This window comes from Heteronotia binoei, chromosome 5 (assembly GCF_032191835.1).
Source record: "Heteronotia binoei isolate CCM8104 ecotype False Entrance Well chromosome 5, APGP_CSIRO_Hbin_v1, whole genome shotgun sequence".
Taxonomy (NCBI): domain Eukaryota; kingdom Metazoa; phylum Chordata; class Lepidosauria; order Squamata; family Gekkonidae; genus Heteronotia; species Heteronotia binoei.
In genome coordinates this window covers 113046382-113107329 of record NC_083227.1, presented here as the reverse complement: position 1 = coordinate 113107329, position 60948 = coordinate 113046382, and the positions used below count along the sequence as shown (strand labels likewise).

The 60948-nt window shown below is 42.8% G+C and overlaps 2 protein-coding genes across 2 annotated transcripts; one reads left to right on the top strand and one right to left on the bottom strand.

The window, feature by feature from the left end:
- The first annotated feature begins 5420 nt into the window (after positions 1 to 5420).
- Positions 5421 to 19071, top strand: KIF20A (kinesin family member 20A). The gene is made up of 18 exons (XM_060240123.1): positions 5421 to 5599; positions 7781 to 7864; positions 8027 to 8146; positions 8522 to 8660; positions 8762 to 8949; positions 9038 to 9182; positions 12104 to 12304; positions 12696 to 12807; positions 12973 to 13044; positions 13461 to 13604; positions 13800 to 13965; positions 14379 to 14540; positions 14906 to 15045; positions 15171 to 15273; positions 15545 to 15752; positions 17174 to 17265; positions 17455 to 17592; positions 18638 to 19071. Exons 1-18 carry the CDS (start codon positions 5447 to 5449, stop codon positions 18956 to 18958), a joined length of 2688 nt encoding a protein of 895 aa, XP_060096106.1. The 5' UTR covers positions 5421 to 5446; the 3' UTR covers positions 18959 to 19071.
- Positions 19072 to 22842: 3771 nt separating this feature from the next.
- CDC23 (cell division cycle 23) lies at positions 22843 to 37991 on the bottom strand. The gene is made up of 16 exons (XM_060240122.1): positions 37757 to 37991; positions 36975 to 37047; positions 35754 to 35891; positions 34338 to 34380; positions 30609 to 30714; positions 30287 to 30419; positions 29793 to 29970; positions 29596 to 29693; positions 28782 to 28863; positions 28486 to 28639; positions 28146 to 28265; positions 27211 to 27286; positions 26121 to 26182; positions 25827 to 25905; positions 25160 to 25279; positions 22843 to 23665 (listed from the first exon to the last, which is right to left on the bottom strand). Exons 1-16 carry the CDS (start codon positions 37927 to 37929, stop codon positions 23495 to 23497), a joined length of 1806 nt encoding a protein of 601 aa, XP_060096105.1. The 5' UTR covers positions 37930 to 37991; the 3' UTR covers positions 22843 to 23494.
- Between the last annotated feature and the right edge of the window lie 22957 nt (positions 37992 to 60948).

Here is a 60948-nt window from a genome sequence, read left to right as displayed (position 1 = left end):
CAGTCTTCTCTTCTGCGGGAAACAGTGCTCAACATGGCAAAAATAGAACATACAATGAGGGTATGGAGTTCCACCTAGGATCAGCATAGGGGTAGTACACAAACACCTAGTTTTTTAAAATGAAACTAAGCCCTCAGAGCCAGATGAACTGCATCCAAGGGTTCTAAAGGAGCATGCAGAGGCAATTTCTGAGCCTTTGGCCATTATTTTTGAGAATCCTTGGAGAGCAGAAGAAGTGCCAGAAGATTGAAGGTGGGCTAATGTTGTCCCCATCTTCAAGAAGGGGAAAAAGAAGGATCCAGGTAACTACCAACCTATCAGCTTGACGTTTATATCTGGAAAAGTTTTAGAACAAATGATCAAATAGTCAGTCCTGGAACATTTAGAAAATAGCTGTGATTACTAAGAGCCAGCATGGGTTTCTCAAGAACAAGTCATGTCAGACTAACCTGATATCTTTTTGAGAAAGTGACTACCTTGCTGGATTAGGGGAATGTTGTAGACATCGTTTATCTTGATTTCAGTAAGGCTTTTGATAAGGTTCTACATACTATCCTTGTTGACAAGTTGGTAAAATGTGCTTTGGATCCTGTTACCGTTAGGTGGATCTGTAACTGGTTGACAGATCGCACCCAAAGAGTGCTTGTGAATGGTTCCTCATCCTCTTGGAGAGGAGTGACAAGTGGAGTGCCTCAAGGATCTGTCCTGGGACCTGTTTTGTTCAATATCTTCATAAATGATTTGGATGAAGGAATAGAGGGAATGCTTACTAAATTTGCAGATGATACTAAATTGGAAGGGGTTGCAAATACAGTAGAACAGTGGTCCCCAGCCTTCTTGGTACCGGGGTCCAGCACCAGGGCTGACTTGCCAACGCGGATCCAGGGCTGGCAGGGTGGGGGCACCAAATTCACCCCTGTGCCCCCCCCCAGTGGCACTGCACAGCCTTGCCGGCCCCCCGTGACACAGTCTTGTCACCCCCCCCCCCCCCCGCGATGAGGCTTGGGTTCCCCCCTCCCGCTGCTGCCATCTTCCCTCTCTTCCCGGCACTGCAATCCAGCGCGGCACTCCGTCATCACCCTTTCTCCCATCACGTTGACCCAAGCAGTGCCGAAACTAGGCCTTACCAGCTTCTCTGCGGCCATGCCATCTAACACTTTGAAGTTCGCGCAAGAGAAGACCTCCTCCCTGGAACTGGAAGTGAGGGGGGAGAAGTCTTCTCTCATGAGAACTTCAAAGTGTTAAATGGCATGGCCACAGCGAAGCTGGTAAGGCCCAGTTTCGGCTCGGCGCAATTGGAGGGGGGGTGATGATGATGATGGAGTGCTGCGCTGCAATGCAGCGCCGAGGAGAGAGGGAAGGCGGCAGCAGTGGCAGGGGGGCGATGGAACTAAACTCTGTTGTGATGGGGGGCCACCATGCTTCACAGCCCAGTTGCAGACAGGCCGCGGCTCGGGGACCCCTGCAGTAGAAGATAGAAACAGGACACAGGATGACCATGATAGGCTTGAAAACTGAGCTTAAACCAATAAAATGAATTTTAACAGGAATAAATGTAAAGTTCTGCATTTAGGTAGGAAAAATCCAATGCATAGTTATAGGATGGGGGAGACTTGTCTTAGCAGTAGTATATGCGAAAAGAATCTAGGGATTATAGTGGACCATATGCTGAACATGAATCAACAGTGTGATGTGGTGGTTAAAAGGTGAATGCAATTTTGGGCTGTATCAACAGAAGTATAGTGTCCAGATCAAGTGAAGTGAAGGTATCACTTTGCTCTGCTCTGGTAAGACCTCACCTGGAGTATTGTGTTCAGTTTTGGGTACCACATTTTAAGAAGGATATAGACAAGCTGGAATGGGTCCAGAAGAGAGAAATGAAGATGATGAGTGGTCTGGAGACCAAGTCCTATGAAGAAAGGTTGAAGGAGCTGGGGATGTTTAGCCTGGAGAGGAGGCGGCTGAGAGGTGATATGATCATTATCTTCAAGCACCTGAAGGCTGTCATATAGAGGATGGTATGGAATTGTTTTCTGTGGCTCCAGGAAGTAGGACCAGAACCAATGGTTTGAAATTAAATCAAAAGAGTTTCCGGCTCAACATTAGGAAGAACTTCCTGATCGTTAGAGTGGTTCCTAAGTGGAACAGGCTTCCTCAGGAGGTGGTGGTCTCTCCTTCCTTGAAGATTTTTAAACAGAGGCTAGATGGCCATTTGACAGCAATGAAGATCCTGTAAATTTAGGGGGAGGTATTTGTGAATTTCCTGCATTGTGCAGGGGGTTGGACTAGATGACCCTGGAGGCCCCCGCCACAGAACCTCCATCTTTGTTGGATTCAGTCTTAAACTGCTCTTTTTTAACCACCCCGCCATGGGCTCCAAACCTGCAGCCAAATTTTGTGGGGCAGCATCTAGGTGGCCATCCAGTAACATACAGCTGGATGTCATCAGCATACTGATGACACCAAAGTCCAAAACTCCACATCAGTTGGGCAAGGGGAGGCACGTATATAGATGTTAAATAACATTGGGGAAGAAGTGCCCCCTGAGGGACCCCACAGGTTAAGGGTGTATAGACGACCCATTCTCTCGCAGAGCCACCCTCTGTCCCTGATGATGGAGAAATCAGATCAGCCACTGAAGGGCCACCCCATAAACTCCCACATCATTGAGGTGGCAGGTCAGAAGATCGTAAACAACTGTGTTGAATGCTGCCATAAGAATTAATAACCAATTTGAAACTAAGTGGTAATTAGAAGGATCCAAAGTAGATTTTTTTAAGAGTGTCACAACCAGTAAAAGGTAAAGGTAGTCCCCTGTGCAAGCACCAGTCGTTTCCAACTCTGGGGTGACGTTGCATCACAACATTTTCATGGCAGACTTTTTGCGGGGTGGTTTGCCATTGCCTGCGGCGCAAAGTGTTAAAACTGCAATACTGCAGTTCTAAGCTCTGCTCACGACCTGAGTTCGATCCCCGGCGGAAGCTGGATTTTCAGGTAGCCGGCTCAAGGTTGACTCAGCCTTCCATCCTTCCGAGGTCGGTAAAATGAGTACCCAGCTTGCTGAGGGGAAAGTGTAGATGACTGGGGAAGGCAATGGCAAACCACCCCGTTAAAAGTCTGCCATGAAAACTTTGTGAAAGCAACGTCACCCCAGAGTCAGAAACGACTGGTGCTTGCACAGGGGACTTTTCCTTTCCTTGCCATTGCCTTCCCCAGTCATCTACATTTCCACCCAGCAAGCTGGGTACTCAACCACTTAATAAATAAATGTGTACTTAATAAATATGTGCTTTTATGGGTCTCAGCCTACTTCATCAGGTAGGACAATTAGCCTTGGAGTCCTGAGGCTCATAATTCTCTTTACAACCCCACCATGGCTCAGGAATTTAAGGTATGCATTCAGGTTGTGACAAATGAATAAAACTTTCATCTCCAAGCCTTGCATTAAAGAAAAACAGCATTGGAGCCCAAGAACTTCAGAAGCTCCTCCCTATAATGGTTTGTCATTGCATTTGAATGTAACCATAACGTCTCCACCTTCATTTTAAGAAAATAAAGTTTTTGCCCTTTTGACTGAATGATTAAATCCTTAATAACTCATTTACTGGGATTCTGTACTGATAGGAGAAACAATATTCTTTTAGCCCAAAATGAGATACTTTTTTTAAAAAAAGGATGACTGTAAAGTACAAAAAAGTATAAGGGGGATTAAAATCAAAGGCACTTTTATCACTGCCCTTCTTTGGGGCATGCAAGTTAGTATTTAAGTCAGGGTTTAAGTATTCAGTTTGTTGTACCCTGCTTTCTGTTAAATCTCTTTCTCTCTCTGCAGTGTGTAAATTTCTCAGACATGGAGCCAATTTCTCACCAGTTTTAATGTCTGTATCATTTCATGCTTTTATCTCTAGAATTTATATTATCAGAGGTTACCAAGAGCTGTCTTGATTTTTGTACATACAGAAGCTGAGAACATAGGGGTTATCTTAATGTTACCTGAATCTGAGCCTTTTACTAAAGCAATAATTAAGATATTAAATAAAGGTTATCACCTTTCACTTTTTCTGATATACTTAGTTTTAATCAAGCCTTTTTCTATTCTACTTGATCTTCTATGACTCTAGTCTCTGTAATTACATTAAAGATATCACAAAGCTTTAAATTGGTTTATCTACTAACTTATTTCTTTCTGATGATTCAGATTTCTTCCAGGTTTTGTATCATTTGCCCTTATTTTTCATTACAGATTTATGTTCAACCATTTATCAACCTGGTCTTAATTTTAAAAAAAACTTATTTTTTTTCTTCAAAACAGCTTTTTAAAGTTTCTCTAGCATGTCTTACGTACAGTTAAAGATAAAATGAGGGAACTCTGGACTCCTACTTTGTTCTTACGTACAGTTAAAAATATTCCTCTAATATATTTCAGACTTAATGCTAGCTAGACTAATTAGCAGTGGAAAACCATAGTATTGGAGGAGGACTTCTTGACATTGAGAAACAAACTCTCTCTGGTCCCTTGCATGTAAAACTTGTTCCCCTCTGCAGTTTACTATAGCATTGAGAGACGGGCTTTCAGCTGCTTAGTTTACACAGCTTACAGCCCCACCGCTATGTCTTGCCTTTATGCTTGCATGATTTAATGTCTTCCTGGGAGTCGTTCTTTATGGGAGATTGGTGAATTTGCCTTACAGTGAAAGAATCTGCCCACGCAGTATTAGGGAACCAGAATTGATTGCTCATATTTTGCTTCAGTGTGAATTTTATATCCAAATATGGGATGTTCTAATTAGCCCTATTTTGCTTAACTGGCATAGCGTCCCAGAATTGAGGCGTGTTTCCCTTCTTTTACCAGATCAGTGTTCTCATATCAGCCTCTCAGTAGCAAGTTTCCTTCTGATTGCTAATGAAAAACAGGGGATATAAGATTAAAGGTCTAGAGAGATTATTGATTTTTTTATTGTACTCTGCATATTTAAATACTGGTTTAATATGATTTTAATTTCTGCCAATAAAGGGACTAACTGGTATTGGAGGAAGAGATTAAGGGTAGGCCAAGAAGGAATCCCCCCCTTCATCCCTCATCCACATTCTGTTCCCAGTGGGCCTTATATATTATGAACATACTTTATTTTTGTTGCATCCCATCTCCACATAACAGGAGGGAATGTCAGGGAGTAATATGGAAGGGAGTGACATGCAAACTTGCTATAGCACTAGGATATATGTAGCTGCTCCCTTTTCTTTTATATGTGATAAGTTTCCTATGGCCTGGGGGAGATGAGCATTCTCTAGATGCCCAAGCATCACTACTAATTTGTAATTATATTGTTTTTGTTAGAATTGGAAAGAAGCGTGGAGATTGGATGGCTAAAGCTTGCGTGGATCCTTTTCTTCCTTTTTGACTTGCTTTTTCATGCGTCTCTTGCAGTAACGGCCAGTGTTTGCTATGGCCCAAGGGCTTGTCTCCCCTGGAGGGCTGCTGTCTGATGAAGAAGCTGCAGTCTCTCCTGTCCTGGAATCCACTGCAGCAGAATGTGGGACTGGCTTATGCAGAGCTCTTTTACCAGATTTCTCTTCCATCTCTTTAAGCCATGAGCAGGTAAGAATAATGTTGTGAGGTGATATCAAATCTTTGTCTTAAAAAGAAGTTGGTACTACTAATACTGCTGGGGAGAGCCACTTAGCTTTTAGTGATGAGTCTTGGCCTCAACAATAAACTCTGAATTAATAAGATTAGTGTTTATTTGGGCTGTTAGCTCTTATGAGAATTCTGTCCTGTTTATGCCCAGCTGAGTCCAGTGAATTAGCGACAGTGATACAGTGCGAGAAGCCAAAGAATTGATGCAATTCTTGGGCTTGAACTTAGACTGAGACTGACACCTTGCATTATGTAGATAACAAGATGAAAACACAACAAATTCTCCCAGGGAGACACCTGTCTAGAAGATGCTCTGCAGAATAGAAGTACATCTCTTAATCAAAATATATCTAATATTAATGTATTATTTTTCAGTGTTGGGTTGCCAGTGCTTAGCAGGCCTGCGGGGGGTGGGGAGAATGTGTCAGCAATGTCCTGATGTGCTGATGTCGCTCCCCTGTTTCCAGAAAAGATGTCAGCACAGAACTGGGGGACACTCTGGCATTTGAACAAAACTATGGCTAAACCACAGAGTTTTGCCTAAATGCCAGAGCAATGTTGGCACTGATGTAACTTCCAGTGTGTGCAGGAAGTGACATCAGTGTGTCATTGGTGATGTCAGCTCATTGTGATAAGGGCCTCTACTACCCCACCAGTTGCCAGTGAAATCCTATTGCATTGAAAAATACTTTTTAAGCTTCTGTAAGTTGATGGGTTTGCTAGCCCTTTTAAAAGATTATATGCAGTTATACAATCCAGACACACAATTTGGCCAAGAAATTAATATGAGAAATACTTGAAAATCAATATATAAAGGTGATATTTACATTACAGCTCTGATAAAATCAGAGGAATGTTAATTGCTATGTGGAAAAATATCAGTTTTCACATTTAAGAGCCCTGAAGGAAATGTCTTGTTCCTGAAAAGATTATGCAAAATTGTTAGGTTGACATGTGCCTATATTTATGTACCGATCCTCTTTGTTCTCATTTTATAAAAACTTGGTTAAGGATTTATGGTCTGAGGGGAAAACTACATAAGCAGCCTTAGGTCTTTTCAGTTGAGAAAAGTGTTGTGGGCTGAGGTTTTTACCCTAGCCAAACTGACAAATCTCCTCGCAGAAGCTGGAGTTTTCTCCAGCCTTGAAAAAGTTGAGTGAGGGAGAGAGTTTCTGAGCCTAACTTTTCTTTCTTCTTTAGAACTCAGGCTTCCTACTTGTTTCCTTTTTGAGCTTCTAGCCGTGGAAAGCTGGGGCACTCCACTCAGCTACTGGTGGAGATTCTAACATATATAAGGATATGGGGTCTTGTCATCATCTGAGACCTAGTGCAGCCTAGAGGGCAGGGAGAAGTCTGCCCAGGAGTTGCTAGTGGGCCACATCTCCCAGGATTCCTTCTGTCCCTCTGATTGGGTGGCAGAGTTTTGGAGGAAAGACTAGCCCAGAGGGGGTGGGACCTGGGAGGAAAGCATAAATAGGCCTTGCTGGAAAGGGAAGTTGTTCTCTCTGGAAATGGCAGCAGAGAGGAAGGTTCTCTCTGCTGAGGCCAGACTGGAGGAGGTTGCAGCTGTAGAGAAATCCCTCACCCAAAAGGGGTGGTGAGTCTTTCGAGTTATAGCAAGGGAATGTCAAGCCATACACATCAGGGCTTTTGCACCAACCTTTACTGTTTCTTTATTCACTGTTGCTGTAAAAGTATTTTATTGCTCACCTATTGTTAGAGCACTTATAATAAACTTCTTGTTTTTATACTGCCTGGGTCCTCACATCTCTTCGGTTACAGTTATGAGGTATTTGCTAATAAGGAAAACTGGTTGGGCGTGTGCTCTTGGCTCTCCCATACAGACCCTTATCAGAGTAGTGGCAGCCAGTAGAAGGCCTTCCTGCTCCCCTGCTGCGTGATAGGTTTATTTTGTCCTCCCCCTCCTTTTTTATCCCTGGGAAATCTGTAGGTGTTGCTTTTGCAAGTAGATACTTGCTTGAAATGTGATCCTACTTAGTCTACCAGCTTAATGGGTTTTTAAAAATATATTTTTGAAATAATTATTCAAATTAATAAGAAGAACCTGGACAGTATAACATGGCATACCATTGTGTAAGACTATTGTGTATTTATAATTTCTCTGCAATTTTTTCTATATAGACTCCTGATGACAATGAGAAAGTAAAAGTGTATACAAGAGTGAGGCCCCTGAATCCAGCTGAGATGGAAAAACTTGAGGATCAAGTGAGTGGCTGGGACAAAATAGGGTTGGTAACTGCATCACATGAATTCTTGTGTAACATGTGAAGGAAGGATGTTGCTGAGTGAATACAATATGGCCACCGTAGTGGCCTTTCCTACTGTGGCAGGTAACAGCAAATCTTAAGCATTAACTCTATCTCTTAGGGCTGCATCTGTATTGAGGATTCCCAGACCCTTTTACTCAAAGCACCCAAGGACTCCTTCACCATGAAAAACACCGAACGAGGGATTGGTCAGGCAGTACATAAATTCACCTTCACCCGGGTATGTACTTGGATCTAGTCCAGGGCCCATAAATCCACTGGGCCTCCAGTTCAGACAACAGTTCTCTCAGGTAGATTTGAGTCCAGTAGCACTTTAGATATCAGCAAGATTTTTGAGAGTCAAAGGCAGTCTTCATCACATACAAATTGTAATGAAGATCTCTGAATCCTTAGATCCCAGTCAAAAGGTGGGAGGGATGTTCAGCTACCCTCTGAAAGTTCCCTCAGGAGGTCTCAGATAGTTTTCTTGATATTTCAGAGCTCTAGCAAGGGGCACTAGAGAAGCAGTGTGGAAATGAGGACTAACCCTAAGCTCTTTGATCTTTAAAAAAACACTTTAACCTAACAAAAGGCATGCGTGGATTTGGGATTTCAGGTCTTTGGACCAGAGATTGGCCAGAAAGCTTTTTTTGATGCAACAATGAAGGAAGTAGTGAAGGATGTGCTCCATGGGCAGAACTGGCTTGTTTATACTTATGGTGTCACTAATTCAGGGAAGACCTATACTGTCCAAGGTAAGAAGCATGTAGTCCATTCTGATGTGAACAACAGTCTCTGCTTAACAGAAGTTACTTCTCTAGATTTGTCAATTAACATCTTCATTCTTTGCTTATAGGAACTGGAGCTGATGCGGGGATCCTTCCTCGTTCTTTGGCAATCATATTCAACAGCATTGGGACACGGCTATACCAGGCCACAGACCTGAAGCCTTTCCTCTCCAGTGAAGTGATCTGGCTGAACAGCAAACAGGTTCGTCAGGAGGAAATCAAGAAGCAAGCTCTGTTGTGTGGCAAGATGAAGGAGGTGTGTACTCCATGACCTTTATTAAGTCTGTGGTAACAAAGAAGGTACCCCATTCAGGGACTCAGTGCTGTTCCTTCTGACTTTGTAGGAGGAGTTGTTTACTTCTGTGAATAAGAGTCACAGCACAGGACCCCTGTTTCAAGCAGGCACAAGCGCTAGCACTGACAGTGGTGTCGGCGGACTCTCATCGACCTGCCATTCTACCAACCAGATAAGCTCTAACCTGCTAGAAGGTATCTACCGTCTTGAACCTCAGTTGATGGGAGGGCAGAGGTTTCCCTCCTTTTTTAAAAAAAAAAATATCAGGGTACAGGAGTACATCAACAGATACAGAACCTCAAATCTTAAGTCTTCAAACAAAGAGTGAAGTGAAAGAAACCCTCCAGCATTTATAAAGTCCAAGGGAAACTCCTTATCTGTTGTTGGACAGATGATGGAGACACACCAATATGTTTTATGGCTGCTGGCAAGGTGTGCACAGCCTTTGGATTTCTTCTGTCTAGCAGCTTGTATGTTGTTTCAAGTAAAGCCATTCTATCATGGATATGTCTCTCTAAACATTTGGGAGCAATTTAGAAAATATGGAACCCAGGACAAATCTTATCTGAATTCTATAGGATCTCCTAGCCTGGAAGTTGTCCTTTTTTTAACAATCAGAGATATGTGGGAAACATCACAAGGGAAAAATTATTCCTTTGCTGGGCACCCTATGTGCTAGATCAGGGTTTCCCAAACTTTTCTTTCTTGTGACCCGATTATTTTTACACTTCTCCTTCGTGACCCACTAAAATTTGGGGGTGGAGCCGGGAGACAGGAATTATGTCATTTCCTGTGGTGTCAAGGACCGAGTGATGTCACTTCCGGGGCACACTGAATCAAAATTCCACCTTTTCCTGTGATGTCACTTCCAGGGCACTCCCCCAAACCTGCCTCTTCGGAAGTAAATTCATTTTCAGAAAAATCTCTCTGCAACTCATGCTGAGCCAAAATGGGGGTGGAAAGTGGGCAGTCCTCTCTTTTCACCTCCATGCACCTATCTGTTTGTGTATTCTTCTCCAGCTTGCAAGCACTCCTAACGCCCATGTTCACCACCTACACATCCCTTCCTCAACAGCACTGGCCAGTGTATGCAGTTGGGAGTGCTGTTGCCATTGGCATCAGGAATGCCGGCACTGTGTACCACCCACATTGGGCCCTGGCAGCTGCTCTACCTCAAAATATGCTGACACATTTAGTAGGCCCTTCCTTCAGCTGCTACTAGTGGAACCCTGCCTCAAGCTACAACCAAGCTTGCTTGGTTTCAGGAAAATCTTTTGACAGCTATTTTTCATACTTTTCTTTGGTTGAAACACTGGGAAACTGCTATGAAAGGTAGCAGAGAATTGTACTGCCATTAATGAATTAATTTCAAGTTATATGAAGTTCATACAAGCTTTTCTGCAGTTATCCCAAAAAGAATATGAGGGGCTTGCAGCTTTTTACTGACTGTGTTTCCCATGCCTTTAAAAGCAACCTGTTGTGCAGATACTTAGCCAGTGAACTACTTTCATTCTTTTTAATATCTATAGGAGGAGTTTAATTTTAGTGTCAGACAGCTGTTAAAAGTAGGACCAGTAAAATGGTGCCAAGTTCATGGTACCATCTCTTCCAGTGCTGTTGAGATATACCGCAGTAATCTCCAATAATCTCTTTCTGCCCCACACCTCTTACTCACACAGAAATCTCATAGAGGGCCAGCTGGCTACATCTGGTGGTGCCAGCTTTTCACTGGCAGAGCTCCTATGTCTACAACAACAGTATGATGAACAGAAAAGTTTCATCCAGAAAAATGGAAGGAAAGAAAGAAAGAGAAAGGGAAAGAATGAAATGGAAGGAAAGGAAAAGAAAAGAAAAGAAAGACATGGAAAGAAAGAATGTAAACATAAGAGGAGCCATGTTGGATCAGGCCAGTGGACTATCCAGTCCAAAATTCCCTCATACAATGCCCAAAAAGCACCAGAATGTCCACCGGTGGGGCCAGGGGCACTAGGAGCCCTCCCACTGTTGCTTCCTCCCAGCACCAAGAATACAGACAGAGCAGCACTTGCAGGGAAAGAAAGAGAGAGAGAGAGAGAAAGAAAGAAAGAGAAAGAAGGGGGAACAAAGAACAAAAAAGCCTTCCTCACCATCAGATTACCCCAGCCAGCAAAAATTCTGCCTAGGGGGCGTTTGGTAAAAAAAAAAAACAGCTACTGGAATGCCCACTCCCCACCCCTCCAGCTGAAAAAAAACACACACACTGTTCTTTGCTGCCCAGGCCTCCTGGGGAAATCTCCCCAAAAGAACATACTGCAAGGCACATGAAAGCTCATACCCTGAAGAACACTTCATGGGTCTAAAGTGCCAATGGATGCCAGCTTTTCTCTCAAATACTGGGAGCGGAGGAGAAGGAAAGAGAGGCAGCCCAGCTCCTCTCTGCACAATACAGAGATGGGGCGGGGCTAGCTTTGGCTTTTCTTGTGACATGGTAGTGAGGCTTCCGTGGCCTGGTACCGGGTCACAACCCTGCAAATGGGAAACACTGTGCTAGACTGAAGAAAAGCAGGAGTGGGCTGCGAGGCCTAGTTACATGAGTGACAACATCAAGGCTGTAGCCAAGATTTAATGTTTGGTGGGGCCCACAGCAGGATTTATTGTTTGGAGAGGCCAGGGGGAGCCACCCAGTTTGATGACCTTTGGTGCTTAGCACTGTAAGCTGCCACAAGCTAACCCCTCCCCCTTTGCCTGGATAGTCACTGCAGCTCTGCTCCCCCCACCCCTGTCTTATGTGCCCCTCTCTCAGAGACAGAGACCTCTTGATTCTCACCCATCCCCCACTTTGCTCTGCGTGCTGTGTTAGGGAAGGAGAGAGAAAAAGCAAAAGGACCAGCTACTTGTTTTAGAGTGGCGATGAGCAAAGGGGACAGATTGGGGGCCCTTCATTGGAGGGGCCATACAGTTGGAGGGGGGGGGGTTAAAAGGATGGGCCTGGCCCCTCTTGGGCCCCACTGTATCTACAGGCCTGGACAACATGTCTTTGGGATAGACTTTCAGAAGGTCCATCCATTGAGGCAAACTGAGTTTATTTAATGTGTTTTAACCTTAACTATTAACTTCGTTTGACTTTTGTCAACAGAGTCTGGTCTTCACTGGGTTGACTTGGATAATATCTCACTGGTGGCAAATGATGATGTGCAATTTTCCATCTGGGTGTCCTTTTTTGAGATCTATAATGAGCTGGTTTATGACTTGCTGGACACAACTGTGGTTGGTCCATCCCGCAAGAGGCCTGCTTTGCGATTATGTGAGGATCAGACTGGCAACCCCTACATCAAAGGTAGAGAGCACCTTTGTAGTCACTTTATTGGTAATGTGGACTGTATAAAAGCAAAAACAGAACCCCTCTGCTGAGTTGCGATGTTTCTGTTGGGCTGAACAGTGATCCATAGATATTGCCTCGTATCAGTCTGTCATTTTTATCCCATCCTTCTTCCAGGAATTCAGGATAGCATATGTGGCTGCCCTTTCCCTTTTTTAAAATCTTCACAACAGTCGTGGGAAGTAGAGCAGCTTGTGAATGACTCACCTGAAGTCACCATGTGAGCCTAGTGGCAGAGCTGGGGTGTGAGCCTAATCTCTCAGATCCCAGACAATCTAACTACCATGCCACGGGGCTGTCCAAAAGAACCTTCCTCTTTCAGATGGTTGATCTGTGCTTCCTGTTCCAGATCTGAATTGGATCAACATTCAGGATGCTGATGAGGCCTGGAAACTGCTGAAGATGGGTCGCAGAAACCAAAGCTTTGCCAGCACCCACCTGAACCAGAATTCTAGCCGCAGGTCTGCAGTGGGTTTGGAAATGAGGGGTGAAGCAAGTCCTTTTGGGATTGGGAAAACAGACACTTTGTTTATGAAACATGCATTATAAGGCAGCAACCCCAAGGTGATTGCTGTGGAAGAATGCATCTCAATTTGTGTTTCCTTTCCCTCTCTGGCTCCCTGAAGTCACAGCATCTTCTCCATTCGAATTCTACACCTACAGAGAAGCGGTGATGAAGTAGACCCAAAGATTAGTGAGTAAGTCATACTGGAAAGAGGGGGTTGTTGGTCTATCCTTGTTAATTGACTGAAGGTGATGCAGGCTTTCCACTGTGTTGCATGGAGATGACAGTTGGGGAGAAACTATGAAAGTTGTTATTCAGAAGCATTTTTCAAAATGACAGGCTTACACTGGATCACTTGTAAATGTTTTTAAGGGCTTTTTCCCGTCCTTGCAATGTGTTAGAGTTGCTGTGCTCATTTGGAGAAGAACAACCTAGCGAGATTCTTGAAACTGTGGAGTTGTAGCCAGCAGAGCTGTTACTGAGTCTTGCCTGGCTGTGTCTAGTGGAAGATTTTTCACCTGAAGGAAAGTCAAATTGAGGAAGGGAAGGCAGAACTGACAAGGGCTGGTGATCCTTGACCCCAGTGCTCATGCTGCCCTCCCCCTCCAGGCTGTCGCTGTGTGACCTCGCTGGCTCTGAACGCTGCAAAGAGCAGAGGGCCGGGGATCGCATGAAGGAGGCAAATAACATCAACACTTCTTTGCACACACTGGGACGTTGCCTCACTGTGCTGCGCCAGAACCAGCAGGCCAGGTAAGCTGGTACCATTCCTAGCTTTCAGCTTATCAGTGCAAGGAAACAGCATTTTTCTGTACTGACTCTGGTACTGTTTTAAACATTACTGGCTGTATGCAAGTGCTCTGAGGATTGTAGGATTTCGCAAGAGGAGGGGGGAAGGTAGTATTGATGGTTTCTGTCTCTGAAGCTCCGTGACTCTTCTGTTCTCAGAGCGAAGCAGAGTGTTGTGCCCTTCCGTGACAGCAAGCTAACCCGTGTGTTCCAAGGCTTCTTCACAGGGCGAGGGCAGTCCTGCATGATTGTTAATATGAATCCATGTGCCTCCTCATATGATGAGACTCTCCATGTGGCTAAGTTCTCTGCAGTTGCCAGCCAGGTGAGTCCAGAAGCATTGGGGCAGAGTATGGCTAGCTACAAGGCTACACAGATTCAGGGTAACTGTTACTTCTTCCTTTTAACACATTACTTATTTCTCTCCCTCCCTGTCCTTTTGTTTATTAACTTCCTATTTTCTAAAATAATGAGACTGTAAAAAAGGAAAAGATGGTGGTACTCTGCATGTGCTGAAAGCCCCACTGTCACCATTTTGGTCTGCTGTCAAAAGAAAGCATTCTGAAAATACTCATAAGCCCTTTCAACAGAATTTTTCTGCTCAGATATAAAGGCAGTTTGCTCATGTTTAAAAGCACTCAGTTTAAAGTCCCAGCATAGTATGGCAATTGTGTTGCTTTGGACAGGAATGGGTAGACTGTGTGTTCCTGCCTGCTAACACCAAAACTTACCTTTCAGCTTATACAAGTTCCTTCAAAGGTAGGAGTGCTGGCTGTTCATTCCCTTCTGAAGGAACAGAACATTAGAATAAACAGAGTCCCTGCAACAGTCTCAGATAAGGAAACAGAATCCAATGAAGAGAGTGAAGATGAAACAGATGTAACCACATATGGCAAAGAGGTGAGTGGTGGTTTGTACCTTGTTCACTAAAACTAGCCTCCTACACCATGAGGAGTTTGTGGGTGGCAGGCACTGGATTGGAATAATCTAGAACTCTTCTTGCTTACCCAGACCAGTGCATGTGTCTGATACCAGGCAACTGAGCAAGGGACAGACCACTAGGTTTAGTTTGAACTTGTTCTGTTTCATCCAGGAAAGGATGTGAAGAATGATTGTTATGTCAAGCCAGACATTTCTGGCCTTCACAAACTGCTTTAGGGCCTTCAAAACGGATTTTTCAAATGGTGGAATCTGGCATTTTGTAACACTGGTTGTTCTGATAGGCCATGATTGTCATGTGCTCTGCATTCTATCCCCACTTCCAGGACCTGTTGCATGTGGTTGAAGCTGTGCAAAGTCTGCTGCTGAAGGAGCGCCAGGAGAAGCTGCTGCTGGAAATGCATCTCCGTGAAGAGATCTGCAACGAGATGATGGAGCACCTGCAAGAGAGGGAACGGTCAATCAGGTACAATGGCTTCCAGCATCTTTCCATCCCAAGCAGCCTCTGTGTTGAACTTCTGCTTCCTACCCTATCACTTGCTGATTCATGTGGCTGCTGCTTCTTAACCCTCCCACTCTTGTTCTCTGAAGTGAGCAGGTAGACACCCAGAAGGAGATTCTGGAGGAGATGTATGAGTTTAAGCTTAACCATCTAAAGGAGATTCTGACCGATTACTATCAAGAAAAGATTGAGGTATGTGACAGAGTATGGAACACCTGTGGGAATGAGACCTGTAAGAGTCCTTTTCTAGGGTCAGAGTACACCTTTCAAATTACTCTGAAGGCCATACCCATCTTCATTTGTTTTGATTATTGCAGAGTCAGTCTTGCAGAGGTTCCCTGGGATGTGTGTCTCAGATTGCATACAGCTGTCTGCATGCCCTTGTCCATCTCGAAGTGGACAGGCTGCAATACAAATACACCTTCCTCTTCTTGAATGCCAGCTTTGTGTTTTTCCTCTTCAGAACCGGGATGAAAAGATAGAAGAGCTGGAAGCTGCCTTGCAAGAAGCAAAACAACAACAAGAACTCCAGGTGGGAAAACCACAAGAGCCAGAGGAGCCACTGCGCAGATCCAAACGAGTGGTGGCAGCATCTAACCAGCAACAGGAACTGCTGGAGATGAAAGCCAAGCTAGAACAGTATCAGGCTGAGCTGAGCACAGCCAAAGAAGGTGAGGAATGAATCCAAAAACCTCCAAGTAGAACTTTAGTAAGAGAGCAATCCAGGCAGTATGATCCTCAAAGAACTTGCTGCTCTTATAACTAGGAAACCTGCGTTCTGTCAGTGACATGCCCATCAATGCTGGATCACATCTAGGTCAGCTACACAATTACCTTTTTTGTCCAGCAGCATCCCTGTACCCTTGGCATTTCTTGTGCTTCTGGAATAGGATAATTTACCATTCACTGTTGAGGTTTTTTGACCTTGCATTATCACTTCCTGTCTGGTTCTTCCTTATCCCCACCACCTTCCTATTACCATCTTGAAGGATTTAGACAGACATGGTAGGATTTCCTTAGAAAGGCTTTGCTTACAATACTGCCTATAAGAACATCAGAGAAGCCGTGCTGGATCAGGCCAATGGCCCATCCAGTCCAACACTCTGTATCACACAGTGACCAGCATCACTGCCCCAGACAGAGTTCCAACAATAAGCTGTGGCTAATAGCCACTGATGGACCTCTGCTCCATATGCTTATCCAATCCCCTCTTGAAGCTGTCTATGCTTGTAGCTGGCGCCACCTCCTGTGGCAGTGAATTCCACATGTTAATCACCCTTTGGGTGAAGAAGTACTTCCTTTTATCCGTTCTAACCCGACTGCTCAGCAATTTCATTGAATGCCCACAAGTTCTTGTATTGTGAGAAAGGGAGAAAAGTACTTCTTTCTCTACCTTCTCTATCCCATGCATAATCTTGTAAACCTCTATCATGTCACCCCGCGGTTGACATTTCTCCAAGCTAAAGAGCCCCAAGCGTTTTAACCTTTCTTCATAGGGAAAGTGTTCCAACCAATCATTCCAACGACGTGTTCCAATCATTCTAATTGCCCTTTTCTGCATTTTTTCCAATGCTATAATACCTTTTTTGAGGTGCAGTGACCGGAATTGTACACAGTACTCCAAATGAGGCCTCAAATTTCCTATTTGAATTATTGCAATAGGAGTTGGGAACAGCCTGACAGAATTAGAGGCAGCATAAAACAAAATGTGATAGACAGAAATCAGGAGTCTCCTACATTCTTACCAGTTCCCATTACTGTGTACTGGCTGTTTTGCTCGTTTGTGATTTCTGGCAAGAAACTTAAATGGTATTACAGCTATAGGACTTCACTTCGTAGCATGAAAGGAGCTAAATCAGTGAAGGGGGGTATGCCATTGCTTGTATACCTTCACAATGTTAACTTGGATAGGTGTGTATGAATAGACTGCAGTCAATTGAAGGAAAGGCACTTTACACATGTTGTATATCCTGTTCATTTATTGTGACTTCATATTCCATAAGTCAGTATTGAAACAAAACTTTGAGGCCGAGTTCTGGCAAAGATTTTAGCTCCTGGGTTAAGCTGTGACTATATTCTGCCCTATCTTTAGAGCTACACAAATACCGAAGAATGGTGGAGCCACCACCTTCAGCAAAGGCCATCACTGTTGATGTGGACAGGAAGCTGGAAGAAGGTCAAAAGGTAAATGCCTCTCTTGAGTAAATGGAGCCTGGCTGCCCCCCCCCCCCCCGGCCAATACATTTCACTCTATAATGTTTAGCTCCCTATAATGTGCAAGAAAGTTCCAGCACTTCATCTGCCACTGATGGATGTCCTTCAGGAGGAGGAAAATCAGTGTGATTTTGGCCTAACCATTCTTCCCTTCTTCAGAATGTGAGGATGCTGCGTTGTGAGCTACAGAAACTCGGGGAGTCACTTCAGTCAGCTGAAAGAGCTTGTTGTCACAGTACAAGTGCTGGGAAACTCCGTGAGACTCTGTGCATGTGTGATGATATCCTGATCAAACAGGTAAAGGAAGCAGTTTTGAGTAAGCCATGCAGTTAAAGAAGCTATCCTGTGTAGTTAATAGAATCTTAATAGACTTTGGGGTATTATGCTTTAAAAGCAGGCCTCAGATTCAGTGGGAGCTCACAGGAGCACAGCTCCTTAACCTTTCTGAGAGTTCCACCTCCTTGTCCATTGAATTAGTATGTGCAGCTGCATAACAATCCCTGTATGAGCTCCACCACCTATTTTTCTACAAAATGACCCCTGTTTAAAAGTATCTTGTAAATGCAGATAGAAGTCTGGCACTTAATGGTAAAAGTATCCTCTCCAGCATGGCATCTGATTGGCTGTGCAAATCTTTAAAAATGTTGCTTTGGCAGCAGCTACCACTACAGCCCAAGGATCTTTACTGTAAGACTCAAGGGAAAAAAACCCATTTGCTAATTTAAAAGGGCATCCTGTTAAACAAATCTTCTACCTGAAATGCTCTTACTCAACCTAACTCCCTGACATTTTGTTGATGGTGTCTCATGCAGCAGCCACTGGCTTAAGGCAGTTTTTGTTAATTCTGAAACAAAGTTTAATTTCATTATTGTAGGCATGACCCATTTCTCTGAGTAATAATTTCAATTTCTTGAATGGAAATGGGTGTGCTAGACTAAATATCGCAGTCAGCAGCCTCAATCCAGGGGGATGGATCCACCAGAGAGCTTCCAGAATCAAAAGGATTTCTGCCCACCAAGTATGACATAAAGGCCCCTCTGTGTGATCCAAAACATCTGAAATAATTGTTCTTGTAAAAGAAATCTTGTAAATGTCCCCCAGCAGCTGCATGTTAGGCAATAGCAGGAGGGAGGCAAGTGAGAAAGTTGCACCCTATAGACCAAAATCCCATCTGTCTTTGGAAACAAACACTCCAGTAGATCCAAATCATGGCATCTGTTGCTGGACTATCACTTTGCATGCCTGATGGGGGGACAACTGAATATCTGTTTCTCTCTGATCTGATATATATTCTGTCACTTGTAATTATATTCATAAAATCTAATGTATTTTTTCTTTCCAGGATCAGACTCTGGCTGAGCTTCAAAACAATATGACACTAGTGAAGCTGGATCTGCGGAAGAAGGCAGCCTGCATTGCTGAGCAGTACCATACTGTGCAGAAACTCCAAGCAGCACCAACCTCAGCCTTCAAGAAACGGTTCTGTGCCAACAATGAAAACATGCAGCCCAAAAGTCAGCCTCCTCTCAAGAAGCCTTTCTTGACCAACTTCCTACCTCGATCAACAGCCAAGCCTGCTATTGCAGAGAGCCCCTACACCCGTATCCTGCGCTCTCGTAGGTCTCCCCCTTTCAAGACCTTGCCCTTTGGCAAAAAATACTGAATTTTTTTTGATCCTGTGGTCTGAGTACTAGCAACTGGTTGCTGGCTCTATATACTTGCTGTATATAAATGTGTGTTTATTCATATGTTAAGGCCTGAACAAACAATCCTTGGCTTCCCAAAGCATGTCTACTATTTCAGGCTGGTTGTTACTCCAGTGTATATGGAATCTGGCCTTTGTAATCTTTTTTTAAAATAACCCCTTACTGATATAAGTGTTTCTGCATGCCAACTATATATATATATATATATCATTGCCTTGTTCAATGCATGTAATAAATGCTATATTATTTACTGTTTTCATGGTCTACCTTTCTCACTGGGATTCAAAGCAGATTATACAACATAAATTGATAACATTCCGTATCAAAAATCTTCTCATAAACACAGTTTAGGTTGATATAATTACTATGAGGAGACGGCTAATAAAATACCAGGAATACAGTTACTGACATCTGAATGAATATAGCCTAGTAGCTATGCTATGGAATGTGGCATAATTTTAAATGGTATTACATTTGTAGAAAACTGGTACCGCTCTGTGGCCCGTCAGCAACTGGGCCGCCAGCCTCGCGGTGCCCCACAGCCTCCCTCCATTTTTACGATGTTAAGCCTGATAAAGCACCGTCCAGGCTCTTTAAAAGCTCAAACCCCCCACTCCGCTGATCCGCAGCCGCAGTGAGTGACCGCTGAACAAGCGGCACTGCCCTGTGCAAGGGCAACATTGCTTGTTACAGTGGGTTGCTCCCTGCTGCTGTGGTTTCCCCTGTGGATCAACTGACTGGCGGGGTGTGCGTACGAGTTTTTAAAGAGCCTGGAAGGCGCTTTCCCTGCCTTAGCATTGTAAAAACGGAGAGAGGAGGCCGTGGGGTGGGAAGGCCAAATTCAGTTCCCCCACCCTGCTGGCCCTGGGGCCGCGGTGGGTGGGCCGGTGCCTGGTTCCAAAAAGGTTGGCACTGCTATAGTGACATCTAGAGCTGCTGTCTTTTTGTAAAGTGCTTACTTGGAACTATTCTTATAGCCCTATTACTGCTCTAGAAAAGCTCTCCTGAACAATTCTGTTTTACATGGAATGATAGTGGGAACTTTTGTGCTCTCAGGCCATCTCATGAAGTGAAGCCACAACAGCACATGTATTGAGTGGTTGTTGATCTTACCTATTTACCTGACAGATAAATGGGAGGTGGTGCAGTGGAACAGGATAAGAGACAGTCCTCCAGATAGGAGGGCCCAAGGCAATGCAGGCTTTGTATTTTTATTACCTTAAGTTGAGGCCAGTAGCTGATGGGCAGCAATTTTGCGTCTATGTACTTTTAGCTATAACCATGCATGAGGTAGAGCACTCTTGTGTCGGCAGATTTAAAATAATCAAATTCCACATTTACTTAACTTTCCTGAGATTAATTCTGGCACAATAATATGCATCCTAACCAAATTTATAGGTTAGCAGGGGATATATTGTGGAAGTGGAAAGTGCCATCAAGTTGCAGCTGAGTTATGACCTGCAGGGTTTTCAAGGCAAACATTCAAAGGTGTTTTGCCATTTCCTGCCTGTGCATAGCGACCTTGGACTACTTTGGTGGCCCTCCAATCCAAATACTAACCAGGGCTGGCCTTGCACAGCTTCTGAGATAGGCCATAAATCTGTATATGTACTGTGGATCCTAGTTTTGGATACCAAAATCCATAGATCAGAGTAACATTGACAGAACATAGGCCATTATCCAAATCTGGGCAAAGCTCCAGGCTTGCAGAAAAATCCTAAAGGTATTAAAAGCAGAGGGGTACAAAACAAAGAACTGTTCCCTGAATGCAGGCAGGTGCATGAGATGAGATGTTCTCAGGTTACTGCAGATGATGAAAACAAGACTGCAAACAGCTACTATTGCTTCCATTTCCCCTTGGCCAAGTTTCAAGCAGGTGAGGAAGAAAGATCTCTGCTCACCCCTAGCTGGAGAGTGTGTGAAGCACTCCCCCCTCAGGTGACAATGACCCAGCCATGGCAGAACCCACTGCAGCTGTCCCACGGTGAAGCTCAGGCAAGTGGAGCTGCTGTCGCCACCTTCAACTGCTCCCTTCCATCAATGGAACACAGAATCCCCCCACCCAGCAGTAGAAAAGAGCAAGAGTCCAGTAGCACCTTAAAGACTAATAAAAATTGTGGCAAGGTAGGAGCTTTCGTAAGTCACTGTTCACTTCTTCTGATCTACCCCTCCCCCAAATAGGTTCCTGGAAAACGACACTTCTCTGCCAGATGGAGGAAAGCAGGGGAAGGGAAGGACAGGCACACCAGTGCTGTCATTGTTCCTGACAGAGCAGCAGAGGATAAATGGTCTTAGTGGGTTAGAAAGGGAAAGCTGGGGGAGATGGCGAGGGTGCAAATGGGAAGAGACAAAGCAAGGGAGGCGTGAGTGGCAGAAAAGGGGGGTAGGGGAAACCAAGGGGAATGGGATGCCCCCTCCCTGCAATTTCCACTTGTATCTTATTGTTACTAATCCATGGTTACAACATGGTAATAAGCTCTGACTTTAAACACTAGGGTTGTTCTGTTTTTTAAATATTACAACTCGCTGGCCTATGGTTCTTTTCTTCAACTACAATTTTTTATCTTCTGCAGGCTCACTAGTTGTCCCTAGTTAATTCAGTGCCTGAACATGTCCTGAAAAGCAGGAAAAGGAAAGGTCCCCTGTGCAAGCACCAGTTGTTTCTGACTCTGGGGTGATGTTGCTTTCACGTTTTCACGGCAGACTTTTTACGGGGTGGTTTGCCATTGACTTCCCCAGTCTTTTACACTTTCCCCCCAGGAAGCTGGGTACTCATTTTACCAACCTCGGAAGGATGGAAGGCTGAGTCAACCTTGGGCCGGCTACCTGAATCCAGCTTCCGCCGGAATCGAACTCAGGTCATGAGCAGAGAGTTCAGACCACAGTACGGCAGTACTGCTGCTTTACCACTCTGCACCACAGGGCCACTCTCCTAAAAAGCAACTTGTCCCTTAATTCTACTTACACCATGACAAGGAAGTTTACGGGAGGAGAGGAAGAAAGGTTAAGTTGTAAACATTTTTGTGACGATCTGAAATAAAAGCATACTTCCCTACAGCACTCCCACCTCCCAGTCTTGTGTCTTATCTCTGCCCCATGAACTGCCATTTTAAGTCTGGTTGCTGGATAGTGCCCTATCCATCCACTGGTGTAAACTATTATTTTAAAACAAAACAAATTGTTTAAAGGATTGTGTTATTTTTTTATTAATAGGTCTGATTAATCATTATAGGTTACCTCGTGGTGGTTCTTTCCTATACAACTGACTAGTAGAAGATGTGATTAAGTACCTCACCCAACCACCACTGGTCCCTGTTTACAGGGTGGTTGCAATGATAAAATGCACCAATAAAATAAGACAGACTACTGTAACCTCTCCCTCTCTGCTGTACATAAAGAAACCATATTTGTTTCACAGAAAAAGGACAAAAACACTGATAAAAATGTAATGAAGGAAGAAACCAGTAAGGTTGCTTGAATCTTACTAGGATGTCAGCCATTAAAACACACACGCACACACACTCACATTTCAAGTCCTTGTTCTATATCCCTGAATTCTTTTCTTTTTGGTTGCAGAAAAGCTTTACCATTGTTGTTTCACTATATTACTCAGTGGAAACAAAGATTACAACCATTAATTTGGTTTGTAAAATCATATTCAGCAGTTGAAGTGCACACCATGATACATCACTGCTCTAGAACAGACTAGCTCCTGGCTGTTCCGAAGGAATGCTGTTTTGTTCCTGATAGACAAAAAGGCAGCCAAGATTTGCCTCTCAAGAAGCAAATGACCTTTTTACAGTCAGTGTATTCAGAAAAAAAAAAACAATGACAACATTGCAAGAGCAGCTTAAAGAAACGTCATCCTTTACTTCCATTATCACATTACGTTATGTCATTAGGCTGCACAGCAGCATGAGCATGGACAATTCCCATCCATGCCCTTATGCATTTGCCTCCAAATAATTTTGTTATCCACAGAAACTGTGTTGTGTTATGGCCCTCCCTCTCCTATTTGCATTTTTTTCACCCTGCAACTAGCATAAGACAGCTGCTCTGCGCCAAAACTGAGAAGCACCCAGCAAATTGGGGGCCTAGAGGTGTAACAACATTTATTCTTTCTCATTTACTGTAAGGCACTAGTTACCTTTCCAATGAGAACCAATATGTCTATGCTGAAGAGGCTATTTACTCACAGGGTTATGATACTTTGAAAACGGATATAGTGAAAACAACATAGGCAGAGCAGCAATTCCAACCAAATTTCAATAAAGAAAGCAGTCTCTTACACTGAAGTATCGTACTAAATAAGATGATTGATGAAAAGCAGTTCACTTCATACAGAGGATCAATTTATGCCACAGCTTTCCAACAATATCTGCTTTCAGCCCTCTAAGGAAAACAGCACTCAGCTGAGAGCCTTCCCTAAAGAGGTCATGTCAAAGTAAAATCCAGTTTCCAGCTGGATTGCCCAGTTCAGAGGCAGGCACTGTTTATGGTGTAATGTTAGACAAGTTTAGCGGTGACACACGGCGTGTTGGAGTGTTGCTGGCAGACAGCGAAGAAGGGAGGAAAAAGGGTGTGGCAATCTCTGTGGATGACGTCTCTCCTTGGTTGCGCAGCTGTAAAATTTGCCGCAAGAGAGCTTTCCCTTCTTCTCTTGTCTAAAGGAGAAAGAAAACCATAAGGGCAAACTAGTATTATAACACAAGTTACATGAACTTTTCGTAAGCAATACCAGCTCTGCTGCCTATGGTACAAACCAGTTTTTGTTTGTTTAGTGATGTTTGCTATCTTATAGTTTACTGGTAAATAACTTTGGTCATTAGGGATTAGTAAATGTTTAAACAAGCAAATAAACAGTTTGCAGAACTCCAATACAGAGACAATAATATAGACTTAAATTACTACCCTTTGTGTATTTCTTAACCACTTCTCCACAAAATGGACTTAGAAGGGTATAACTGCTTAGGATGGCACTGCGAACAACCCTAGAGAAAGTTGCAGATCTGCACTGATAGGAGGGATGAATTGGCCATAGGGACTATGGCTTGAAATGCTGGTTCCCTTTAAGAAGTCTCAAACTCTGTTTTGAGAAGGCTTCAACACTACTGTTTTTTGGATATTCTGTATTTGTCACTCACAACAGAGTAGCCTGTTACAATTTCTTCCCAGATCAGGAATAGCGTGTACTTTAACTATCCCTTGTGTTTTACTCAGGTAAATGCAATATAACTGTTAATCTGCTAGAAACTTCTGCAGTTAATCAACTCAGCATTTAATTGTATGAGGAACTTAATAATCTTCCCTGAGTGGCCTTTCAGAAGTTGTGTCTCTTGCCATCTTATTGTATTGATTGTTCCATGTCACTAAGTTTAGTAGGTAGTACCTTTTATGAATGCCGAAGGGTTATTTTTTTGTTTTGTTCTTTAAAAAGAGGCAGTCCCATTCTTTCTTTTTTTGTGTTTATTCTAAGGATGCTATCATAAAGTACATGCTACTAGCTGAAGATGCTTCACTGGATGCAGTCTAGCAAACATGGGACTGATGCCATTTAGGACACATTTAAATGTTCTAAAAAGGTCTAGAAGAAATCAAACAACTAGATCTGTATGTGCTTTAGCTACCATATTTATATCACTCCAAAGCAAAGGATGTTGCGGGGGGAGGCAGTTAGTCAGATTTAGAAAGACTGTTTATGCTTGAATACTAAGCAATTTTGATTTACTAATATTTTTGTCCACTGCCCTTATCTAAACATTTAAACCTTATGCACTCATGTTTAAATGGTCGATTGCAGTAACTACCGTGATTGTTTCTGAAGAAATTTTAAAATGTGAACTGCCAAAGAGTGAGAGCTGAGGAGGCAGATAAAAACTCTTGCTTGACTTGAACTCAGAGTTTCTCAAAATGGTATCTTCAATTAAGGAGGCTTATTGGGTAGGTGCTTTTTATATTATTTCCCACAGCATCTTGGTTGTTACTTCCTGAGGCTACTCTCAAACAGTCCTAGTGACACATGCCATGTCTGTTCTAACCATACACAAGAAACTTCTGTATCATTACTGAGAATGATCTCAAGATGGTGACCAAGATCACACGGGGGGTAACAAAAGTTTCCAACAAAGTTATCAGCTGAAGACACAGTGAAAACTCACATCATTGAATGCACAGCATTTCTGGGCACAGGCTGAAGCTTCGTCCCACAGTTTGCACTTGAAGTAGTATTGTGCCAGATAGCGGAAGGCAGTGCTCACTTCTAGGTGCTCCACTATCTCCTAGAGAAGAATAAAAGCATTTAGGTTTTGGCTGTGCCAGAGGTGGTGATAATCTGAGGCTACTACCACAAATTTACCAGAATTCAGATGAGAATAGTGTGTCATAAGCACATAACAAGGATTAGAAATATGTTCAGAGCTCAATAACTCAGTTTAACTGTTTATTTAATGGTGGGGGGCACATAGAGCCTTTTATTAAAATACACCTTTTTTTCCTAAATTATTTTCAGTTGCCCCAATGCAAGCAAAAGGTTAAATATTGAGAATGCAAAGGGGTAGCCATGTTAGTTTGTTGTAGTAAAATAAAAGTTCAATGGCACTTTAAAGATTTAATTTTATCTCAATATAAATTATAGGATCATATTTATATAAAAATAGATATTGTTAGCTATTCAGATGCCACCAGACTTGAGAGCCTAATACATGTAAAAGGTTCAAATGGCCCCCACAAAACAATAATTAGGTAGGTTGGGCTCACCCAGAATTTCTCCCCCGGACCATATATCTTTGTCTCTTTCATTCCTAAAGTTATTAAGATCTGACTCACCCCACAAGAATATATATCTTGGATGTATTTGATATAGCACTGAGCAGCTTGTTCTGATTCATTCATCTGTTCATGCAGCCTGAAGGGGCGGAAAGTTTGTCCTTTGTTATATATTCATAGGACCAATAGTACTTTATACTGTTAAAACAATGCATAAACACTTGTGTTTGCCACACCAAAGCATTTCCAAGAAGCTGCATTCATAAAGTCAGGGGAACAGCATGCATACTGATATTACTGGAGTCCTACCCATAGGTCCAACAGAATTAGAAACAGTAAAAATTCACTACTTACTTTGCTAGTTTCACTAATGCCATTTTTTCCACATCTCCTACAGCATATGCTCTCCAATAACACTGTCAAGAAAGAAAAGTTAAAAAAAAATGCAAAGGGTCTAGGCCAGAACAAGGGCCAAGTTTCAGAGGTGAAAGAAAGATATATCAGAGACACCATAACACTAGAATTGTTCTGACATTCCAATATAAAAAATTCTAAGCAGGAAAATTGCATCTCACTGTTGCATTCAGAACTCTTAAGAACTACAACCAACAAAAAAAGCCAACTGAATGACCAATCCCTACTGCACAGTGAGATCAAGGAAGTTTGTAGAGAAAGAAAATAAAGTGTCCATTCTGTTTCAGGAACCACTTGGTGAAGGATGCCAAAAAACCTAATACTGACTGGGTCCAGACTGCAGTTTAAGCCAACACAGGGACAGCTTGCAGATGGATTAAAAAATCAAGTCCAAACATACACATCTGCCTCCTGTCTGGCTTCCATACTCACCTAATCCTCCGGCAGCTCTGAGGTAGCTCAAAAAGCAAATTCTTTTGCTGTATGCCATCTGCCTTTCCGGACGTCTGAACACCAGAGAGCGCAAGCCAGGCAAGTTGGTGGTGTGAACCCGCCAATCCGTTCTAGGCGCTCACCAGTATTTTTTTTTAAACTGCCCTAGATGAGTACATGGGCACATGAGTGCATGTCCACTAAAAATGTAAGGAACAAAAGAAACTCAAACCACACTAAAGGGATGGTGCACAACTACCATCTGACTGCACTGAAGCACCCCTTGTGCGAAATACAGGCGCTTTGTGCAGGAGCGTCTAATCACTCTTTGTCCGCTCCAGTTTGGGGCGGCACAGCTTGAGGCACCTCTGGTGCACCCAAAGCTGCCCGTCTGTACCAAGCCATTGTGATTTATATGGTTCAGCCATATAAAATCACATTTACCGGTTCATTCTCAAGAAAACACCCAGAGGGACATGATCCAAAAGTTCCTGAAATACTGGGTGTAAAAATCTATTCTAAGACCCTTGCAATTCTTTATCTGGGCCATAGCACAAGGGCCCACTTGCTCCTCCACAGTAAATCTGAGCTCTCTTACCTTTTTAGCTTCTACTAGCTGATTTAATTTCTCATAACATTCTCCAAGAGCAACCAGCATACGAGAATCATTCGGTCTGCAATGAACACAGAAACAGAACTGACAAAAACCCCAACATAAAAAACTCCAAAGTCATATTAGACTAACCTATATCTCATACCAACATTTATTAATATATCAAGTTCCCAGTACCAGAGAGTAAAAGATCTAGAATCCAAGTTTTGCTACTCAAGTTATTCTGATTTCAAGCTATCGTTCTTTCTTTGACCTATAGAAACCCTCCCCGCCCAATATATAATTATTTCTGACATGTTACTGTTTTATGGTTTCCCACGCTAATGCAAACCAGATCAAAGGTTTTCTGAATTTGTTAATGTTACTATTCTGCTATTGGATTTTAACTTTGTACCACTTTGCATTCCAAACTCCACCAGATATATGTGGCTCTGCTTACTGTACCTAATTCCTCGTCCGAAGAAGTGTGCATGCTTACGTTCTGAATAAAACTAAGTTGGTCTTAAAGGTGCAATCGACTCCTATTTTGTTCTACTAACATATGTTTATTTCACTTTTCCCAGAAGCTTAGGACAGCAAACAAAAATGTCATATACTAAAAACCTAGCATATTGGAGTCAGGACACTGCTTGTAAGAAATATTAAGATGCAGGGAGTTGTACTATGTGCCAAAATCTTGCTACAAAATAAAAATTAGGTTTGTTTGTTTTAAATGATGCTTAACATTTTCTGTCTCTGTTGAATCCACATCAAGATTTTATGACTGATAGTCAGTCACAGTAAGGCATATCATTAACATTGTTCACAGAGGTTCCAAATACAAGTTATTTTGTAGCAATCTGACTCCACACCAACAATAGCAGCTGTGGGAAAAATGAGATGTGGCTGGTGAAAAGTATAGCTATGCCTGGTAGTTTTACCTGAGTTGATGGGCTCGTCGATAGTAATAGAGGCAATAAAATGGCATCTTGAGGATCTCATATGTTTGCCCCAGACCATACCATGCTCTGTAGTCTCTTTTGTTTACCTCTATGGCATGTCTATAAGAAGAGGGAAAGTCACAGGACTTTTTTAAAAGTGTAAAGTACATGGCAAACATGGAGACAGAGGATTAAATGGACACAATGGGCTGAATCTGTTGAGCAGATTAGTCTGTGAGAGGAACTCGGAAAGGAGGAGCCATGGGAAAAGGATCTTGTTAAAGCATTCCCCACCCTCAGCACAAGCTGAGCAAAACATCTGCCACTTCTCTGTACGCACCTGTATGCCTGAATAGCTGCTGATGTGTTCTTCATTTCCATATATTCATGCCCCATGAGAGTCCATGCTCCAAGGTACCGAGGATTCAGTTTCAATGCTCTCTGGAAGTAGAGGGCTGCTTTCTCATGCTGAGAGCGCAAACTATAGTAGTTCCCTAGAGCAAAGGCAACATTGTCAATTAACAAAAGGTAGCGTAAGAGCTGGAATCAACAGCACTACTAACTCATCATGTTAAAAAAAGATCAAGTCATTTCCTCCAACTCCTCTTCAAATAAGTGAGAAGAAAAGTCCCTCACCAATCACACAACAGGTCTCGACACGGTACTTGTCAATCTCACACAGGTTGTGAGCCAAATAGCTCAGTTCAGGCTTCATACTCTAGGGGGACAAAGAAAGGTGACAAGCATGAGGACAAGGGCATGGAATCACACTCTTCCAAAATGTCTGCATGGGCAGTGAAGGACAAACAACAGTATAAGTCTCAGATTCCACTTTGGCATTGGATGAGTATTCTGATAACTCAGCATTTTGCTTCAAGAGATGCAGAACTGACCTGCAGAACCTTCAAATCTGCAGGGACAGCTACCAAAATGAGGCCCAATGAAATACATGTTGTTACCTGCTCCTACTTGGTGATAAAGCCACCAGAAACACAATCAAATAGTGACTACAGCATAAACTAATATCAGATATCTTTTATAATATAAATCTCTTAAGAAAAAGTAGTTCAGTCTACTTTTGTCTATTACTGAAGTACTTTGTCTATTACTGAAGCCTTAAAAAAATGAAAGCAAAGTATTAGTGACTTGGGAAGTTCAGAAGCCATAAGCAATAATTACCACCAAATATTTCAGGTAATTACATCTAACACTCAAAGTGCCATAATAAACTGGTCCCAGGTCACACAAATGAATGTTTCTTGGTGCTGTCTGCTCCACTGCTCTCTCCATCAATACCATTATTTTGTTATGGTCTAAAGTTTCCTGGGCAAATATATCTGCTTCTGTGCAACATATCCTTATGCCCACATTGTATTGTGGTTAATTTACGATTAAGGTAAGGTAGCTATGCTGCATTTCAGAAAAATGTAGTCAAGACAACTATACTTACCCTGACATAAAGTAGATTAGAAAATGTGTCCATATTTTCTATCCTGTAAGGATCTTGCTTTCTAAGTTCATTGAAGATGGACAGTGCTTTATCAATATCTAAAGAAAAAAAGCCACACACTACAAGTAAGCACAGCAGAGGGGAAAATAAAAAGACAGAATCCTATTCAAGTCTGAAGGGAGAGAAAGTTCACTGACCTCGGATATTGTGATAGGCTACTGCAATCTGGGAGATAATGTAGGTGCTCTTGGAAAAACCTGCATCAATGAGACTCTGGTACTTCTGCAAAGCCTCTTCTATCAACTGCAACTCAGTATAAATGTGTGCCAGGAAGAACTCCTTCATCCAGGTGTCTGGCAAGGACAGGAACTTCAGCTGGCAATAACCATCAAACAGAGGAGGGACACACTTAAGACAATATTACTAGAGCAGCCCCCAAGAACAGAAGCCAAAGCAAGACCAGGGGGTCAGTTCCACTCCCCCAGTCACTTGAATAGACCCAGAGAAAGAATGAAGATGAACATCTTCAAGTTATATTCACCCACCAAAGATTTGCCAGCCAAACTGAATGTTTTTGAACCAGGAATACAATCCAGAACAATACCAACCACAGGACAATTAACAGCTTTTGAGTCAAAGGGAGGGAAGCTGAAATTATTACCACTACTACCCTGAATAATCCACAAATTACCATCTCTTTGTCTGTGATCAAGTTACAAAGCTCCAGCCAGGCTCCCCAGTGCAACGGCAAAACATGGGTGGCTTCAACAAACACATCAATGGCCTCCTTCACTAGATCCAGCTTTCGCAACACCACTCCATACCTGGTAGGGTGCAAAGAGTAAGAAAAACACAACCAGGCAAAAGTGTGTGCATGCTAGCACTGTGTTCTAATCTGACATTTTGCCCACACCAAGAAAAAGCTCTGCTACTTTCACAATCCCGCCATCATGCACTGATACCAATTTACAGCACTCCCACACTATATAACAAGGCAGACCTTTGATACTTACAGATAAAGGCCAAATCCATCCAACTCTCGTGCTTTGTGTTTCTTGCTAAGTTCTACCCTTAACTCTCTTAGAACTTCATTCTTTACTTGTCCCTTCTCTAATGGGCCTGCAAAGAAAGAAAGCAGCCTTCTATGTCTCGCTGACTCCTACAAAATCCAAATGTGTATAGCATTGACACATACTGTACACATCTTGAGGTCAGAACATGGCTGCAATAACCCAAGGCAATTTTTTGCAGACTTAAGCCATAGATTTCAGTTTACTGATCTCTACATTTAGCCCCTATCAAATGAAGTCTGTTGGTCTTCCACATTTCACTTCAGCCCCATTTGGTACTTGTGTACAAGACAATTATATGTGACATTATTTGCTATGTTCTTCTAAGCTTAGGGCACTGGTACTCACTCCACGGCTTGCTGAGAGCCACATTTGCACTTAAACCAAAACAAACTCATGTATTGATCTACCTGTAATGAGGTCTGCACTTCAGGGAGGTTTGCAGCTTACCTGTTCTTCAGTCAGTAGCTGTTTCAAGATTGGATCCACTTACCAATCACAGTCCCACTAGGCAAGGGCCTCTTGCCCACTCTTCTGAAGCATAAGGCAGGGGCCACACTGCAGAATAGTGATCAGAAGAACCACAGGCAACATGTCTAAAAGCTACATGTGGCTCCTGAGCCATGGATGAGTATCACTGACCTTGGATAAACATATTGTATTTTAAGTACTTTTAATCTAAATCTGAGAGCCAGTTTGGTGTAGTGGTTAAGTGTGCGGACTCTTATCTGGAGCATTGGGTTTGATTCCCCACTCCTCCACTTGCAGCTGCTGGAATGGCCTTGGGTTTTCCATAGCTATCGCAGGAGTTGTCCTTGAAAGGGCAGCTGCTGTGAGAGCTCTCTCAGCCCGACCCACCTCATAGGGTGTCTGTTGTGCGGAGAGAAGATATAGATTGTAAACTGCTCTGAGTCTGATTCAAAGAGAAGGGTGGGGTATAAATCTGTAGTCGTCTTCTTCTTATCTTTTTATGACATCAAGAAATATATATTCTTCTGCTTGCATGTCTAACAGCACAATCCAGGGGGGGGGGGGAGTCTTTTGGGAGCAGATGAGCCGCTATGTGGGCGCAGGAAGGGTTTGTGCCACTGGATGACCGGTGCCGTCACAGTAGAGGGGAGATACGTGGGCGGGGGGCCGCCCAAGCACCGCTCCGCCCGAGGGCAGTGACACCTGAAGGCTGTGCCCGAGCGTGGGTGGAAGTGAGGCGGAGCGTGACATTCAGGTGGAAGAGGGGGTGGAGTTGGGGGCGCGGCCAGGTTTAGGCAGCTTTCTGAGCAGTTTGGCCCATGACACCCCCCCCCCCGAAAGGTGCAACGTTATGCCGGCAAAAATAGCGGTGTGTCCCATAGGCACTTGTTGAAACCAAAAACAAAGGTTGCCTCCGCCACTGCGGAAGCTTGCAAACCCCTTACGGAGCAGCGTGACTGCCTCACCAATCCCGTCGCGCCTCATCCAGGTGACCCCCTCCCCAGCGCCCAATCGCAGCCCCCCCTCCTAGAAATACTTCCGCTTTGCCTCACACAACTCAGTTGTTAGGGACAGGTTCGCGTGGCGGGAAGCTCTGCTGGCGCGTTCCCGGCCATACAGACTTAGAGTGAAGGACAGGCAAGCACGTTGGTGAAGGGTTTTGCACCGCATGGTTGCTTTGACAGTATCGTTGACTTGCGAGGGGGAGAGAGAGGTCTTTCCCCTGGGGCTAACTGCTCTTGTTTCCAGGTCTCCACAGGTTCTGGGCTCCCAGAGGCTCTGCATGCGAGGACTGTCGCCCATGGCTGGGTAAGTTCCACTGTTCACCCCAGCCCCCGTCCTCCTTCTCACCTCGCTCTCGACCACTCGGTGTGCGTGCATCTCTGGCACTTGAACCTGGCAGTGGGCTCCAGCAGGGGCATTTGCTGACCCCGCTCCCCTGTGCTGCCGCCTGCTCCCTTCCCTTGATCTGCCCTCTGCCACGTTCCCACGGGCTGTGTGTGTGGCAGCTGCCCCATTGCGGGGAGGTGGGTCAGAGACTGTCCCTTTAAGTGAGCACCCAGCTGAAACGCAGCCTGCTCTTCCAGCCGCTGCCCCTGCAGGTATTCTTGATCTCTATCTCTGTTTTGCATGTGGGACTCCAACACAGAGGCTTCTGCATGTGTCGCTCCACCCCCCCACTCCCTCAGCTGTTTCTGCCTGCAGCTCTGAATGGAGCCCCACCCACGGCGAGACTGCCCAGTGTGCGCCAGGGAGACTGTTGCACTCTGTTCCGGAAAAATAAAGTCTGAGCTGTGCCCTCTATTGTCTCTCCTGCTTGGCATCTGCTGCACGTTCCCTGGGCAACTCCCCCACCCCCCGTCAGTGGCCTCTCCGAGGGAATGCCCGGGAAGGTGGGCAGACATGGTTTGGGGGGGAACGGTCTATGAGCCACCACGCTGCCCCCCACATGGATGGACAGGGGAGGGGAGTGCCATCCCTCAGCCTGCCCGAGCTGACAGCCTCCCCAACCCCACAGGGCTGTTGTGCGCAGGGCACTAAGGGGGGGGGGGGGCTGTGAAGTGGACTCAGAGTTCTGCGGCCCCCGGGGGAGGTGTTCAGTGCACATGGCAGGGTGCATCAGGGCAACACAGGGGGTCTCTGGGTGGGGGGGGGTGTTTGCTGCTGGGCTGCTCACTCCCAGACACACATTCCAGCCACTGTATATGACAGCGAACTCCTGCATTTGGTACTTCCTGCTTGTCTGGCTGCCATTGGCAGAGTCTGACAGCGGGAGGGTGGGAGGGGATTGACGGCTTCTCCGTGGTCCCGTGCAGGCCTGCCTTGCCCCCATCCTTGCCTCGCCACCAAGCCAGGCTTCTCATACGCACATGCCCAGCCTCACTCCTGTTCCCTCCCTGTGTTGGTGGGACGTCTTTCCTTTGCCTTTGATGGTCTGCCCATCATTGGCTCTGTTCTCTGTTTGGGGGTGGGTTAGGGATGGCTCAGCCTCTCCCCATCCCTGAATGTCATGAACCACGGCGCATGCACCAGGACTGGCCAATGGGGGGGGGGGGGTGGGCTGGCCTTCCCCTCCAGCTGCCTCCGCCTGTGGTGTTGCCATGGTGATCGTCTCCCTCACAGCAAGCTACGCCTCTCCGCTCCCCACGCTCCAGCGTGCCAAAGTCCTCAGGAAGTCTATTAGCGATGCAGCAGCTATGCCACGGCTGGTCGCCACTTATGTCTGGATTGGGTAGTAAAGTACCTTTCAGGCCAAAGTTGGCTTACAAATCATAACTGACCAGTTCCCACCCTTCTCAAAATTACTATTTTCTGATTTTAAATGTATGCATACCTCTTGTCAGCACACCAAACAACTTGCAAGCGCAACAAAACCTATTTTCTCCAAGTGAGGAAGGTCCATTTTACTATGGTTTTTTTCTTACCACCAAGAATTAAGTACTTAGATTTGTACCAATGTAGTGGCATCTACAATGGCTGAAAAATTAGTGAAATGAAGCACAGGTGCATTGTTTCTAATTGGCCCCCATTCCAGTCTTCTGTTGTGCCACATAACCTGGTACAATGCCACACCTAGCATTTTGTCAGTTCCTAGTATACCAGCGCAGCAGGGTATGTTCTCACTGTTACAGTACCATAGTCTATAGGTTATATGACATGTATCAAAACCATACTGATGAAAATTTTGTTTTTGTTCCTTACCTAGGCTATCCACTGTTTCATCATCCTTCTTTTTTTCACCTGACTGCACACAGAAAAAAGTAATTTTAGGAGGAAGCAATTTCCAGTATTAAGAGTTTCCCCCCCAGAAAAATTAGAATTGGAAAATATTATGGGAAACTATCCAGTGTCCTAAATAAAGCATTATCTGATTTGGCATGTCAACTTTCATTTATAATGAGTAAATAAATTTAAAAGTGCCTCATGTTAATTATGTCCCAATTACAACACATTCTTTAAATAAAATATTTGATTAGGGGAAAAAAATCTAGTGTGATTAAAATGTTATTTCCAGACACATTCAAGCTTTATGTGGAAATTATTTGTATTGGACTAATAGTAAAATATACAGACAGTACATATACTTCCCTCACACTGTTTAAATTTAAGAAAAAACTGAGAACTGTCTTCACACTAACTGTGCATAGTATGCTATGGATGTAGTTGTTCATTCATCCACTTCAATAGAATTTAACTCTTATTCATAGTATGTAACAGACTGGCAATTACAAAAGCTATAAACAGCAGCAACAAAAAGGAATACAAACCCAACCAAACAATTGAATTAAGTACCACAAAGGCTGAGCAAGAGCAATGTTAAAAACAAATTAAACAGAATAGATCAATATATAGTGCACTTAAAATATAAATTAAAAGCACAGCCTCTATATAGAAACCACTGGAATAAGTAGCCCTCAATGTAATTAATTAATACAGATTAATATCCATAGGTTGATGGCATACAAATAAGAGCACAAACTCAATAAACAGGACAGGACATGTTGGCTTAATTGGCCTTCAGTGGTCACTAGTACATAGATAAATATGCACACCAAGAACAATCATTTGTATAAAAAAATAGGTGTTGAATGATTCTTACACATTTTATAATGTGTGGCCAAACTTCGTTATTAGAATCATGGATCTTGCCCCATGATTTCCCATGTTCACATATAAAAATGTATATTTGTAAATCATATCTAATTTTAGCAATTTATTCCTTCGTGGTGTGTATATATGTATCAACCATCAATTTGAAAAAAAATCATTAATTACAACTCTGAAACCACTAAGCTTGCCTAATATTGTATTAGCAATGGAATCCATTCATTGTTATCAATGTTATGAAACAATGCATCTTTAGAAATGGAAAAAATTCCATGGAAAAATAGAGCACAGGAAAAGTTTCCATTTCTACCCCACATCTCTGATAATTTCATAGCATGGTATAATAGTTTCTCTATGACACTCACTCAGCTACTAGAAACAAAAAGGAAGAAATTAACAAGCTGTCTAGGTATTGCTACAGAAAAAAAAGAAAAAGCTAAAAACCAGGGTCCTTGATAAAAATAAGAAAAATGAAAAAAAAAAACAGGTTGCGTCATCCTGTTGGCTTACCAAGTATCTGGAGTACATATACAGGAAATAGGCCTTTTGACTTTTGCAGCCTCGCAGAAAGTATCCAGCCCTCTCATATTCTTTCAGATCAAAATAAGACTTAGCCAGGGTATAAGCATCCAAATCACGAGCATCTTCCTAAGGAAAGTATTCATTGTATTTGAAATGAAATCACCAGTATAAGATACAAAATGGTTTTCACTACAAGAACATCCTCACATCAAAACTTAAGGGGTGCTCCAAGTATATCAAACTAGATCCCCATTATCAAGAAAACAAAGTTTGAACTTCTGCACAAATAATTAGCAAATAAATTTAGCTGTTGGTGCTTGTTGAGTTACATCTCAGACGGCAAATATATCTAAGGAAAAGAACATAATGGCAAAGCAGCAAATTACTTACACTAAATTAGAGTCCCTTTACTGATGACTCTCATTTTTAACACAACTAGGTTTTATAAATTAATGGATTTTTAATTATTGGATTGCACCTAAAGGTCTACAACACAATATGTACATATTTCTATAGACGGTATCTTTGCTTTCTCAAAGTTGGTTAGACACAATAACGGTTGTTAACAATTAAAAACCCAGCCTCTGCATAAAACAGTACTGCTTAAAACAAGTCTCCAAAAACTGCTCCAAGGCTAAAAGACTACAGATATACTACTAAAAGATAACCTCTTAATTAAAAGCCTAAATAAACAGAAATATTTTGACCTGGCAACTGAAAGAGAGATGGGGAGGATCCAGGTGGGCCTCAAAGGGAAGGACATTCCAGAAACAAGGTGGACACAGAATGTGCCTTGACTCTATTCACCACCCACCTCTCCTCTGAAGGTGGGGGCAAAGTAAGCAGGTTGGTGAGCTGGACAGTATCTTGGACCAGTTTTTAAAGGCAGTCCCACATGGAGTTTATTAGAATAATCGAAGCTAAATGAAACCAGAACAGAGATTACCATGGTCAAAAAAGGAACAAATGTGTACATACACTTAGTACGTACTAAGTGTTCATGTTTCTCCTCCCTTCCCTAGACAAGTCACCAATCAACGATCTGAGTTTTACAGGATGATTTGGTGGCACAGAGATTATTAGTTAATATCATGTTATTGCTTTGACAAACATCACAGTTTAAATTGCAGATTCTTCAAGCTCAACAACATTGCGGTGTCTCAAATTATTTTGGACAGTTAATGAAGAACTGTTATGAACTATCCCTACCTCTGTGAGTGCAGGAGCAGGAGGCAGTTCATTCAGTGGCAGTGGGTCCAAGGCAAAAGCCAACTCTGATGCCCTGCAAGAAGGGATTTCACTATATTACAGAAAGCACTACCCTAGCTCATAGTAACATCTTGCACACCAACACATACTCTCTCCGCTACAGAAAAGATCTATAGTGCTGTGTGGTCCTTTCACAGGCACAAACCCTTGATGAAAAAAGATTCAACATTTAGAGACTACCAGGCCTTAGATTCAGCAGAAGCTCACAGGAGCACAGCTCCTATACCTTTCTGAGGCTTCCCCCTCTTCCTCCCCACCTACCTTGTCCATTGAATAGTAGGTGCAGCTGCATAACAGTCCCGGGATTAGGAAAGCAGGCAGCCAGCCAGCCAGCCACTAGGGGCTTTGCCACACCCCCAGCAGCCCTCATTAACCCCTGGAGAAGCCAGCGTCACCCTTTCTCCACTTCTTATGTGATTTTGGGCAAGGGCTGGCTTGCTGGCCTCTTGACCCACACATGGATCTCTCGCCCGGGGCTCTCCTTTCTTGCATTGGGTTGCTTGGGGGGATATGCTAATAAGTTATGCTAATGAGCTCCGCCACCTATTTTTCTACAAAACGACCCCTGGAGACCAGTATCACTCTATATCCTCTAAAAATTCGTACTTAGCTCTCATAATAATGTACTCCTCCCGACCCCCCCCCCCTCCACATAGAACTGGACAAAAAAATGCACCCAATAAAAAAGGGCGAAAGCATCAAGTCATAAAACCCAGCCTCACCACTTTCCACTATGCTGCAAGCCGCGCTCTCGACTTCGTTCTGCAACGTCCAGCAGCTGTTTCTTAATACCACGGAGATCAGAGAAATCGGCACTTACAGAGCCAGGCCCAACTGTGGCCGCCGCCATCTTTCCAGAGACACCAGCTCCAGCCAACCAGAGCCGGGCCTCCATCTCGAGACGCCACTCGGAGCGCGCGAGACATTAGAGTTCAGCTCTTATTGGACAGTAGCTTTTTGTTCCTTCAGAGCTCCTAGTGGAATGTGAACAGGAGGGAAAAAAATTGAAAACGGTGATTGGCTGAGAGATGACAGCGGTGGGAGGAGGCGCGAAAGCGACGAATTTGGAGTCCTAGAAGGTAGCGCAGTTTTTTTCGGAGCGGTTTTCTGTGCACTCTATTCTGTATTAGCAGATGCTGGAAATACATTCAGTAAGGCAGAGGCAAGGAAAATAATGTATTTAGCATATTTGCCGAGAGATATAGAGAATATTTTGTGGACAAGTTGACAGGAGGAGGTTATGTTGCCGCTTACATTTTAGCGCCTTAAAATAGGTTAATTAGCAGGGGACTATGGTGTTTTGCTGCACGGTGAATGTAAGTGTGGTAATTCAGTCTTTTGTCGTTGTGAATGGCTAAACCTGGTTTACCTGCTGTAGTATTTTTATTCTGCACATCCTAGTTAGTTACTCGCTTTAGCCTAGCCAATCTCACAAAGCTGAATTAATATTGATTTAATACAGTATTTCAAAATCGTGTCAATTGCGTGTGTTTTATTGGATATCTGGTTTTTTTCTGCTGCACCTAAGAATCCCTAGAGAGATAGGTGCCTCCCCACAACAGTGAATTCTGTATTTTCCCATGTTCAGTGTGGGTCCTTTCACATTTCATTTAGAGGGTTATTCAGCTGGCCAGATATCCTACTGAAGGACATTGTTGGTGAGATTAATTTGTGAGTACTTAAGGCTGTTTAAAGTAGAATGCAAAGAAAATTACAAGATGGGCCCCAGCTAATTCAATTCAAAAGACAGATACAACATAAAGGAGGGCAGGGAAAGTAGGAAAATGCACAAATGTCAGTGATGCTTTACATCAGGAGTCCCCAACCTTTTTGAGTCCACAGGCACCTTTAGAATTCTGAAACAGTGTGGTGAACACAAAATGGTTGCTGCAGGAGGAGGAGTCAGCCACAAAATAGCTGCTGCAGCTTGCCTTCAGAAATCAGGGAAAAAACTGGAAACCCTATTACCATCAAAATTTGATATACAGAATACTTGTTAAAAGACTTTATCAGAATTCCATTCAATTTACATTAAATCCATCTCAAGCCAGTGCTAAAAGGGCAATCTTATTCACAAACAACTCTCATAACCATATACACAATTCCATACAATAACCAATTCTATATAATAACAAATGAGGGTTCTTTACAAAGCAGATGTATTCATGGAGAAGAAAAAGCAGACAGTGGCCATGTAACAGGTGTGCATTACTTGAGAATTGCATTCCAGATAAGAACAGAAAGAGAGCTTTGGAAAACGTTCCATACAAAACAGCAAGTTAAGAGCTTCAGTCACATTTATGAACTTGTGCATATCTTTGTTTACACAGCTGGGAATTACAGGGAGTTGGCTGTACTTTGTGAAGTGCAGTCTGCACTAGGAATGAGATTTATGGAGTGGCCCCTTTAAATAATGAGTGCCATTCCTTAAATCTGTAATCACTGAATGAGAAAAATATATAAAGTTGTCATTTGTTACTGTATGGAATTGTGTATATTATGCGTGTTGTTTGTGAATAAGACAGTGTTATATTTATATACCTACATAATATTCAACACAGTGTTTCCAATTGCCATTTTACCATGGGCTAGAGGGAATGAATGTAACATGAATGGAATTCTGATAAAGTCTTTTGACAATAATATGGTTTCCAGTTTTTTTTCTGATTTCATAAGTTACACTGGAAAATTTTCCAATATTTTCTGACACTGCAGTTTTCTTTCAGTCACACAGTAAAGATCCTTATGCTGTTGTGGCAGTTGCTGTCAATGCACCATATTTAGAAACCTGCAGAGCCAATCAAATTTCCAGTGTTCAATCAGAAACATCCCTGGGTGAAAGCCTGGCATGTGCTGGAAGTGACACTGTCAACAATGATGCTGATACCTGGTATAGGCCTTCTCAGCCTGCTGGTAATTTCCCCCTGCCTAGGGTTGCCAGCTGTGTTAGAAAGTACCTGGACATTTTGGGGGTGGAGCCTGAGGAGGGTGTGGTGTGGTGTGGTGGGGGGAGGGACTTTAATGGGGCATAATACCTTTGAATACACCTTCCAAAGTGGCCATTTTCTCCAGATGAACTGATCTCTGTAACCTGAAGATCAGTTGTAATAACGGGAGATCTCCAGCCACCACCTAAAGACTGGCAACCCTGCCCCTAGCTCCACCTGGCCTGGCCAACTTTCTAAAAACATGGGCACCACATTGAGGACCCCTGCAAATACATTATATGGAAGTAGATGATGGTCTTTCTGGAGAATTGTCGTCTTCCAGAAATACTTAAGATAATACAGTGGATTCTATCTACAAACTCTAAGTGCTTTATCATGGCTATATTTGATCTGTGCTCTGGATCTTCCTTGCTAGCTAAACCTAACTTGCAAAATTTGTTTTATGCCCCACCTGTTTAGCGACTAGGGGTTTCACCACAGGTCATGACTGTAAAAATATATTCGATTCAAGGGCTGCAGATCAAACATCAGAAATTACAAGAAAGGCTAATTTTATAATGCCAGTGGGATAGTTGTGTTAATTTATTGCAGTAAAACAAAAGAGAAGGCTATTGGCATTTTACGGACTATTTTATTTATTTTTATTTACTTTGGATTTATATGTTGCCCACTCTGCAAGTGGACTCTGAATGGCTAACAGTCATGGTAAAAACAATTTGAATTATAGTTTTAAAACAATAAAAACATGTATAAACAATTTAAAACTAAATATTTGGTGCCATGGAAAATATTTTTTTTTACACTAAGAGATAGGTAGGGCCTAGAGATCTCCCAGAGTTGCAACTGATCTTTAGGCTACAGAGATCACTTCCTTTGGAGAAAATAGCTGCTTTCCAGGAATTTCCCAATTCAGAGTTAGCAATCTTAGCACTAAGAACATTCCAGTATGAGCATAAACGCCAGTCACAGCCATAATTCTATTTAGTTGTCTTACAAAGAGCATATTGCAGAAATCTAATATTTATTTATTTGATTTATGGATCACATGTTCTCTACAATATACAGCTCTAGGCAATGTACAACCATTAAAAAGAATTAAAAGCAAACAAAAAGAGAGAATCGGTTACATTATCTTAGATGGTGTTAGATATTCCTTTGTTTTCCCACTCTGGACTGTGCCATTGTCTCGTGGGCAGGAGAAGAGGAGGCTGAAGTGAAGATGGAGGGAATAAAAAAGAAGATGGAATAAAGAGGAAGGTGTCAGGCTGGCTATGATGGAACCATTTCTGTCCTCAACCAAAAGCTTGCCTTACAGGACCTGCAGAACTGTATTAATTCTCACAGGGCTCTAGTGGTATTTGACTGAAAAAGCCTTGGCCCTGGTTGAGGACAGCCAGATATCTTTAGGGCCAGGGACCACCAGTAGGTTGTTCTCAGCAGAGCGAAGCACTCTCCTAGGGACATAACAGAGGAGGCAGTTCCGAAGATATGCAAGTCCCAGACCACTCAGGGCCTTAAAGGTCAACACCAGAACCTTGAACCTGACTTGGTATTCCACCAGGAGCCAGTGTAGCTGGTTGTATGTGTGTCATCCATGGTGTTCCCATCAGGACTTGCGCCACTGCATTCTGGATCAGCTGAAGCTTCTGGGTTAGTCTCAAGGGCAGGCCAGCATAGAGTGAATTAAAGTAGTCTAGCCTGGAGGTGACCATTGCATGAATTACAGTGGCTAAGTCAACTGGCAACAAGAAAGGGGCTAATTGCAAAGCTTTGTGTAGATGGAAGAACGCCAATATTTGTGACCTGGGCCTTCCTAGTTAAGGAGACATCCTGAGTCATGCCCAAGCTCCTGACAGAGAGCACCCGTACCAATGGCATCCCATCAAGAGTAGGTGCCCCAACCCTGAAGGGGCCCCTTGCTACAAAACCTCCATTTTTATTGGATTCAGTCTTACCCTATTAATATGTAAGTCACCAGAGCTTGACTAATTGTGCCCATATTCTTCCTGTAAAGGAAGGGGAATAGGAGGTAAGCCAGTTGCACCTGCTGAAAATGGTACAGAAACATTCCCAAATGGCAAGGAAATTGCAACCCAACTAGATGGCGACGATGATGATATTGGATTTATATCCTGTCCTCCACTCCGAATCTGAGTCTCAGAGCAGCTCACAATCCTTTATCTTCCTCTCCCACAAAAGACACCCTATGAGGTGGGTGGGGCTGAGAGAGCTCTCACAGCAGCTGTCCTTTCAAGGACAACCTCTGCCAGAGCTATGGCTGAGCCAAGGCCATTCCAGCAGCTGCAAGTGGAGGAGTGGGGAATCCAGTTCTCCCAGATAAGAGTCTGCACACTTAACCACTACACCAAACTAGCACCAAAGCCTTGATGATTTATGTTCCCTACTAACAATACTGTCTTTTCTGGATTAAGTTTTCATTTATTCACACTTGTCCTGTCTTCACTGATGTCAAGTACTTCCTTAGAATATATGGTATGTTATTTCCTGCTATGTCTCTACTGTGCACATTTTCCCCTTGGTATCAGTCTGGCCATATCAATCTTTTAACACCATTCCCTTATGAACTTGCCCAGTTGTTACAGTCATCATTGGGTTCCCTGACTTCTGAGATTAGGTTGGTAGCAACTCAGGAAAGGGTCATTACTCATGGCACCAAGGCTCTGAAACTCTCTCCGCAGGGAGATTCATCTATCCTCTTATGTTGCCATCTTCTGCCAGTGAGTGAAAACCTTTTTGTTTTGTTTTGTTTAACATTCCCAGAATGATCCTTTCCTCCTAACCAGTATTTTATGTTTGCATGTATTTTAACAGTTTATATGTATTTTAACTGTTTTAAAATTCTTTTTAAAGTTTTTAAATGTATTAAAACTCTTTTTAAGGTTGGTTTAATGAGGTAAAGTTGGTGGGGTTAGTAATAGCATTATTGTCAAAAATCAGTATGAATACACAGTAGGCAAAAGTTTACAAAATGGCATGTACTTTGGAGGAAGTTTCCATGAAATGAGCCATGTGAATAGTTGACTACTTGTTGTTGGGACTGGCTCTTCAGGAACCTTTGGGACCACTGGATTTATTGTAAAAGACTTTTGAATCAACACAGTGGACTTGAAAAGCTATTTGTGACCCTTGGAGGGGCTTATGCCAATACCTTGCGGAACAGAGTTATTGAGTGCAATTGTACACTCACTAAGGATATTGATAGTTTAATTGTTTGATATTAATACTGTTTTGACACTACTACAGATAAATTTTTCATTATATTTTGAGTGTTCATAGTAATTTGGGGTTACAATATCAATTTGGTATTCCTTTGCATGTTTTAAATAGTTAGCAATCTTGGTAGCCTTAGTAAGGGCAGAAAGGCAGGATATAAATTTTGTAAATAAAATATAATAAAATTGGTGTATTCAACGTATAATGGAGTTTGTCTTGGGGGAGCTGGTTAGCATTTTCTGGGTTTGCGATATAAATTGTCTTATATATGGCTGTTGCAAAATAGCAGCATGTGCCTAGAAAGTTAATGTGCATGTACTGACTGGTTTCTTTTTCTGTTTATCTCTTCCTTTAACACTAGGTTATAATGTCTGTTAACATTCTTAGAGGATACATTTGGAGTTAAGGGGGTTCATCTTTGCCCCCAAGTGTTCCATTGTGTCAATCAACAGCCTAGAGTGTTTTTGAGGTTGTGGACACCACTGAAATTCTGACACAGTGGGGTGAGTAGAGCCACAAAATGGCTGCTGGGCTGCATGACATGGAGCTAGCCACATAATGGCTACCATGGTAAAGATCCTTGTGCAGTTGTGGCTGCTGTTGCCAAAGCAACATTTAAAAAAATATGTGCAGCCAAGTAGAACGCCTGCTAGGCAAAAGTTCCACCTACTTTTGCCAGTTTGGCAGTAGTGATTAGTAGTATGCGAACTCTTATCTGGGAGAATTGGGTTTGATCCTCCTTTCCTCCAAATGCTGCTGATGTGACCTTGAGTCAGTCACAAGTTCTCACAGAGCTATTTCTCTCGAGCAGTTTCTGTCAAAGCTCTTTCAGCTTCACCTACCTCACAGGGTGTCTGTTGTGGGGAGGTGAAGGGAAAGGAGAATGTAAGCCACTCTGAGACTCCTTCAGGTAGTGAAGGGTGGAGCATAAATCCAACCTCCTCCTCCTCTTCTCCTTCTCCTCAAAAATATTTCATTGTAAAACTACAATTGAATATCTAAGGAATGGCTTCTGGCTACTCTGAAGGGCAGTCTTCACCTCAGAGAGTACAGGCTGGTTTTGCAACCTTTGAAGACTTTCAGTGTCTCCATAGAGACAGAAGAAATACTATTATGAATTTCTCTTCCTCACATTGCTTCAGAAATATTATAGATACTGCTATCCTCTTATCATTGTCATAAAAATTCTAATTTAACACCATCACAGGGTCACAGGTGTGTACATTTGGGTTAAAGATCCCTTCTATTAAAACAAGAACATTGATTAGGATGATGTCACCAGACAGGCTTATAATGATCATTATGGGGGAATATTCTGTAATCATCTACAGCAGCTATTACTGAATATTAAGCATTTATTTGAATCTTCCAGAGGATATAAATGTTCTCCGATGATACTGAGAACTTTACACCAATACTGAGAACCAATAGTGTCGTTTGTGAGTAACTGACTAGCAGCTTTGCGCTTAGCTTATAAAGCACTGGTTCCAGATACAAAAATTTCAGACTGCAGCGCACGGCCGCATTAGAAAGTGAGTGCCTTGGAAATTGACATGCACATGCTTATAGAATAACCTTTCTGTGGTTCCAGAAGAGTGATTGTGTTGTGAACGAAGATACGCCATCAAAACACGCCCGTTATCGGAAGCATGTCCAACTTGTTGACTTTTTGGAGCATATTATTTTGTTACCTTGCTTAATACTGATTATTGTGAACGCTGTGGACTTTGTAGCCTATATGAATGCATTGTGGACTTACCAGGTCGCTACTAAGTATATATATTGTACAATTTGTCGTGCTTATGTATGTTTTTTAAGAAGTATTAGCAACTTATTGGAATTAAAGTTACATGTATATTGTATGAAGTATTGTATTTAGACTGATGCATTTTGAATGATGCAAGCACGGTTTCCTCTTAGAATTACTGAATATTAAGCATGTATCTGAATCTATCTGAGGATGTAAATGTTCTCCGATGCTACTGAGAACTTTACACCAATATTGTATTTGCAAAGAGTGCTTTGATTTAAACCCACCTTACTAGAAATATTTTTAACTGTTGGTTTGTGTTATTTACACTCTGATTCCTATGAAGTTAAGAGCCCCGTGGCACACAGTGTTAAAGCTGCAGTACTGCAGTTCTAAGCTCTGCTCACAACCTGAGTTTGATCCCCAATGGAAGCTGGGTTTTCAGGTAGCTGGCTCAAGGTTGACTCAGCCTTCCATCTTTCCGAGGTCAGTAAAATGAGTACCCAGCTTGCTGGGGGGAAAGTGTAGATGACTGGGGAAGGCAATGGCAAGCCACCCCGTTAAAAGTCTGTCGTGAAAACGTTGTGAAAGCAACGTCACCCCAGAGTCAGAAATGACTGGTGCTTGCACAGGGGACCTTTCCTTTTCTATGAAGTTATGCATGCATAAGCCCATTGATTTAAGTTGGCTTGGATATGTCCCTTTGCTGCATAAGATGGGGCTATAATTTTGATTGTTCTACCTTCTTTTGAAAGCAGTTAATGGTTTAATCTATTTTTAGGGCAAAAAAGTAAACCAGGCCTTTAAAGCCTTGTCCTCTGCATAACTAGCTGTGCCTACATCCATTTATTTCAATAAGTTTAGGTGTGTGCTCAAGCTTTTGTTCTTTCAAACAGGCCAGATGACAGCCTTTTGAATTGTAGGGAGTGGGAACTTCATCTCTTCATGCTTTCTTCTTCATATCTTTGTTACATTTCTTTCAACATACTTTGTATCATGTTCTGCAGAGGGTAAAGCTATCTGTTCTGAAAGTGTCACTTGCTGAAGAGCATATAAACTTACTAGCACATGTTTTAGTACTGATCTGAACTGTAATTTTAGTAGTATGGATTTCCTTTGCCCTGTCAGGAATGTTAAGGTAATTGTTACAGTACTTGCATTTTAGAACGCCACACACCCCTTATCAGTGAGGTAATTAAGTGGAAGCTGAGGATTGGAACAATACTTTCTCCTGTTTTTGTTCTTATAATGCAGTTATTTAGCTTATAGTAAGCTAAGTACTTGAGAGCTAGTGTGGTGTAATGATTAGAGTGTTAGACTAGGATTTGAGAGACCCAGGTTTGAATCCCCACTCTGCTATGGAAACTCACTGGGTGACTTTGGGCCAGTCAGTTTCTTTCAGCCTAACCTACCTCATGGAGTTGTGAGGATTAAATGGGGGAAAGGTGATACAGGTAAGCTACTTTGGGTATCCATTGGGGAGAAAAGGCAGGATATAATATCTAAAGAAATAAAATATCAATCAGATAATCAACTGAGGCCTCTTCCTTTCCCAAACTCTGGCTTCTGTAGGCTCCACCACAAAATCTCCAGGAATTCCCCAACCTGGACTGGCAACCCTAGTCAGGATCAGCCCCAATGAGTTCTCCTTCAAAGGCCAAAATAGGCCTGGAAAGGGCCTCCTCCCCCTGCCTTTTACTGACAAAACAAAGCTTAATCACCAGCATCTCCAGTTAATAGGGTTTCTGTTGCTGTTTCCCTCCTCCTTGTTCCGTCAGCCAATCGAGGGAGGGCTTTCTTTATTTCCTCTGTAAAGCAGTGCCAATTGACGGAAGGCTTCTTGTGGCAGCTTCTCTCCTCCTCCCTTCCTCAGCCAATCGAGGATAGGCTTGCTTTCTGTCCTCTGTGAAATAGTGTCTTAGTCCTCAGCCAGTGGAATGCAACAGACCTTGAGTGGCAGTTGATGGACCAATGGTTTATGGAGTGCACTTTGCAGCCAATTGGGGATCTGTATTTGGCCACTATCGTGGGGCTTTTATTATATAAAGAATGGTGAAAACCAAGGATGACTCCAGAAGGATCACCACAAATTGGGTGAGTGGGCAACAATGTGGCAGATGAAGTTTGTAGCTGTAAGATGATACACACTGGAATAAAGAATCCCAACTCCAAGTATAGGCTAATGAGATCTGAAGTTACTGCAAGTGAAAAAGATCTTTGGAACTTAGTAGATAGCTCAATGAAAGTTGCCAACCCAGTGTGCTACCTCAGTGAAAAAGGCAAACTCTGTTGGGGAATATTAGGAAAGGGACTGAAAATAAAATAGTTGATATTTTAATGCCCCTGTATATTGTTGTTTCGTAAATTTATGGATCACCTAATCCCTGCTATTTCAAGGGTCTGGGCGATTCACAACATGAGTAAAAACATACATATAAAATCATGATAACAAACAATGCATTTTTAAAAGATGGTGAACAAATGAATCCCCTTTTCAGACTACTGCCTACTTTATGGGCAGGGGGAGGGGTTAACGCAAATTTAGAGAGCAGGAAAGAGTGCCAGCTAATATGGAAACCGTTGCTGTGTCCTCAACCAAAGGCCTAGATCTATGATGCGACTTCATTTGGAGTACTGTGTTCAGTTCTGGTCACAATACTTCAAAAAGTATTTCAGAGCTGGAAAAACTACAGAAGAGGGCAACCAAGATGATTAGGAGGTTGGAGCATCTTCCCTATGAAGAAGAAAGACAGTTGAAGGGGGACATGACAGCATTTTATAAACTTATGCATGGGATGGTGAGAATTTTTTCTCTCTCTGAAAATGCTAGAACTCAAAGGCATCCAGGAGAGCCAGTTTGGTGTAGTGGTTAAGTGTGTGGACTCTTATCTGGGAGAACCGGGTTTGATTCCCCACTCCTCCACTTGCACCTGCTAGAATGGCCTTGGGTCAGCCATAGCTCTGGCAGAGGTTGTCCTTGAAAGGGCAGCTGCTGTGAGAGCCCTCTCCAGCCCCACCCACCTCACAGGGTGTCTGTTGTGGGGGAGGAAGGTAAAGGAGATTGTGAGCCGCTCTGAGACTCTTCGGAGTGGAGGGCGGGATATAAATCCAATATCTTCTTCTTCTTCTTCTTCTTCTTCTTCTTCTTCTTCTTCTTCTTCTTCTTCTTCTTCTTCTTCTTCTTCTTCTTCTTCTTCTTCTTCTTCTTCTTCTTCTTCTTCTTCTTCTTCTTCTTCTTCTTCTTCTTCTTCTTCTTCTTCTTCTTCTTCTTCTTCTTCTTCTTCTTCTTCTTCTTCTTCTTCTTCTTCTTCTTCTTCTTCTTCTTCTTCTTCTTCTTCTTCTTCTTCTTCTTCTTCTTCTTCTTCTTCTTCTTCTTCTTCTTCTTCTTCATCCAATGAAGTTGATTCAGGGTGCAATAAAAAGGAAATACTTTTTTACACAGCAAGTTATTAAAATGAGGAATTTGCTGCCAGAGGTTGTAGTGACGGCCAATGCATAGGCAGTTTTAAAAGGGAATCAGACAGATTCCTTTAGGAGAGCTCTATCAGTGGCTATTAGGCATGGAGACTAAAGGGAACCTCCACATTCAGAGACAGTAAACCTCTGAATATCAGTGCCAGGACTGGAGTCAACATTAGAAGATGGCCTCAGCCCTCTATCCCCCATTGTTGGCCCACCAGAGGTTGGCCACTGTGTGAGACAGGATGGTGGATCAGATGGAGGACTGATCTGATCCAGCAGGGTTCTCCTTGCATTTTTTAAACTGTGTCTACAAAGACTGAAAGTTGACACAAGGGAAGCTGAACAGAAGCAGAGCCAGAAGGTGCTGGGCTGACTGTATTGGTAGGAGAGTTCCTAGTAGCTGGTCCAATAAACACAAATAAGGGAAACCAGAGTTTGAAATTGTTCCAGTTTTATTGTTCCCTTGTTCTGTCTGGTTACTAGGCAGCTAGTTTGGAGGTTTTGGCACTGCTGGCTTTTACAAGTAACCAGAAAGGGTGATTTGACTGATGGACAAGCATCTAGATCTAAATGTATAAGGCTTTGCTCTTAGCAATTCCCCGTGGACAGAGCTGAGTGCTCACATTATTATTTTTGGTTCCAGTTACTGAGCAGAAGATGGCGCTTTGGGCTTTTCCTTGAAAACCAAAGTGAAAAGGGCGAAAGGGTACTGATTGCTAAGAGTTCAGTAATCCAATTTCTCCAGACTGGCTTCATAATGAGTATTCATAATTCATTCTGTCACTTTGCTGTGTAATAGATGCATCTTTTAAGTGACATCCAGGGCTGGCTTTTAAAGCAGGAGGCTAATTAAATACTCTATGCATGAAGCTGATAACATCTGAGAGAGCTGCAGATTAACTTAGCTGACATTAAGTGAGGAGCCCTTGGAAAAGCAGAAGTTAGTTCATCACATCATTGCACAGCAGTCTGATTTTAGACTAATAATCTCTGCTCTCCTCTGGAGCAAGCTGCTAGCAAGAAAACGACTAAGAATCAATAAAAAGATGAAGGCTAATGTGTCCATTACATGAATAAATTGCGAAGATACAACAATTATTGGGCTATAAGGGTTTATTTGTAAGGTTAAAGTCCTCTAGCCCACGGCTTATGCTAAAAGATTCAGCCTGGAATAATCTATGAGAGTGGCAAAGAGCACTTTGCAGAAGTGGACAACACTCTGCACTTATTTATCATGGATGAATTCTTATTTCCTAAGAGAACGGGGGGTGGGGGGGACTTTGTCCTTTTCAGCAGCTGGTAATGCACATTTATGTCTGGAATCTGTGTTTTTTGTTAGTTGGCTTCATTTTAATGGGTTTTTGTAGTAACCTCTTGTGTTTCTAAATTCCTCTTCTGTCCAGAGATAACTAGATTACACTTTTGGCCATTGATTACTTTGGTAGACATCACCATGGGATCCAATTTTTTTAGGGCTAACTCAGGTATTAACTTTCATACTCAATTAGTGATTTGGTTCTAGGGTTGCCAACTGCCTGGAGAAAAAAAGACCTGTCTGTTGAATAGAAGCTTGTGTGTGTAAAGTGCTGTCAAGTTGCAGCCAATTTATGGTGATCCCAGCAAGGGCCTTAGAAGGCAAATGAGAAGCAGAGGTGGTTTGCCATTGTCTTTCTCAGCGGAGTCTTCCTTGGAGGTGTACCCCCCCCCCCGCCGCAGCCAAGTATTGACTCTGCTTAGCTTCCAAGGTCTGACAAGATCAAGCTGTACACATGGCCTTCCCTCCCTAGCAGAGGCTTAGTGTGAGATGATATTTATCTCCTACCATGAAATATTTAGCTGTCCATTTCCCCATATTAAACCTCTATTAAAGGGACATATTCTCTAGGTCAGGGATGTTGAACTCATTTGTTATGAGGGCCAAATCTGACATAAATGAGACCTTGTTGGGCTGGGCCATGTGTATACCTATTAGATTAGGTAACAGAGTTACAAACTTTATAAAGGACATAGACAAATGCAATTAAAGATTTTTTTAAAAAAACTTAAAATATGCTTAAAACATTAATACTCATTGGTCTTAAAGGTGCTTTCTTTGTATCTCTCCCATGGGATCCAGGGAACTGGGCAAAGGAAGCTGTGGCTCTTTCCTTCCTTCCCCAGGGGATGAGGAGGGGGAGGAGCCTCAGCCAATAGAAGAAAAGGGACTTGGCTCAGTAGCTCTGCAGTGAGATTGAGAGAGCCTGGCAAAGCAAGCTCTCCCTTCCCCCACTTCCTCCCCAAGGGAGGAGTCTCAGCCAATGGAGAAAATAGAGGTTTTGCTCTGTAGCTTCTGTGCAATTAAGCAAGCCTTGTAAAGCAAGTTGTTATGCAGAAGGAAGCAGATGACAGCCAGTTGCTGATAGGAGCCCTCCAGGGGCCTGATTCAGCCCCCGGGACACATGTTTGACACCCCTGCTCTAGGTCGTAGAGTTGCCAACTTCACGGTAGATGCAGCACTATCACGAATGCAACTCTATATGATGAATTAGACTATACCAATATCAATTACAAATTATAAGTAATTTCATTAAGTATATCAATCCAATATATGTCAGAAAAGTCTCATACAAAAGTCTCATAGGAATTAATTACAAATAAACCAATTTTCTTCAAGCCAAGAATGCCAAAAAAGTGAGGAAAATACCCTCTTCTGATGCCAAGATTATAGATGAAAAGGTTTTTCTATGTGGTGGTTTCTTTTCGGAGTAGTCCTAAAGTCAAGAACTCATACAATTTTAGTGTCCTGTCCAGGGAAGGCTTGGGAGGCTTCAAGCCCCACTAACAAACTGTCAACATCTTGCTTGTTTCGCTTGGAACTTTATCAAAGTTGGGACCTAACAAAGAAAAGTCTGTTCATACAGCAGAATTTCTCAATAATTCATTCAGGACAGATGGCATTCATTCATTCATTCATTATGGTCCTGAGATCTCCCAGAATCACAACTGATCTGCAGAAAATGGCCACTTTGGAAGGTTTTCTGTATGGTATCATACTCCCACCGAAGCCCCTCCCCTTGTTGCATTCCACATCTCCAGGAGTTTCCCAGTCCAGAGCTGGCAACCATACCTGCTTTGCAGTCTTGATTAATCAGTTGATTAAAAAGTTACAAGGGATGCCTACTTCTTCTGTGAAACACTTGAACTTTTTGAACAGACAGGAATCTAAAGGGTTCTGCATATTTTCATATTTCATTGTTGCCATTTGAAGGCCTTCAGAATTAAGAACACATTGTAAAACTGTAAGAACAGGATGCCTCCTTTGTGTCAGAATATTATTAGGAGATTCCATCTCTGTAATAAACTGAAGATGCATTTTGCAGTTAGGGTACATTTGTCCTGTGAGTAGTCCTGAAATAAAGAAGCAACTATTCCTTGAAATAAGCAGGGGGTGGCTGGCAGGAACAGGTGGCAGGCATGTTGAATCAGCATGTCAGGCACTCAGAAGATCAAAAGAAAAGTTCAGTGGCCTTAAAGACTAACAGCATTTATTTCAATATGTGCCACTGTCTACATGAGTCAAAGGTCACTTCCTCAGATAGACATGTGACTTTTATTTTGTTCCAGCAGACTAACATGGCTACCCCTTTGTAACTACTCAAGACTCTCAAGCTAAAAGCACCCTATTTTTACCTGTAATTTTCATGCTCTTCATTATTCTTCCTTGAGTGTTTGTATTGGACTTCTTTCATTGACTCTCTCTTAGGCACAGAAATAATAACATTGTATAAATAATATGCTTCATGCATTTGGTATTTTATGTAGCTTTTTATTTGTTAAGTCAATAGCCTTTGGCATTTCCCCTTAATCCTCATTCCCACCACTAACTGAGCTTTAATTACATTGCATGTAGCATTATTTGCCCACATTCTTTCCTCCCTCCCTTTTGTTTTCTCCACTTCAGATTGTAAGCACCTTGGGAGCAGAGACTCTTCTGTGGTACCAGTATAACTCTATAAGGCATCATGTATACAGATAATGCAATGGTAATAATAAAAGCTGGGTGAAGAGTGTATCAAAGTGGAGTGATCTTAGTGGAATCTGAGGTGCTGTATTTTCCTGCCCCAATTTCTCTAAAAGACATTGCTCCTCCCCCAAGTACCCAGGAGTCCTAATAGGGAAAAATACAGAGTGCCCTTGTTTAGCTCCAAGATGTAACCAAAAGTCCTGCTCTAGATCCTCATTATATAGGTGATGGGAATTCTCTGTTCTAGAGTGTGTTTCTGGCACAAAAGGTGTTGTAAATATTGTAATTCCTATAACCATTTGCTTTGGTGCAATTTTTGATTCCTTCCAACCTCTGCTCTCCTAAGCTATTACAGTGCAACTGGTTATTGATATGCCGTGCCCTGTCTGCCGGTGGTGCGTTTTATTTATTGTTTTTACTGTTAATTTTAAATTGGTGTTTTAACTTTGATATGTAGGTTTTTGTTGCTATTTTTATATGTTGTGATCCGCCTTGAGCCCATTTACAGGAAAAGGCAGAATATAAGCCTATTAAATAAAAAAATAAAATAAATTTGGGTAGCTGTATTTTGAAACCTTTAAAGATCAACAAAGTTTTTATCATCACATTCTGTGGTATGTGATATGGGAAGGTATGCTGCTTGTAGCACAATTCCATGTTTCTCAGGTCAGTCCCATTTATTTTCATTGTGTTGCTCCCTAGTTAATGTATGCAGGATTGCTGCCTAAATCTAGACATTGAAGGCTGAATTGGGACAAAATGCTAGAGATCTGTGATCAGATTTTCAAACATGTTTTCTTTAAAAGCAGCTGGAAGGGGGAGGTATTTTAGTGGCATCATTTTAGTGGAGTCTGCTGTGAAATTATGTTAATTGCCCTGCGGAGTTGCTATTAGTTCTAACAGGGAAAAAGACAGGCTTGGTTAGCTGAACTGCAAGGTGTTACCGACATTTTAAAGTGCTGCAAGCAATTACTAATCTTATAGATAGTTTTTACTTCCATCACTACAAAGAAAACAATTCTGGCAAAACACAAGAGCCATCAGGCAGCCAAATAAAACGTTATCTGTGTGCAAGTGGCCATTTTGCAAATTGGTGAGAGAGCATCACACATGAACTGCTTAATCTACTGGGGTTAGGCAGAAAGTGACCCCTGAGGTTAGTAAGAGGCCATGTGATCTGGTTGTGTCATTTTAGCATTAATCATTTCTATTGCACTTGTAAATTCCAGTTGTAGGAAACACTGTGCTGGCAAAATGTGCAGCAACACATGCTGAGCCATAAGGGAAACAAAAATCAAAAAGCAATAGTAGTATAATAACTTTCATTAGAACTAGCTAAAATGTCCCAAAGGAACCCTTTGAGAAACTACTTCCTTTACATTTTGGTTACTTTTGGATTTATTTTCTCATTGAAAAAATGCAAAATCTCAAACAATGGAGTGACATCAATGTATCCAGGGCTTTTTCTCGTAGAAAAAGCCCAGCAGGAACTCATTTGCATATTAGTCCATACCTCCTGACACCAAGCCAGCTGGAACTGTGTTCCTGTGCATTCCTGCTAAAAAAAAAAGCCCTGACTATATCTTATTTGCTAAATCATGTGATAACTTTCCTATTGTTCTTTTGACATCCTTATGTTTTGATATCAAGCCCACTCAGCTAAGAAACTCACTGGATGACCTTGAGGCAGTTACTATCTCTCAGCCTAACCTAGGTCATAATGTTGTGGTGATGACAATGGTGGGGGGAGTTCCCTGTATACTGTTCTGAACTCATTGGACCAGGGGTGGAATAAAATTGTGATACCATTGATCTTTGTCAATCTCATTATTGTAAAATTACCAAACATAAGTGTTATTCTTACCTCTCTGTGCTTTCCTTTTCCATATCTATTAATGAAAATTCTTCTTTTCATGATTCAGTTGGAATTCCTCAGAGATGATCTATTTAGATTCAGATCCTGCTGTTCATTCTTTTAACATTCATTATCATTTTCCAACAGTGAGTAGTTGATCTTCTCCCCGTCTTCAGTCAATGTATTTCTGTTTCTCTCCTCCTGGCTAATGTTTTTATTCTTCTCCCAAAGTCTGGAAGCCTAGTGCCTGCTATCCTTGACTCTTCTCTCTTTCTTTCTTCAAGATTCTGCAAATAAATAAAAATCCAATTCCAGCTTTTAAATATTGCTTTTTTAAAAAATTGTCCCTGTTTTCTGGTACCTGTCCTGGTAAATCACAGTTCCTATTTTTTTTCCCCCATTTTGTTTTCCAGGAAGAATTTGAGAGTGGCTTTTAATTAATTTGGTGTATAGTATTCCCTATGGTTTATACACATACTAAATGTCACCAAAGCACAGGTGTTTTAAAGAAAAGTAACCAGATTGTTATGGTTTGGTTCCTGCAAGCTTTCTACTCATGGAAGTGAAACTGCCTTATACTGAACCAGCTCCTTGGTCCATCAGAGTTAGTATTGTCTACACATACCTACAGCAGCTCTCCAGGATTTTGGGCACAGGGCTTTCAGATCACTTACTACATGATCCTATTAACTGGAGATGCTGGGGATTAAACTTGGGGCCTTCTGCATGCAAAGACCTGATGGGTTTTTCTCCACCTTCCCCTTTCCTTAGCAATCCTTCCAACTGTAAGAATCAGCTGCTGAGAGCTTGGGAGCCTTCATAAATAAAATTAACTGTTATAGGAGGCTTCGATATCACAGAAATTGCTGGTATGAGTAGTAGGATGCTCACAGAACCTAACTCTGAGATTAAACATCCTATTATTAAACATTTGACATTTTAAGGATTTACAGTACAATCCTAATGTCATTTGGTAAACTGCTTAGTATGGCAGCTGTGCCAGTGACATGCTGGTAAAGGACCACCAAAGTTGCACTGGTATAGGAACCAAAAACGGGCAGTGCTTTGTACCATTGTAACAGTTTGCCAATGAAGAAATTGATATTAGTACAAATACACCCACTGAACTCAATGAGAATAATAAAAAAAAGACATCCCCCCCCCATCCCAAACTGCTTCCCACCATGCCTACACAGCTGGGGTGCAATTTTTGATTCCAACCTCTGCTCTCCTAAACGATATAAACTCTAGTGAGGATATCCATATTGCAGATGAAAGGTCATGTAGCATGGGACTCTGTCTTGTCAGCCTCATGTTGTGCTTACTTTGAACACACATGGAAGGACTTTGGTGATGGAAGTTCTGGAGAAAGGTCACTTTAAATAAAATGGGAACACTGCAAGGATGAGAACAAACATTGTTTTAGCATATTGACAGCACTGCTCTGCTCAGAACCCTTGTAAGTGTGCTATCTGAGGACACCAACACTGACCTGGATTTTCCACTCCTCTAACTAAAGATGCAAGGAGAATGCATCCGCCACATGTGAGCAGCGAAGTGGATTCCCTGCCTCAGATTACGACTGCTGCAAATATCTGTCTTCTGACCACTGTTGTCCTGTACACACTGACAATTCTTCCTCCTTCAAATATTCCTAGCAGTGTCTGCCATACAAGGAGTACGGGGTTAGTTTACATAGTGGAGACAGTAGAGGGAAAGATGCTTTCAGAAGATCACCGCAATATCAGCTTAATGTCATGGTAATGGAACTTCACATGCGAGCTGGGGAAGCAGGAACTGCAATCATATCTAGGTGACTATGAGCCACTCTAGTCAGTGCTACTACTGACTAAACACTTACACTCCCCTTTGCCTTGCAAGATCAGAACACAAACAGAAACTACCTACAGAGCTCCTACATAGGATGGGTAAATATTGGCCCAGAAACAATACTATGTACCCAATAGATGAATTCTGCAGGGACTCCAACCATATCATATCACAGCAGTGTCTGCTATACAAGAAGCAGTGTATTTGACCACTGTTGCCCTGTACCTACTCTGTATTGAAACAACAATTTTCAATATTGAAAGGTGTTGTGGTTAAGTGCGTGGACTTATTGTGGGAGAACCAGATTTGATTCTCCACTCCTCCATGTGAAACTGTTGGAGTGCCCTTGGGTCAGTCATAACTCTCTCAGAGCTGTTCTGCTCAAGCGCAGTTCTTGGAGAGCTCTCTGATCTGCACCTACCTCACAGGGTGTCTGTGTGGGGAGGGTAAGGAGAAGGAGATTGTAAGCTTCTCTGAGACTCTCAGGTAGCGAAGAGTGTAGTATAAACAGGGCCTGCCAGCCCACAAGGCAAACTAGGCATTTGCCTAGGGCACTGGCAGGGCGGGGGTGCAGAAATCAGCCCTCGCCTCCGCCCTGCCCCCTAGGCAAATCCCTATTTGCCTCCCCCTCACTCACAATTTTAATGCCCGGGAATGGGCAGTAAAGCACTGTGTTCCCAGTACTTTTTAAAGGCCGCCCCCCCCCCCCCCACAGATCCGCTGATTGGTGCGTAAAGTGGCATGGAGGCCAGCGGTTCCTATGCTGGCCTTCCAGCATGCTCAAGACAATCAGCGCAGGGGCAGCAGTGGCAGGAAAGACGAGCTGAGTCGCTGAAAAAGCGGCCACACCGCTGCCTCCTCCTCACTTCCTTCCCACTCTAGGAAGGAAGTGGGGAGGAAGCAGTGGCATGGCCACTCTTTCAGTGGTTCTCTCATCCTTCCCACTGCTGCTGCTCCAGTGCTGATCGTCCTGAGCATGCTGGAAGGCTGGCATAGGAGCCACCAGCCTCTGTGCCGCTTCACCCGCCAATCAGCTGATCAGCGGGGGGACGGGCAGCCTTTAAAGAACCCTGGGAACGCGGTACTTCCCTGCACATTCCTGGACATTAAAATTGTGAGGGGGGGAGGATGTGCCATGGAAGGGGGCAGGCAGCGGCGCAGCACAGGGGAGGCAGCAAGGCTGCCTAGGGCGCCATGCTCCCTAGGGCCGGCCCTGAGTATAAATCCAATCTCCTCCTCTTCTTTTTCTTATTTACCCCACTAGGAAAATATACAGGTGTCCCATGTGTGAGGATAACTTGATTCAGAGTTCTCGCCCAACTTTCTATAGTTTGTGGCCAGAGACAAAGCTTTTATGTGCAATCAGAAGCAAGTAAAGATGTGTATGGAATTCAGACTTGGACAAAATGTTTTTAAGGAGAGGACTGATGAAGAGTTTCTGTAAACATTTGTGGTTGGAGTTGATTTGATTCAGGCAATTTTTCATTTGAGAACTGTGAAGACAGTTGTGGGATTTGGTTTTATTTGAAGGAAGAAATTGGCTGACAGAAATAAAGCACTTGTATTAAACCCTGTTCTTCGCTTCCAGTCACCGCACTCTCTAAATGATGGGATGGAAATGGGGAATATTTCAAAGATAATGCTTTGAAGTGAAATGTTTGACACAATAAAACAAGAAGTGGAAGATACAATGAGCAACCCTAAGCAGGACTATTCAGAATCTCACTCTTGGATTCAGAATCCAAGAACACTGTCCCAAGTCAGCCCCACTGAATAAACATTCAGTGGGACTGACTTGGGAAAGTGTTCTTGGATTGCACTGATAACCAGGCTTAGAATGTATTTCTGTAGAACACTGAAATATATCACAACACCCCTCCCCCCCATACTATGTAGAATTCAGCTATGGAACTGAAGAAAATAGTTTGAGTAGACTTTTGAAAGGATGTGAATGCAAACACAAAATAAAACAGGATACTAAATGAATAAAACAAATTCTAAGAAATCCAGTGGTGAATTCTCTACAGGCAGATCCTTCTTTAATTGGTTCCAGGGCATGTTACTTAAGGCAGGGATCCCCAATCCTCAGTCCGTGGGCCAGTACTAGTCCATGGCCTGTTAGCAACTGGGCCATGAGTTGTGTAATTATTTCATTATATATTACAATGTAGTAATAATAATAATAATACATTGGATTTATATCCTGCCCTCTACTCCAAATCTCAGAGTGGCTCACAATCTCCTTTATCTTCCTCCTCCACAACAGACACCCTGTGAAGTGGGTGGGGCTGAGAGAGCTCTCTTCAGAAGCTGCCCTTTCAAGGACAGCTCTGCAAGAGCTACGGCTGACCCAAGGCCATTCCAGCAGCTGCAAGTGGAGGAGTGGGAAATCAAACCCAGTTCCCCCAGATAAGAGTCTACACACTCAACCACCACACCAAAATAAAGTGCACAATTGTATCATCTTGAAACCATCCCCCTTCCCCCCGGTGCGTGGAAAAATTATCTTCAACAAAACCGGTTCCTTGTGCCAAAAAGGTTGGGGACCACTGAGTTAAGGCATGCTGCAGGATAGTAATTAGCCCCAGCAGGAACTGGAGTAACTAAATCCTTAATTCTAATCTAATTTGCCAGTGACCTCCTGTGATGTCAGAATAAAGAGTGTGATAGAAGTAGATATATCAGTACTCCATAAGTACATGGCTGAGTAGGGTTTTAAGTTTTTCTAGTACAAAGCCAACAACTGAAATTCCCTTCTCTTTTGTTGACCATGTTTTTAACTTCATGATATCACAGAGCACTTGTATGCGCTGTCTTTTCCTCTCCCTTCCCCTGTAATTAATTTAGTACAAACAAAATTATATTGGGGCACTTTTTTTGACTGAATACAGATATTCTCTGCCTATTATTGCAGCTTTTAATCTTGCACTAGCAAAATGGCCCATCATTATTAGAGGAGGTACGTAGATAAAGGAAAGGACTTATTGGAAGCACAATCCATCTCAATGTGTTTGACTCACAGAGATGTATTGTGACTTCCCCCTGGGTCCTGGTTAGTAAATGTATGCACCACATTTGATCTATTTAGCAAAGAAAAGAGAGGCATGTATTAGAGAAAATGAAGTGGACGACTTAGGAACCCCACTGGAGTGGAAAGTAGAGTTACCAGGTCCATCCTAGCTACCAGTGGGGGATGGGGATGTAGGGTTGCCAGATCCAGGTTGGGAAACTCCTGGAGATTTGGGGGTGGAGTCTGGGGAGGACAGGAACCTCATCTGGGTACAATGCAATAGAATCCACCCTCCAAAAAAGCATCTATTTTCTCTAGTGTGACCAATCTCTGTCATCTGGAGATGAACTGTAATTCTGGGGAATCCTCAGGTCTCACCTAGAGGCTGGCATTCCTCATGGGGCCTAATTTTTCCTTCAGTAGTCACACTGTCTGGAACAAAGGATGAGTCTCCATGCCTGTTTATCTTATCCCTCAGTTCTTAATGGAGAAAACGTTGCCTCTCTCTTATCTGCATAGTCAGAGGATAATTGGAGCAGTTCATCTGCATAAATTCTTTTTCTTGAACATACTAGAGTGGGACTAGAGTTAACAGTGGCAGGAGTTTGTGGGGGGAGGGCAGAAACATGAGGAGACACCATCAGACTTATATCACTTCCAGAGAAAACCTGGAAATGACTTTAGTCCAGTATAGGAATTGCTGGAAAGTTTGCAGTTTTCTGATTTCCCCAGAAGTGATGTAATATCATCAGCCACAGGAATCTGCAAGCCCAGAGTGTGAGAAAGGCCATTTCCACCCTGATCATTTAATCCAGGATCAATGCTGATGAGAAGCTAGTTCCACCCCCCCCCCCTTCATTCATGCACCTGGTGGGGTTTCCCTGGTTTTTCTCTGATCTTTTCCAGGCCTGTAGCCAGCAAATTTTGGGTGGAGGGGTCCCGGAGGTAAGAAATTGGGTGGGTGGACCACAGGGCCAGATGGCCCCGTTTGCACAGAGGAACCCTTCATGCAAACTCCACTCCCACTGGGCTTTCCTGAGGCACGGGAAAGGCCAGCTGGCCCAGTTTGCACCAAAGTCGGGCAAACACCACCCACACTGAGCAGCAGCAGCCCTGCAGGGGGAATGGAGGGGCCCTACAGGGGGAAGGGGTTTTTTAATGGAGAGGTCATGCCCCCTCCCCCCCCTCCCGTGGCTACGGGCCTGATCTTTTCCCAAACCTGGGTGTTTTCCACACATAAGCAGACTTATACAGTTTTCCTGTTGCTGCAGTAGCTGCTAATATAGCACAGCAGCAAATGGGCTTTTCATATAACAGGCTTCCCAATTACTGTTTTTTTTAATTGGTGATTTATTTATTTTTTTGACAGTATAGCAAGATACTGTTATATCAAAATACACATCAGGTTTTCTGAATTCCTAGCTTCTTTTTTTTTTAATTTACACAACAACAACCCTTTCTAGCCCGTTTTATGACTCCACAAGGAAAGGGGTTAGAGGCTTCTTTTTTTAACAAATGAAAGCTTGGAATTCAGAGAACCTGATGCATATTTAGTTGTAGTGGCATATCAACATAATGTTATTAAATTGCCAATTAAAAGAAGAATAACCTTTAAAAAAGAAGAACCTTTTTTTAAAAAAAATAATAACCTGATGCTGTAGGAATCAAACCTTTGAACATTCACATACAGACCAAATTCTGGCCTAAAAGAGAACTCTTGGCCATCCAAAGCTGACCTAGGGTTGCTAATCCCCAGTTGGGGGCAGGGGATCCCCTGGTTTAGAGGCCCTCCCCCCAATTCAGGGCTATCAGAAAACCAGGA

Coding starts and splice junctions, on each gene's coding strand:
- CDC23 (XM_060240122.1), bottom strand. CDS start 37,929: ATGGAGGCCCGGCTCTGGTTGGCTGGAGCTGGTGTCTCTGGAAAGATG. Junction 28,640..28,781: donor CGAGACCTGTTGTGTGATTG/GTGAGGGACTTT, acceptor CCTTTGCTCTAG/GGAACTACTATAGTTTGCGC. Junction 28,266..28,485: donor GCAGCTATTCAGGCATACAG/GTGCGTACAGAG, acceptor CTCTTCTTATAG/ACATGCCATAGAGGTAAACA.
- KIF20A (XM_060240123.1), top strand. CDS start 5,447: ATGGCCCAAGGGCTTGTCTCCCCTGGAGGGCTGCTGTCTGATGAAGAA. Junction 9,183..12,103: donor AAGCTCTAACCTGCTAGAAG/GTATCTACCGTC, acceptor TTTTGTCAACAG/AGTCTGGTCTTCACTGGGTT. Junction 13,605..13,799: donor CGCCAGAACCAGCAGGCCAG/GTAAGCTGGTAC, acceptor TTCTGTTCTCAG/AGCGAAGCAGAGTGTTGTGC.